We start from the raw sequence: 72,089 nt of genomic DNA on the forward strand, positions 1-72,089 counted from the left end.
CCACTCCATTGAAATCTTTCGTGCCACACATATCTTCTTACGCATGTGATTACCATAGTGGCAACCAGTCTATTGCATTGTGTGACCAATAGGATTGACGATATGGCAAACAGCAGCCAGTAAACTAAGAGCCTGTTCACATGAACCCTGTAACACGGATTCTGCGAGGCGTAAAATTATCTTAAGTCATTGAAAAGAATTAAAGCTTTAAGCGCAAAATTTACAAAATTCTTAAGCGTTATAAGTCATTTTAGTCGTAATTTTCAATATTCCTATACTATGATTTAACTCACTCTAAGCATTCATTTTTTGCAATCCTAAATGCGCTCTGTGAGTGTTTTTTCCTTTACTGGTACCACTAATCTTTTAAATTTGCCTACTGAGACTCAACTACAATGTGTTTTTCATCGTTACTACACATCTGAGATAAGCATTATCTTATTTTCATTACATTCTTTACTCTTGTGTCTGCAGTGTTTTTTTATCATGAGTAATTATAATTCCCGGTAGTTGGAGTTTGAAAATTATTCATAATTTGCAATGGTTTATTAAATAAGAAAGGTTTTTCATAATATAAAATGACTTATACAAAAAAATATTTACAAAGTAAAGACTGTTCACAACGACACAATAAAAAGACATGTCGAAATACCCATCATACACCCACAACTAAGGAAAAAGGAGAAAAAAAACACAATCAACACCAAAACTACAAGATTACACTCTAATAATATTAACACCAATCATATTTACAATACACCAAAACCCATGGCAACGCACTTCACCCCATCCAATCACATTAATCCACCTGTTAATCCATTTAGACGCTCTAAGCGTCTACAAGCTAAATGCACATGTAAACAGTAGTTTCCTCATTCTGATGAAGGCTCGAAGCAACGAGTCAAAAGCTCAGTAAAATAATTTTCAAACAATGCGGAGAAACTTTCATTTTCTTTGTACTAAATGCCTGGATTACCAATTTTCAAACTTAATAATCTATTTGTATGGAATTTTGATGAATGAAATGAGAAAAGCATTTGAAGTTACGAAAATCGTGTCTTAAGCTTTGACATTCAAATCCTGTCTTAGATAGTTGATCCTCAACTCCTGAGTTAAAACTTGTGAAACTTTATAAGATATAGCAGCAGTCCTTTGGAATTTGACTAATCTCAATGTTATTATGTACTCTGCATGAGGTTCTTATTTATGTATTTTTATTTCTATCACAATTGTTTTTATTCAGTGATGTATACTTAGTTATACAACTGACATTTTCTACATAGACACACTATAGAAGAACATACAGTAGAGCCACTCCATTGAATTTTTTCGTGCCACGAATATCTCATTGCACATGTGACTACCATAGTGGCAGCAAGTCAATTGCAATTTCGGTCTAATAAGAATAATAAAAAGGCAAAGGGCAGTCAGTAATCTAATTAAATATACAACAGACAGTTGCACACAAAGTGGACCTATTGTATTTTTCTTCTACTGTGACATAGATGTCATTAATGTTTCATAATACTGTTTGTTGAAGGAGATCCTGACTCACTCTTCATCTTCGTTCGTTATTCAAATGTGTTTTTGTAACAAAACTCTCATTGATAAAAAATTAATGTTACAATAAAGCATTAACGATGATCACCATTTTTAACTGATATGTATGTGGTCGCGTTGTTTATATTAAATTTCTCATCCGTTTGTTGAGTATGTAACATGTAAAGAACTAAAGCAAGCATAATTTTGTTCACACGGTCGTCTTACTTCTAAAGCGGAAGTAATTTTACAAAAATTAAGCGATATTTTAGAATTACACTACAGACATAACAAATTAGCTAAAGCAGCATGTCGATAAAGTATGACTAAACATGCATGAGAAATCCTATCTAAATTTATATACCAGCTTTCTAACTATTGGCAATAAAGTGCATGGTAAAGGAAAGCTAAACCTGTTCAAAGGTATGGTAGAGGTGAAATAGCATACTTGTCTAATGAAAAAATGAGAATCTGTGAAAATTTATATAGGGACGCCCTTCTTGCCGACGCCACTTTTGACTAATTTCTGTGTGTCTAGTAAAATGTTGACAGTTGTATACAACAAACCATTTCTTTTAATAGTAAGGAAATTTGAAAAATAAGCAAATGTTAAACACAGGAAGAATGTATTTACACAAAGAAAGACGCAACCGAATCTAATTTTGTAAATTGTTGATTCATGCAACACAGTGAGCTTTTAAAATTATAATTTGATCCTGTTTATCTAGCAGTCTTAAGGTTTACTTTTATTTCATCCTTTATTGTTGTATCTACAGTGTTTTTATTGATCATAAGTAATTATAATTGCGTGAAGTTGATGTTTGAAATGTGTTCATAATTTACAATGGTTTATTCAATAACAAAGATTTTTTATATTAAGAACTGATTTATTCAAGAATATACATATATGGAATTTTTGATTAATGAAGGCAAAAATCCATTCACAGTTTCTAAAATTGTGTCTTAATCATTGGCATTCAAATCCTCTCTTAGATAAGTGATTCTCTATTCCTGAAATAAAACTTGTAAAACTTTATAAGATTTAGCAGTAGTCCTTTTAAATTAGACTAATCTCAATGTTATTATGTTCTCTGCATGAGGTTCTTATTTATGTATTTTTATTTCAATAACAATTATTTTTAGTTAGTGATGTATACTTAGTTATATAACTAGAATGTTCTACATAGACGTCATTAATGTGCTTTAATACTGTTTTTTGAAGGAGATCCTGACTCACTCTTCATCTTCCTTCGTTATTCAAATGTGTTTATGTAACAAAACTCATAACGATAAAAGATTGATGTTACAATAAGTTATCAACTCTCATCACCATTTTTAATCTGATGATGTATGTGTTCGCGTTGTTTATATTATATCTCTCATCCGTTTGTTGAGTATGTGACATGTAAAGAACTAAAGCAAGCATAATTTTGTTCACACGGTCGTCTTACTTCTAAAGCGGAAGTAATTTTACAAAAATTAAGCGATATTTTAGAATTACACTACAGACATAACAAATTAGCTAAAGCAGCATGTCGATAAAGTATGACTAAACATGCATGAGAAATCATATCTAAATTTATATACCAGCTTTCTAACTATTGGCAATAAAGTGCATGGTAAAGAAAGCAAAACCTGTTCAAAGGTATGGGAGAGGTGAAATAGCATACTTGTCTAATGAAAAATGAGAATCTGTGAAAATTTATGTAGGAGGGCACTTGTCCAATCATGCATTTCCTCCTTCTTGCCGACGCCACTTTTGACTAATTCTGTGTGTCTAGCAAAATGTTGATAGTTGTATACAACAAACCATTTCTTTTAATAGTAAGGAAATTTGAAAAATAAGCAAATGTTAAACACAGGAAGAATGTATTTACACAAAGAAAGACGCAACCGAATCTATTTTTGTAAATTGTTGATTTATGCAACACAGTGAGCTTTTAAAATTATAATTTGATCCTGTTTATCTAGCAGTCTTAAGGTTTACTTTTATTTCATCCTTTATTGTTGTATCTACAGTGTTTTTATTGATCATAAGTAATTATAATTGCGTGAAGTTGATGTTTGAAATGTGTTCATAATTTACAATGGTTTATTCAATAACAAAGATTTTTTATATTAAGAACTGATTTATTCAAGAATATACATATATGGAATTTTTGATTAATGAAGGCAAAAATCCATTCACAGTTTCTAAAATTGTGTCTTAATCATTGGCATTCAAATCCTCTCTTAGATAAGTGATTCTCTATTCCTGAAATAAAACTTGTAAAACTTTATAAGATTTAGCAGTAGTCCTTTTAAATTAGACTAATCTCAATGTTATTATGTTCTCTGCATGAGGTTCTTATTTATGTATTTTTATTTCAATAACAATTATTTTTAGTTAGTGATGTATACTTAGTTATATAACTAGAATGTTCTACATAGACGTCATTAATGTGCTTTAATACTGTTTTTTGAAGGAGATCCTGACTCACTCTTCATCTTCCTTCGTTATTCAAATGTGTTTATGTAACAAAACTCATAACGATAAAAGATTGATGTTACAATAAGTTATCAACTCTCATCACCATTTTTAAACTGATGATGTATGTGTTCGCGTTGTTTATATTATATCTCTCATCCGTTTGTTGAGTATGTGACATGTAAAGAACTAAAGCAAGCATAATTTTGTTCACACGGTCGTCTTACTTCTAAAGCGGAAGTAATTTTACAAAAATTAAGCGATATTTTAGAATTACACTACAGACATAACAAATTAGCTAAAGCAGCATGTCGATAAAGTATGACTAAACATGCATGAGAAATCCTATCTAAATTTATATACCAGCTTTCTAACTATTGGCAATAAAGTGCATGGTAAAGGAAAGCTAAACCTGTTCAAAGGTATGGTAGAGGTGAAATAGCATACTTGTCTAATGAAAAAATGAGAATCTGTGAAAATTTATATAGGGACGCCCTTCTTGCCGACGCCACTTTTGACTAATTTCTGTGTGTCTAGTAAAATGTTGACAGTTGTATACAACAAACCATTTCTTTTAATAGTAAGGAAATTTGAAAAATAAGCAAATGTTAAACACAGGAAGAATGTATTTACACAAAGAAAGACGCAACCGAATCTAATTTTGTAAATTGTTGATTCATGCAACACAGTGAGCTTTTAAAATTATAATTTGATCCTGTTTATCTAGCAGTCTTAAGGTTTACTTTTATTTCATTCTTTACTGTTGTATCTACAGTGTTTTTATTGATTATAAGTAGTTATAATTGCGTGAAGTTGATGTTTGCCATGTGTTCATAATTTACAATGGTTTATTCAATAACAAAGATTTTTTATAATAAGAACTGATTTATTCAAGAATATACATGTATGGAATTTTTGATTAATGAAGGGAAAAATCCATTCACAGTTTCTAAAATTGTGTCTTAATCATTGGCATTCAAATCCTCTCTTAGATAAGTGATTCTCTATTCCTGAAATAAAACTTGTAAAACTTTATAAGATTTAGCAGTAGTCCTTTTAAATTAGACTAATCTCAATGTTATTATGTTCTCTGCATGAGGTTCTTATTTATGTATTTTTATTTCAATAACAATTATTTTTAGTTAGTGATGTATACTTAGTTATAAAACTAGAATGTTCTACATAGACGTCATTAATGTGCTTTAATACTGTTTGTTGAAGGAGATCCTGACTCACTCTTCATCTTCCTTCGTTATTCAAATGTGTTTATGTAACAAAACTCATAAGGATAAAAGATTGATGTTACAATAAGTTATCAACTCTCATCACCATTTTTAAACTGATGATGTATGTGTTCGCGTTGTTTATATTATATCTCTCATCCGTTTGTTGAGTATGTGACATGTAAAGAACTAAAGCAAGCATAATTTTGTTCACACGGTCGTCTTACTTCTAAAGCGGAAGTAATTTTACAAAAATTAAGCGATATTTTAGAATTACACTACAGACATAACAAATTAGCTAAAGCAGCATGTCGATAAAGTATGACTAAACATGCATGAGAAATCCTATCTAAATTTATATAACAGCTTTCTAACTATTGGCAATAAAGTGCATGGTAAAAGAAAGCAAAACCTGTTCAAAGGTATGGGAGAGGTGAAATAGCATACTTGTCTAATGAAAAAATGAGAATCTATGAAAATTTATGTAGGGAGGGGCACGTGTCCAATCATGCATTTCCTCCCTTCTTGCCGACGCCACTTTTGACTAAGTTCTGTGTGTCTAGCAAAATGTTGATAGTTGTATACAACAAACCATTTCTTTTAATAGTAAGGAAATTTGAAAAATAAGCAAATGTTAAACACAGGAAGAATGTATTTACACAAAGAAAGACGCAACCGAATCTATTTTTGTAAATTGTTGATTTATGCAACACAGTGAGCTTTTAAAATTATAATTTGATCCTGTTTATCTAGCAGTCTTAAGGTTTACTTTTATTTCATTCTTTACTGTTGTATCTACAGTGTTTTTATTGATTATAAGTAGTTATAATTGCGTGAAGTTGATGTTTGCCATGTGTTCATAATTTACAATGGTTTATTCAATAACAAAGATTTTTTATAATAAGAACTGATTTATTCAAGAATATACATGTATGGAATTTTTGATTAATGAAGGGAAAAATCCATTCACAGTTTCTAAAATTGTGTCTTAATCATTGGCATTCAAATCCTCTCTTAGATAAGTGATTCTCTATTCCTGAAATAAAACTTGTGAAACTTTATAAGATTTAGCAGTAGTCCTTTTAAATTAGACTAATCTCAATGTTATTATGTTCTCTGCATGAGGTTCTTATTTATGTATTTTTATTTCAATAACAATTATTTTTAGTTAGTGATGTATACTTAGTTATATAACTAGAATGTTCTACATAGACGTCATTAATGTGCTTTAATACTGTTTGTTGAAGGAGATCCTGACTCACTCTTCATCTTCCTTTGTTATTCAAATGTGTTTATGTAACAAAACTCATAAGGATAAAAGATTGATGTTACAATAAGTTATCAACTCTCATCACCATTTTTAAACTGATGATGTATGTGTTCGCGTTGTTTATATTATATCTCTCATCCGTTTGTTGAGTATGTGACATGTAAAGAACTAAAGCAAGCATAATTTTGTTCACACGGTCGTCTTACTTCTAAAGCGGAAGTAATTTTACAAAAATTAAGCGATATTTTAGAATTACACTACAGACATAACAAATTAGCTAAAGCAGCATGTCGATAAAGTATGACTAAACATGCATGAGAAATCCTATCTAAATTTATATAACAGCTTTCTAACTATTGGCAATAAAGTGCATGGTAAAAGAAAGCAAAACCTGTTCAAAGGTATGGGAGAGGTGAAATAGCATACTTGTCTAATGAAAAAATGAGAATCTATGAAAATTTATGTAGGGAGGGGGCACGTGTCCAATCATGCATTTCCTCCCTTCTTGCCGACGCCACTTTTGACTAAGTTCTGTGTGTCTAGCAAAATGTTGATAGTTGTATACAACAAACCATTTCTTTTAATAGTAAGGAAATTTGAAAAATAAGCAAATGTTAAACACAGGAAGAATGTATTTACACAAAGAAAGACGCAACCGAATCTATTTTTGTAAATTGTTGATTTATGCAACACAGTGAGCTTTTAAAATTATAATTTGATCCTGTTTATCTAGCACTCTTAAGGTTTACTTTTATTTCATTCTTTACTGTTGTATCTACAGTGTTTTTATTGATTATAAGTAGTTATAATTGCGTGAAGTTGATGTTTGCCATGTGTTCATAATTTACAATGGTTTATTCAATAACAAAGATTTTTTATAATAAGAACTGATTTATTCAAGAATGTACATGTATGGAATTTTTGATTAATGAAGGGAAAAATCCATTCACAGTTTCTAAAATTGTGTCTTAATCATTGGCATTCAAATCCTCTCTTAGATAAGTGATTCTCTATTCCTGAAATAAAACTTGTGAAACTTTATAAGATTTAGCAGTAGTCCTTTTAAATTAGACTAATCTCAATGTTATTATGTTCTCTGCATGAGGTTCTTATTTATGTATTTTTATTTCAATAACAATTATTTTTAGTTAGTGATGTATACTTAGTTATATAACTAGAATGTTCTACATAGACGTCATTAATGTGCTTTAATACTGTTTGTTGAAGGAGATCCTGACTCACTCTTCATCTTCCTTCGTTATTCAAATGTGTTTATGTAACAAAACTCATAAGGATAAAAGATTGATGTTACAATAAGGTATAAACTCTCATAACCATTTTTAATCTGATGATGTATGTGTTCGCGTTGTTTATATTAAATCTTTCATCCGTTTGTTGAGTATGTGACATGTAAAGAACTAAAGCAAGCATATTTTTGTTCACACGGTCGTCTTACTTCTAAAGCGGAAGTAATTTTACAAAAATTAAGCGATATTTTAGAATTACACTACAGACATAACAAATTAGCTAAAGCAGCATGTCGATAAAGTATGACTAAACATGCATGAGAAATCCTATCTAAATTTATATACCAGCTTTCTAACTATTGGCAATAAAGTGCATGGTAAAGGAAAGCAAAACCTGTTCAAAGGTATGGGAGATGTGAAATAACATACTTGTCTATGGAAAAAAGTGGAATCTGGGAAAATTTATATAGGGAGGGGCACGTATCAAATCATGCATCACCTCCCTTCTTCCTGACGCCACTTTTGACTAATATCTGTTTGTCTAGCAAAATGTTCATAGTTGTATACAACAAACCATTTCTTTTAAAAGTAAAAAAATTTTAAAAATAAGCAAATATTAAACACAGGAAGAATGTATTTACACAGAGAAAGATACAACCGAATCTATTTTTGTAAATTGTTGATTCGTGCAACACAGTGAGCTTTTAAAATTATAATTTGATCTTGTTTATCTAGCAGTCTTAAGGTTTACTTTTATTGCATCCTTTACTGTTGTATCTACAGTGTCTTTATTGATCATAAGTAATTATAATTGCGTGTAGTTGATGTTTGACATGTATTTATAAGTTATAATGGTTTATTCAATAACAAAGGTTTTTTTATAATAAGAACTGATTTATTCAAGAATATACATGTATGGAATTTTTGATTAATGAAGGGAAAAATCCATTCACAGTTTCTAAAATTGTGTCTTAATCATTGGCATTCAAATCCTGTCTTAGATAAGTGATTCTCTATTCCTGAAATAAAACTTGTGAAACTTTATAAGATTTAGCAGTAGTCCTTTTAAATTAGACTAATCTCAATGTTATTATGCTCTCTGCATGAGGTTCTTATTTATGTATTTTTATTTCAATAACAATTATTTTTAGTTAGTGATGTATACTTAGTTATATAACTAGAATGTTCTACATAGACGTCATTAATGTGTTTTAATACTGTTTGTTGAAGGAGATCCTGACTCACTCTTCATCTTTGTTCGTTATTCAAATGTGTCAATGTAACAAAACTCATAAGGATAAAAGATTGATGTTACAATAAGGTATAAACTCTCATCACCATTTTTAATCTGATATGTATGTGTTCGCGTTGTTTATATTAAATCTTTCATCCGTTTGTTGAGTATGTGACATGTAAAGAACTAAAGCAAGCATATTTTTGTTCACACGGTCGTCTTACTTCTAAAGCGGAAGTAATTTTACAAAAATTAAGCGATATTTTAGAATTACACTACAGACATAACAAATTAGCTAAAGCAGCATGTCGATAAAGTATGACTAAACATGCATGAGAAATCCTATCTAAATTTATATACCAGCTTTCTAACTATTGGCAATAAAGTGCATGGTAAAAGAAAGCAAAACCTGTTCAAAGGTATGGGAGATGTGAAATAACATACTTGTCTATAGAAAAAAGTGGAATCTGGGAAAATTTATATAGGGAGGGGCACGTATCAAATCATGCATCACCTCCCTTATTCCTGACGCCACTTTTGACTAATATCTGTTTGTCTAGCAAAATGTTCATAGTTGTATACAACAAACCATTTCTTTTAAAAGTAAAAAAATTTTAAAAATAAGCAAATATTAAACACAGGAAGAATGTATTTACACAAAGAAAGACGCAACCGAATCCATTTTTGTAAATTGTTGATTCATGCAACACAGTGAGCTTTTAAAATTATGATTTGATCCTGTTTATCTAGCAGTCTTTAGGTTTACTTTTATTTCATCCTTTACTGTTGTATCTACAGTGTTTTTATTGATCATAAGTAATTATAATTGCGTGCAGTTGATGTTTGCTATGTGTTCATAATTTACAATGGTTTATTCAATAACAAAGATTTTTTATAATAAGAACTGATTTATTCAAGAATATACATGTATGGATTTTTGATTAATGAAGGGAAAAATCCATTCACAGTTTCTAAAATTGTGTCTTAATCATTGGCATTCAAATCCTGTCTTAGATACGTGATTCTCTATTCCTGAAATAAAACTTGTTAAACTTTATAAGATTTAGCAGTAGTCCTTTTAAATTTGACTAATCTCAATGTTATTATGTTCTCTGCATGAGGTTCTTATTTATGCATTTTTTTTTCAATAACAATTGTTTTTAGTCAGTGATGTATACTTAGTTATATAACAAGAATGTTCTACATAGACGTCATTAATGTTTTATAATACTGTTTGTTGAAGGAGATCCTGACTCACTCTTCATCTTCGTTCGTTATTCAAATGTGTTAATGTAACAAAACTCATAGGGATAAAAGATTGACGTTACAATAAGGTATCAACTTTCATCACCATTTTTAATCTGATATGTATGTGGTCGCGTTGTTTATATTAAATCTTCCATCCGTTTGTTGAGTATGTGACATGTAAAGAACTAAAGCAAGCATAATTTTGTTCACACGGTCGTCTTACTTCTAAAACGGAAGTAATTTTAGAAAAATTAAGCGATATTTTAGAATTACATTATCGAAATAACAAATTAGCTAAAGCGGCATTCCGATAAAGTATGACTAAACAAACATGAGAAATCATATCTAAATTTATATACCAACTTTCTAAATATTGGCAATAAAGTGCATGGTAAAGGAACGCAAAACCTGTTCAAAGGTATGGGAGAGATGAAATAGCATACTTGTCTATGAAAAAATGGAAATCTGTGAAAATTTATATAGGGAGGGCACGTGTCTAATCATGCATAACCTCCCTTCTTGCTGACGCCACTTTTGACTAATCTCTGTGTGTCTAGCAAAATGTTGATAGTTGTATACAACAAACCTTTTCTTTAAAAAGTAAGAAAATTTGAAAAATAAGCAAATGTTAAACACAGGAAGAATGTATTTACACAGAGAAAGACGCAACCGAATCTATTTTTGTAAATTGTTGATTCATGCAAAACAGTGAGCTTTTAAAATTATAATTTGATTTTGTTTATCTAGCAGTCTTAAGGTTTACTTTTATTGCATCCTTTACTGTTTTATCTACAGTGTCTTTATTGATCATAAGAATTATAGTTGCGTGCAGTTGATGTTTGCCATGTATCCATAATTTACAATGGTTTATTCAATAACAAAGATTTTTTATAATATGAACTGATTTATTCAAGAATATACATGTATGGAATTTTTGATTAATGAAGGGAAAAATCCATTCACAGTTTCTAAAATTGTGTCTTAATCATTGGCATTCAAATCCTGTCTTAGATACGTGATTCTCTATTCCTGAAATAAAACTTGTTACACTTTATAAGATTTAGCCGTAGTCCTTTTAAATTTGACTAATCTCAATGTTATTATGTTCTCTGCATGAGGTTCTTATTTATGCATTTTTATTTCAATAACAATTGTTTTTAGTCAGTGATGTATACTTAGTTATATAACAAGAATGTTCTACATAGACGTCATTAATGTGTTTTAATACTGTTTGTTGAAAGAGATCCTGACTCACTCTTCATCTTCGTTCGTTATTCAAATGTGTTAATGTAACAAAACTCATAAGGATAAAAGATTGATGTTAAAATAAGGTATCAACTTTCATCACCATTTTTAATCTGATATGTATGTGGTCGCGTTGTTTATATTAAATCTTTCATCCGTTTGTTGAGTATGTGACATGTAAAGAACTAAAGCAAGCATAATTTTGTTCACACAGTCGTCTTACTTCTAAAACGGAAGTAATTTTAGAAAAATTAAGCGATATGTTAGAATTACATTATCGAAATAACAAATTAACTAAAGTATGCTTAAACATACATGAGAAATCATATCTAAATTTATATACCAACTTTCTAACTATTTGCAATAAAGTGCATGGTAAAGGAAAGCAAAACCTGTTCAAAGGTATGGGAGAGATGAAATAAGATATAGTCTATGAAAAAATGGGAATCTGTGAAAATTTATATAGGGAGGGGCACGTGTCTAATCATGCATCACCTCCCTTCTTGCTGACGCCACTTTTGACTAATTTCTGTGTGTCTAGCAAAATGTTGATAGTTGTATACAACAAACCTTTTCTTTAAGGTGGTCATATACAAAAAATTGAATTTTTTTCATTTTTAAAGATAGTTATAAGAAACTATCAGTATTTGAAAGACTTTAATGAAGAGAATTAACTAATGGAAAAAAAAAATTAAAAAATCACTAATTACACTAATTATCCAACATGGCGGCCCCTAATTAGCCAATAAATGAACTTCAAACATGATATCTTGGGAACCAATGATCCAAATTCAATGAGTAAAGTTTTTTAAAAGCTTAGAACATAATCTAGTGCTTGACACTTTTCAATTTTTATTAATTCTTTATAAACAAAAATATATTCAAAATTTGATTTTCTTCAGTAATTTTGCATTTTGGTACACATTTTATGACATAACGAGTAAATATTTCATCAACAATGCAAAATATCAAAATTTGAAAATGTCAAGCACTAGATAATATTACTAGCCTTCAACATACAAAATTTCAGGCATCTCTGACAAATAACAAAGATAATATGATGTCACAAAGTTTTTCCTAAGTGCTAAAATCACCAAAATGAGAAAACAGCATTTAAAGTTTACATAACCTATATTGTACCTCTGGCAGCCCTAAAAATTGCCAGCTTCATAAGTAACTCCTTCCTTATGTTTAGCATTGTCAATATAATTCTTTCTAATGTTTCTTAATGTTTTTCTTTGCTTTTTCACCTTCTCTGAACTCTTCTTTGCCGACAACTTTATCCGATGATGATCACATTCTTGAGCCCCTTTACTTGTAAACATTCCAGGAGTTATGTCCAGTTCACTCAATACCTTTAACAAATTTATGTCCCCATCATTAAATTTAAGAATAGCCAAGTATGTTGCAAGAGCAACAGTCTCTTGTTCAACATATGTAGCCTTCGGACATCGTTCCCATATCATATTATTTAGACATTCATTAACATTTTGAGTTAAGCCATGAGTACATTTGTTCAACAAAGTAGCATTGCTCAGTTCTTCAAATATGGGCTCAATGACCTTAACAATACATTCAGGAATGCCTATTCTGTGCTTGTAGTTGTCCTTTTCCCCTCTTATAGCCACACCAACTGTCTTCACCATCAGGACAAAGATGATGCTGAGGATTAGTATCAGTTGATGCAACATGATAGAGAGAAGCTTTTATCGATTTTGCCATTTCCTTAACATCATGAAGGTTTCCTCTTACTGACAAACCATAATAATTTTGAAGAATATCAATCTTCCCATCTGTAAGCCTTCCTTTTCCACTCAATCCTTTACCGTCAGCAAGCTTTACCCCTTTCGTTGTATTCTTCAACTTACGAAGACGACTCCCAACCCTCTTTTGAATGTGACCAATACACTCCAACTTTTTTGGAATGCACTCTTCTCCATATGGCTTTCTTTCAACAATAGCATTATATGTTGAAGAATCCCCGTCGCCAAGCATTTCCTTGTATTTCAGTCCTCTAGAAGCAAAAGACCTCTCGAAAATTCGCACAGCTCCAGAAGTCTCCATACTGCTAGCACTTCCTTCATGATTGATCTTGCACTGATGACCAGCTTTCCATTCGTTGTATTTAGGATCACTTGTCCTATTTTTCCATTTGGCACATTGCTGACACCTGTCTGAGAGCACTTCCACGTCTAAACACTTTTTGGTTTGCAAAGATATTGCCGTAACAACACCATTATGGGATGCATGGCCTCTCTTTTGCCATGTACCATCCAAAGATATTCCACATTCTGGTGCTCCATTTTCCTCTTTAACATGCATAGCATTGCTGAGCATGCTGTCATTGGCCAGTTGTTCAACAACTGGTAATAGCTTTCCATTTTGAATCAATGTAAAGCTTCGGCAAGTTGGTGGTGGAGCCATATTCATGACCTTGTTGAATGTGACCATTGCAGCTTGCCCTCGACCAATTTCTCGAAATGCTAGGACTGCTCGGACATTAACTTCGTGTGAACAGCCTTGCTTTTTAGATGTGTGGAAACTATACTTCCACTCACATTCTTTATTCTTACATTGAAGAAGAATATAATGCGCATAGCCTTTCCTTTTCCTCAAGTCCACATGGGATTCCACACTGCTTTCGCAATCAGGGCATTTTAAAAATTCATCAAAAACACCAAACAGCAAAGACAAGTCCATAAACACGGTGCCTTCTTTTGCAGTGTGTAGATTATTAAAATTTGAGCCAATGCTCCTCGTTTGATGACTTATTTTCTTTGCAGAAGGTCCAGGGTTTGCGTCATCGTTTCCGCCATGTTTTGACTTCTTTGCCATTTTTGATGGCGGAGTTCTAACCGCTTTTCTCTTTCTATTTCGACTATTCCCCATTATTTTTCGCTTTGATTATTATCGGAATAACAAAAGGAAAGCTCCGAAATACTAACAAAAAGACTTTTCTCCTCAGAGATACAAAATTATAATGTTTTTTGAAGAGCAACTTTTCGAACTGTGCGAGCACGCGATCAGCTTTGATATGAAATTATAACAGTTACCATGGTGCCAAAATGCAACCAATCACGATGTAACTTAACGAGAAGGCTTTGAATAACATCCACCAAAAGTAGAAACAAAAAATTCGCTTTAGAAGGGGAGTTTTTGGGGTGAAATTTGGGTAAAAATCCGTTGCTAAGGCGTTGCTATGGACCAAAAACTTTAAGGTGGTCACCCCCTCTATAGCAACTTTTTTTTATTTTTAAACATTTTAAAGTGAAAATAACATTTTCTGAATGAGTAAGGTGATAGAAAATGATGTGCACAAAAAAAATTCAGGAAGTTGCTAATTACACTAATTATCCATTATGGCGGCCATTAATTAGCCCATAATTAATTAACAGCATTAACACCATATCTCAAGAACAAGTCATCACAATGAAACAAATAATACATTTTTGAAAAGCCAATAATCTGAGCTAGAGAATGACATTTTTCAATTTTCTTCAAATTTTTTTATAAAAATTTAACAGCCGATTTATTGAATTGTCAGATATTTTGGGTTTTAATCCACCATTTTTTCGGAAAAAAGTGCAGAAATAATTCATCTATGAGGAAAATTTTAAAATTTGAAAATGTCAGTTTCTAGATTATATTGTAGTAAATAAATATACAAAATATCAAGCTTCTACAATAAATATTTACAAAGTTACAGTGTCACAAGTATTGGTGACACACAAAAAATAACGAAATGGAGAAAAGTCAAGTTAAAGTTATAGTAAAGTTTTCATATCATTATACAGGGTTTAAAAGCTACCTGACTCATATGTAACTCCTTCATTGTCCTCAGCCTTGTCTAAATACTTTTTTCTATAATATCTTAGGGATTTTCTTTGTCCCTTCACCTTCTCAGTGCTCTTTTTTGCTGAAAGCTTTATTCAAGCTTGGTCACAAATGTGCGCACCTTGGCAAGTGAAGAAACCTGGTGTTATGTCCAAATCTTCAAATATCTTTAGGAAGGTCTAGCATCACTTTGTTTCTTCCTCCACTTGATACACTGCTGACACTTGTCAGAAAGCACTTCTACGTCAAGGCACTTCTTGGTATCACGGGAAATTACCGTGACAACACCATTGTGTAAAGAGTATCCTCGCTTCTGCCAGGTGCCATCAATGGAAATCCCACATTCTCCAGCATCATTTACAATCAAGTCCTTAACATGCATAGCATTATTCATCATGCTGTCAATTGCACACTGTTTCACAACTGGCAAAAGTTTTTGGTTTTGAATTTTGCTAAAGTTGTCACGCCTTGGTGGAGGAGGCATGTTTAGAACTTTAGTAAATGTCGTCATAGCAGTGTGACCTTTACCAATTTCTCTAAAAGCTAGCACTGCTCGTACATTAATTTCATGTGATTGCCCTTCTTTTTTTGAAGAAATAAAACAATGCTTCCAATCGCATCCCACACATTGCAGTACAATGTAATGAGCAAAGCCATGCTTCTTCCTCATGTCAACATGACACCTCACATCATCAGCACAGTCAGGACATTTCAGAAGGTTTTCGAAGACGCCAAACAAGATCATTAAATCAATGAATATGGTACCTTCTCTTATAGTGTCAATATTCCCCGAGAAAGGAACATTTTATGCACTCTCGGTGCCAATTTTTGCGGATGAAGGCCCAGCTGTTAGATCACGAGGTGCGCCATCTTTTAATCTCTTCGTCGTATTCTTAGGAGAAATTCTAGGCCGTTTTCTCTTTCTGTTTTTAAGATTTCCCATTTATTTTTGAAAATACAATAAAAAAAAACAAATAGAATTTATATAGAAACTAAAACAGCTCTTTGTCAACGTGAAATGTAAGAGAAAACTAAGATTTTCGTAGATGGCTTTGACGAACGTGTATATGCGACAAAGTCATAGCGTTGTCAAGGCCAACCAAGGCTAGCAAAAGCAACCAATCACGGAGCAACATTCATCAAAAGACATGAAATTACATACGCCAAAAGGACAAACCAAAAAATAATGGTTAAAAATGGATTTTGGTCGAAATTTTTCACGATTGTGGTACCTAAATGCGTTGCTAAGGCGTTGCTAAGGGTTAATTTCTTTGATAAGGTATGTTTGAGGGCATTTTTCTCACGGAGTATTATTTTTTAAAGAAAATCAACACTGCAGACTTAAACTACTATACTTAAAGTGCCAAAAATGACCAAAAAAAATTTTCGGAAAAATTTTTAAAAATTCATCTGACAAGAGGGGGTGACCACCTTAAGAAGACAACTTTGAAAGCATTTTTCGTGGGTAAATGATAGTTTTAACGAAAAACGATTAGAACAATCAGAAAAACCATAGCATAAAGTACCGATAATGATCAAAAAAAAATTTTGAGTTTTTAGAAAAAATAGTGCCTTAAATTTGTATATGACCACCTTAAAAAGTAAGAAATTTGAAAAATAAGCAAATGTTAAACACAGGAAGAATGTATTTACACAGAGAAAGACGCAACCGAATCTATTTTTGTAAATTGTTGATTCATGCAACACAGTGTGCTTTTAAAATTATAATTTGATCTTGTTTATCTAGCAGCCTTAAGGTTTACTTTTATTGCATCCTTTACTGTTGTATATACAGTGTCTTTATTGAACGTAACTATTTATAATTGCGTGCAGTTGATGTTTGCCATGTGTTCATAATTTACAATGGTTTATTCAATAACAAAGATTTTTTATAATAAGAACTGATTTATTCAAGAATATACAAGTATGGAATTTTTGATTAAGGAAGGGAAAAATCCATTCACAGTTTCTAAAATTTTGTCTTAATCATTGGCATTCAAATCCTGTCTTAGATACGTGATTCTCTATTCCTGAAATAAAACTTGTTAAACTTTATAAGATTTAGCAGTAGTCCTTTTAAATTTGACTAATCTCAATGTTATTATGTTCTCTGCATGAGGTTCTTATTTATGTATTTTTTATTTCGATAACAATTGTTTTTAGTTAGTGATGTATACTTAATTATATAACTAGAATGTTCTACATAGACGTCATTAATGTGTTTTAATACTGTTTGTTGAAGGAGATCCTGACTCACTCTTCATCTTCGTTCGTTATTCAAATGTGTTTATGCAACAAAACTCATAAGGATAAAATATTGATATTACAATAAGGTATCAACTTTCATCACCATTTTTAATCTGATATGTATGTGGTCGCGTTGTTTATATGAAATCTTTCATCCGTTTGTTGAGTATGTGACATGTGAAGAACTAAAGCAAGCATAATTTTGTTCACACGGTCGTCTTACTTCTAAAACGGAAGTAATTTTAGAAAAATTAAGCGATATTTTAGAACTACATTATCGACATAACAAATTAGCTAAAGTGGCATCTCGATAAAGTAGGACTAAACATGCATGAGAAATCATATCTAAATTGATATACCAACTTTCTAACTATTGACAATAAGCTGCATGGTAAAGGAAAACAAAACCTTTTCAAAGGTATGGGAGAGGAGAAATAGCATACTTGTCTATGGGAAAAGTAGGAATCTGTGAAAATTTATGTAGAGAGTATAGCATGTTCAATCATGCATCACCTCCCTTCTTTGCTGACGCCACTTTTGGCTAATCTCTGTGTGTCTAGCAAAATGTTGATAGTTGTATACAACAAAGCATTTCTTTTAAAAGTAAGAAAATTGGAAAAATAAGCAAATGTTAAACACAGGAAGAATGTATTTACACAGAGGAAAAGCGCGACAGAATCTATTTTTTGTGAAATGTTGATTCATGCAACAAAGTGAGCTTTTAAAAATTATACTTTTGATCCTGTTAGTTTAACAGTTTTAAAGTTTACTTTTATTGCATCCTTTACTGTTGTATCTACAGTGTCTTTATTGAACATAAGTAATTATAATTGCGTAATTATAGTTGATGTTTACCATCTATTCCAGGGGCGGATCTAGGATTTTTCAAACATCAGTCATAAAACGTCGAAGGCGCTCCGCACCTGGGGGGGGGGTCTGAGGCATTCTCCCCTGAGAAATTTTTTAATTTCAGAGCCTTGAAAATGCCATTTTAAGCGTTTTAGAGAAATACAAAATGTATTTTGTGGGAATCGTTTTTCCGTAAAAACAACACATTTTGCTTACGTTTTTTTCAAAAAAAAAAAAATGAAGTGAACAATACTTGAATGTTTTGCCAAATATTTAGGCTCATTATCATGCCAAATATATGGCTCATTAGCATGTCTAGGAACGTAAATTTATTTTACAATAATGCTATTCAAAAACAGATATAGTCTTTAAAAATTTCTATCAAGTTGTCAGGCATAGACCCCCCTAGAGACCCCCATTCAAACCTCTATGTAATGAGTTTAGTTAAGTTAGAAATTTGGTACTACAAGTGACAGTTCATAGATATAGAAAAGCTCAGACTTCAAACCATGCAAGTTTATTGTAACCCTTTACCCATCTCCACATCAGTGCCAGCAAATTCACCTTTGAGAAAAACTCAAAATTTTTTCTGCCAAAGGTTAAGCAAAAATTATCAGAGTGAAAATTTGCAGTTAAGGACAGCTTAATGCCATAAATGTTTATTAGGCATTTCACTAGACTATTATCTCCTGTAAGTATATGCAAGGTGTGCTATATAGCAATCACTAGTAGCATTGTATTTGCAAATACAACCAGAATGTAACCAACATGTCTTTAATTATATAATTACATGAATGTTAAAATGGTTTCATGTGTCATGCTTACTGGTTATGATAAATATCTTTTCATATGATCAAAGCTTGTTTAAATGTAAATCTGAAATAATTTATTTTAGAAATTATAATGATCATCAGAAAAATTACCTAGTGATCATGAAAAATAATTTGTTGTTTTGCCAAATTTCAAGGTTTATCTGCATACATAGGAAGACATTTTTACTTTATAGAAAATGCTTTTTATACATCAATAGCCCTTTGGAATTTATGGCAAACAATCTGGTATGAGCCGTAGATTAACACACCTTTACATCTCTACATGAGGTGTTCAGTTAGAAAAGGGGACAATATGTGACATGGGACAACATTTCATGTATGTGAAATACTAAGGTTTAATACCATTCCAGTCAAATTGTCAAAATAAAAAGCTTCATGGATCAGAAGACTCAAAATCACAGGTTATAGTAAACAGCTTCTCATGTAATCAATGTTAGTTTTCTCAAATCTTAAACAATATGTAGTATAACTGTCCAATGATTGAATGATCAATGATCATAAACTGAAAAGACCCAAACATTTGTTTATGATAAAGTAAATAATAGTATGGCGCCTTATGGCCACAGATTTTTTGTCCATTGAAGTATATTTGCAGGAATGTAGGATTTTGCTGCCGTTTAACGGCCACGATTCTCCAAGCACTAAAGAAATCATAGCTAAAAGTCCTTCGTCAACAACAATTTTAGAAGCATCAATCTGCTTACCATACGCCATATTGACATAAATCGCATCGCACACTCGCATAATTGACTTTGACATATTACATTCATACATACACTTCACTTGTCCTTTACTTACGATTTTAGATGTAAATTTCTGCTGATAAAACTCAAAACAATATTGGCTTTCTTTTGAACATCAATGACTGAAATGTCGCTCGCGAGATCGTCTTTGCCAAGCATTTAAAATTTATCCATAAATTTTTCGCCCTCTTGAAAAAATTCACCGTTTGGACAGCAGCATTCATGTCAATATATGAATTTGTAAAAGATTTCCATAAATTCCATCTGATTGTAGTTTAGTTTCTATCATGCTTATAAAAATTACTATGAAACGATCAAACATTCAATTCAGACAGTGAGCTTGACTATGTTAGTTCAGTTGGCTATCAGTCGAAATCCGTCAAACCAATCACAATAAAGCAAAATTCAAATGAACCAATTGTAAGATAGCAATTGACTCCTTATACGTCCGGACACCCTTATTATCAGTCGAGACCATTCCAGACTGTCCACTGATCTGGCTATTGACCAATAAAATAAGCGTTTTTGACGTTCATAGACTCCTTTATACGTCGAACCAGTCAAGCCACCCCGCTTATCAGTCGGTTATTCCAGGTCAATTAAAATTCAACTGATCTGGTTACCAACGAGATATTTATTGGATTAGTCATTAGTTTTCAATAATAAATAATGCGGGATTTTTATCACGAAGTAAATGCGGTAAGAAAGTAAGAATAATTAATGAATTTTTAACTAATATGAATAGGTAATTTTTGAATTTCAAACATCAGTCGCGCGACGGATTTGACATACTCTAGATCCGCCCCTGATCTATTCATAATTTACAATGGTTTATTTAATAACAAAGGTTTTTTATAATCTACATTTCCGACTTAACAATTTGCTAAAGAAACAACTAGATGAAGTGTAAATAAACATACATGAGAAATCATATCTAAATCTATATTTCAACTTTTTAACTATTGACCATAAGCTGCATGGTAAAGAAACAGTAAAACCTGTTCAAAAGTATGGGGGAAGGCAAAATTACAAGAGAATATTTTTTATATGTAGGATGCTGAATTATTCTTGATAAACTGTAACTGACACTAGTGCCAATCCCAAAAAGTCGAAAGAATATTGTTGTTAATGTAAACTTACGAACGCGTAAAGTATTAGAACTTCTAACTCTTTATCAAAAATATACAGATCATTGCGATCTGGATATAAAAGAGAACAATCGGTAATGACACTTTACTTATATTCTGTTGTTTTGTTTGTTGTTTGTTCATTTCCTATCTAATTCTAAGTACATTTTCTGTATGTATCTAGTTTACATCTACTATCAATAATACCAAACGTTGCATGCAGGTGCCAGAACTTTAATGCTGCTGGAGTTATACAAACTATACTTGTCTATAGAAAAAATGGGAATACGTGAAAATTTATGTAGAGGGGGATGAACATGACCAATTATGCATCACCTTCCTTCTTTGCCGACGCCACTTTTGACTAAACTCTGTGTGTCTCGAAAAAGGTCGATGATGGTATTGAACAAACCATTTATTTTGAAAGTAAGGAAATTAGCAAAATTAGCAAATATTACACACAGAAAGAATGTATTTACACAGAGGAAGAACGCGACCAAATCAATTTTTGTGAAATGTTGATTCATGCAACACAGTGATCTTTTAAAATTATACTTTTGATCATGTTTGTTTAACAGTTTTAAGGTTTACTTTCATTGCAACCTTTACTGTTGTATCTACAGTGTCTTAATTGATCATAACTAAATATAATTGCGTGCAGTTGATGTTCAAAATGTATTCATGATTTGCAAAGTTTTATTTAATAACAAAGATTTTTATAATATGAATTGACTCATGCAAGAGCATACATGTATGCAACTTTTGCTTAATCATGGGAAAATCCATTCACATTTTCGAAAATCGTGTATTAATCATTGACATTTAAATCCTTTGGAATTTGACTGATCTCAATGTTAAATATGTACTCTGCACGAGGTTCTTATTTATGTATTTTTATTTCTATAACAATTTTTTTAGTCAGTGATGTATACTTAGTTATAGAATAATACTGTTTGTTGAAGGAGATCCTGACTCACTCTTCATCTTCGCTCGTTATTTAAATGTGTTTATGTAACAAAACTCATATGGATAAAAAGTTGATGTTTCAATAATGTATGAATTATGATCACCATTTTTTAACTGATATGTATGTAGTCGCGTTTTTATATTAAATTTCTCATCTTTTGTTAGGTACGTAACATGTAAAGAACTAAAGCAAGCATAATTTTGTCCACACGATCGTCGTATATGAAGTCTTATTTCTAAAACAAAGGTAATTTTACGTAAGTTAACCGAGATTTTGTATTTACATTTCTAACTTAGCAAATTTGATACGGAAGCATTGCGTAGTATGAAGTATGACTATAAACAAATCAATGTTTATTTCCATTCCAAATGAAAATCGTTTGAATGATTCTATAAGTGACTTTTAAAGCTATATTTAATACCACGAGTAGAAATTAGGTTTCATTTTTTGTTTCAAATTATCCACTATAAAAATTGCGGCTCTTACACGAAGAAAAGGTTTGATAATAAATAATTCTGAGTCAGTGATGCGCTTGACATTCACAGATGCCATGTCATAATGATTTGTATAGAGACTACCGGTTCTGGCACACTTCCCCCCCTGATAGGCTGCATGCATAAATCTGAGAGCCCCAGCCCTAGTTCGTACTGTGTATACATGGCTCCCGACAAAAAATCGCGCCGGTTCTAACGCACTTCACAGTTTGAGAAGGAGTATACACAAATCTAAGCGCCCCAGTCCTAGTTCGCGTACGTGGTTCACATACACAGTAAGCACATAGGTCGGCACAAAAATCGCACCGGATAACGCAAAGACCAAACTCAGGACAACGGCAGGAGCCAAAGACGGGCGGCCCACACCCAGCGCCCGCGCAACCGGCCGTCAGGGGTCTATTATTTCTTTAGACATAAATTCTCACATATTGTATATCCAAACATTCGAAAGCCATGAGGCAGGGCAAGAACAAGTGTGCGTGGTTAATATCCAGAAAGCTCACCACATGTGGACGTAGCTGCATGGGTGAATACTTCAGCATATGCTTGTTAATAAACAGAAACAAGCAAGAAAAAGGTTTGCTAGCGTACTCGCCGAATTAATTTCGACATTTAGAATTAATTTTTATCTAGAAAAATATCTCCCCTAATGCATAACAACGAGATTTGCGACACTCGAGATGGATACTGTTAATAAACTTCTGCAACTATATGACCAAGGTGTAATCAGCGGACACGCGCTGAACGCCTCTCTTAAGGCTCTTCAACCGCCTGCTGCCTCAACACCCACACCAAGAAATGTCACTCCGCCTATCCCCAAACCACGCAAGCGCAGCCCCGTCAAGTCTACCGATGATGAAATTGATTCATACATCGATGAGCTTCTGGCTGAAATGTCATTGAGGGGCAGACCACAATGCCCCACAAGACCTCCTCCCCCACCACCTACGGAACTTAAGTGGGATGAAACGAAGGCCTTCAGCTATCATCTGAGAGCCTGGAAAATGCAGGTGCCAAAAGGGACACCACTCCGAACGCGATTTGATGGCTTTCCTCAAAAGCGCCCAGCCCTACATCAAACGCAAACTCGTCGAGGCGCTATTAGCTCTATGAGGAGTTAAGTTCCAGTTGGCTGTAGAGGTTGAGCTTCGGAACGATGAAGCAAATGGTACTGAAGTGCTTTAAGCACCATTGTTCCGGACAAAGCAGATCACGCTGCTTCAGGCGTATGAGATTCCGCAAGCCCTACATGAAGTCCTCCAGACTATCCTGGAGAGATTAGAAAAGTTCACTCTGGGTGGTAAGTGGATCGTGTCTAACACTCTAGCTTGACATCGATCGTGTCTAAGACAACGACTGTCTCCGCTGGTCTCTAAGGGCTGCGCTGTTTCCTGCAGCTAAAGACCCGCAATGGCCGGGCAATTATCCCACTAAAGACGGCCTTGACTTTACGGGAGTGAGCGCACCCACACCGCTCTCCCAGCTCGAACGAGTAGAGCGTCAGAACGACTTTGCTATCAACGTGTATGGTTGGGAAGGTGGCGTCGTTCCTTGCCGTCTAAACAAAGTAGAGAGAGCTCGCAAGACCGTGAATCTCTTCCTCGTCTCGGATTCGAAAAACCTCGAGAAGCACCACTACACTTGAGTCAAGGACTTCAACCGGGAATCGAAGGACACCCACTGAAGTTCGATTAAATATTTCTACGATCCCCTGATCTCTATGAGCCCCTACCTTACCCCGTCGAATCGTGACACCATTTTTATCACACGCTTTTTGCACAACCCCAGGGAATTCCGAGCCATGGTCAACTTGTAAAACTTTAGGCCATGGAAGAGGCCCACGGGCATAAAAAGACTCTAACGCCTTCCCAACCTGGGTTGTTGTCTTGTCAGTGATTGCCTGGGCCTCCTTATACCGACTTGCTACGTCGACGACCGTCAATGCGTCTTTGAATGTGCGTCTTCAGACTCGATCGTGAGGCAGAAACAAGCGATCGGCCTGCTGGACCTCATTCGGGGTGCTGATGTCAAACGTAGGTCCTGTGATAGCACTTCGCGCGGCTGCGGGCAAGTATATCTGCCAGATGGCCTGTTTTGTTAGCCATTCATGAGCCACATCCTCGCCGACGCCAACCTCTTTAGCAAGCTTTGGGATAGCAGCAAGGCCAAGCCAGTACCCCGCAGGAGTGTAGTAGACCTCTGCGAGGCGTTCCTCGATGCTTCCGTTCGTAGAAACGCGACCATGCTTTGTCGGGACGACGGCTTTGACACTACGTGTCGTAGGCGCAAGGACAGCATGGCGCCCGCAGACAGCCGTTGCTCGACTCTGCACTGCAAACGTATTCGTAACCATGACCCGCTCGGGAAAGATCTCTAGAAAATATTTGCGCAGCTGGAGCTCTGCATATGCTTCCTCTATTTCAGCGAGCGCACGTCCAAAGCTATCGAAAACAAGCACATGCGTTCCAATACAACAAATAGTTAGCCAGTGATGCCCCCCTTCGACCGGATCATGGAGAGGGCAGATGTTGTCCGTGTTGCTGATGCAAAACTGCCCATCGTGGAGATGTGGTAGGCCGTCGTAGCTACAGACCTCAACGAACCGTCCTCGGGCTCGCTCGGCGTTCAGGAGGCGTTCGATGTCAACGCTCGAGAGCGGGTAATCCATTCCTTATACTGAGCACAGCGGGAGGCTGTTGGGATCCGACGCCAGGATGGCCCCATATGCGAAGAATGGGGGACAACGTCGTTGACAGTATCTTCGGTGCGGGTATTCTTAGCGGCAATATGTCTCACCCCTCCGACGACTACCGCGTGGAATGTGTGCCATCTCGCAAGCAGACGACAGGTGTTGAAAAAAGATCGAGGGCTGGAAAGACTCGCAAGGCGACGGGAACTGTTCGAAGAACACGCGCAGCGCCAAGGTCGACAACAAGACGAATAAATGGGGGCGTCGAAGCGCGCAGCGCCTAGAAGAACAGCAGTGACACGTCGGAAGACCACGGGGCGAGCGAAGAATAGCGGTTTGGATGAACATGCTCTTGAGAGCATGCTCCTGGATGCTGCAAAGAGCACGGGCAAGAGAGTAGCGAATCGAGCAAAATTAAGGCCATTTCTAGGTTGAAGTCGTCAGCCACAAATTTGGCACCCAATGTCCTTGCTTCGGCGCCCGCGTCGGCTTCGCGTTTCCATCAGCCAATCAAGAATAACATCTCCCAGGCCTTGCGTGCAGCGTCCTCAACCCCGACAAGCGCCCACATCGGCCAGTTGTTAAGCATTTAGAGCGGTGCATATCTTTCGGAAATGGATTTTCGGCTGTTATTCCCCGCCCCCGGGTCAGTCGTCCCGACGCCATCAGAGGCGCCCGCGCCTCCTGTTCTTCCAAGTGTTATTGCGCGCGATACTAGCACTAGTGGCGGCTAATACCCCGCTATTCCCGGGCTTGAATTTCACAAAAAATAATGGTTTGACGAGCTTCTGCCTTCACTCAAAAAATAAGGGGCAAAATGTTTTGCTCTCGGGTCAAAGCAATATGGGCAAGAGCTTCTTCATGAAACGGCTCCTTGCTCACGTTCGTCCGAAAAGGCTGTACGTCATTTTGTACACCTCCGCTAATCAATACATCCAACCTAACACGGTCTTGAAGCATTATTTCGTCATGCCTGAATCGATCGAGGATAAGAGTATAGAACCGGAGTCCTACGTCATCATCGACGACATCCGCGTCATAAATTTCAAATGCGGAACGCAGAAGGAATGCCTCTATAAGTTCTTTACGGTGTGTAGCCATCATCTGAAATTGAACGTCTCTTCCTCTCCCAGAGCTTCGACAACATAAAGGACATGAAGGTTAACACAAACTTTCTCTATCTCTTCCGATTCACGGATAAGTCGAACGTGAAACGGTTTCTTAATACGCTCTTCGGCGGCACGGGCAATAAACCGCCTCTCATCTTCAAATTGTACGAGAAACTCTTGACCCGCTGCAAGCGCCCGATCCTCGCTATGAGCTTCACCAATCAGCGATTCGCCTATTATTGCGACGAAAAATCTATTGCGGTGGACTTTCAGTGAAAGCTTTGCTTTCTCTGTCATTACCAGAAAGTTTTTTAAGCTTGCTAGCAGCTTTGCAGCTTTTTTAATTGATAAAAAATCTGACCAAGAATTAGAGGAAAATGTTCAGAAGATATAACCAGATTTTTAAGCGCATGTTTGAAGAAAATGGAACATATTTGAGTCCGAATCGTCGATGGTCTCCCACAACGGCTTGAGCGGGTGGCGGATGGTTATCGGTCGGGCTTCCTCATCCCAAAAGCACGGCGGCTGGAGGTCTTCCAGTTTATCGAGAACCAACCCAAGCACATCATCAAACGCGCTAAGTCCTTTTTGGAGGTCTTGGGTTATCTCCCCGATGGGGCCCGAGCAAAAGGCGCTGGAGCACCAAATCGCCACCGGGATTTTATCTCCTTCCTGCGCAATGCATTGCAGTATATGCCAACCCATCCCCTTGCAAAGTTGAGCTTGCTGGAGCTAAAAAACACCCAAGCGTAAAAGAGCTCTATGCCTTGTTCGAGGGCCACCCTGAGCTTCTCAATGAAGAGTCGGTCCTGAGCGCAGTCAAATCCAGGTTGCTGAACTATTTTGAAGATACAGGCCAAGTTCGCGACAGCGTCGCTGATGTCCGTTTGAAAAACCAACTCCTGGCGGTCACTACAATCGCGCCTTCTCTCCAGACTCGAAAAGAGGGGGGGTTCACTCGCTTGCTGCTGCTCGTCTTTGACCACTTTCTGGCGGGCCAGAACATCCCCGAGGCCTTTCTCAAAAGCAACTATTTCACTCCACGTGCGCAGCTGGTACAATTGGTACAAAGAGGACTACTATTTATAAAATTTCTTGTAATATTGGTTTTTATTAATCCCTTCCATGTTGTGTTAATTTTGCACATTGTAAATTGATGCTTTTTGCAAAAACTTATTCTTAATTTTTAGTTTAAAATGGCTTCACCTCCTAAAAAGTTAAAGATTGAGGCAAACGGATCTCGTTTAAGTAAACTCTTAATAAATAAAGGAACACAAGCTTTGAAAACAACATTGCAGTTTAATATAAATTTTCGTTCGTCAAACCTAAGCAATGAGCTTAATAAACCCTCAAATAAAAGTACACTGGAATCATTAAGAAAAAGAAACGTCATCAACAGAGAGCAATGGAACCTTCTTTACCCATCAATTGGCTCACCTGACATTGAAAACTTTGACATTTCATTATTGACTATCCTGTTACGAAACGTTTGTGGCTTAACGGAACCATCTGGTGGATGGAACAATCTTCCTTCCTCTTCAGATACTTCAATCTCAGCAAATATTGCAAGAATAAAGTTTTATCGAAACAAAGTGTACGGTCACATAACTACAACTAGTGTAGATGACCGTGAGTTTGAGTACTTGTGGCAGAAAATTTCAAAAGCTTTGGTTGGTCTGGGTATTGAACAAACTGAAATAGATGAATTAAAGAAAGCTCCACTCACTGCCGATGAGGCAAATTATATTGAAATGTTAAAAAACTGGTCTACTTTTGCTGAGAAAACAAAAGAAGATGTGGAAAATATAAAAAATGACATGGAGGAAATCAAAGAAATTGTGTCAACAAAAGGTGATGTAGCTGAAATTACACAAGAGAGGGCAACAAAAGCTGATGTAGCTGAAATTACACAAGAGATGGCAACAAAAGCTGATGTAGCTGAAATTACACAACTGATGGCAACAAAAGCTGATGTAGATGAAATTACACAAGAGATGGCAACAAAAGCTGATGTAGCTGAAATTACACAAGAGATGGCAACAAAAGCTGATGTAGCTGAAATTACACAAGAGATGGCAACAAAGCTGATGTAGCTGAAATTACACAAGAGATGGCAACAAAAGCTGATGTAGATGAAATTACACAAGAGATGGCTACAAAAGCTGATGTAGCTGAAATTACACAAGAGATGGCAACAAAAGCTGATGTAGCTGAAATTACTCAAGAGACGGCAACAAAAGCTGATGTAGCTGAAATTAAACAAGATATGGCAACAAAAGCTGATGTAATCAGAGTGAAAGAAATGATACAGGACAAAATATGCTCAGATCTTCAAAAGCTTGGAAAGTGTAATTTTAATGGTCTTATAAAAGATCTCAACAAGAAATACCTTGAAGGCACTAGAGAATGGTTATTTGAAAAACTCGACACTTGGTTTAACGATAAAAGTGAAAATGCTTCTAATGTCATGATTTTAATTGCTGGTCCCGGCGTTGGTAAAAGTGTGTTTGCTGCTGAGGTGTGTCGACGATATTCTGAAAAGAAGAAACTTGCTGCTTCTCATTTCTGCAGGTATAATCGATCAGACGAGAGGAATCCTCGAATGTTGATAGAATCATTGGCCAGTAGCATGTGTGATACAATATCAGATTTTAAAAGTAAGTTGAATGAAGAATTACAGAGAAATCATTCCTACGAATCAGTCACCGATGCATTCCGTGTTTTATTAAATAATCCATTGCATTCATTGGAAGATCATGAACCAATGCTTTTGATTATTGATGCTTTAGATGAAAGTCAAGTTGATGGCAAAAGTGAATTGTTGGAATTGATTGCAGAAGAGTTTCACCGACTGCCTAAATGGATTAAAATTTTCATCACCAGTCGTCCAGAACTTCCTGTTCAAGAGGAGTTAAATGACATGAATCCTTTGAAAATTACAACTCATCCTCGTAATGGAAACAACGAAAAAGACCTGTACAAGTATTTGAGACATCAGTTGAATGATCGCTACCTTCCTCAGGCATTAGTTGAAAAATGTGAGGGATCATTTCTTTATGCGTATTACGCACAACTGAGCTTGAAAGAAGAAAATATTGAGCTTACTTACGAAAACATTCAACAATTGGTCCCTAGTGGGTTAAGCGGTGTTTACAAAAAGCAATTCAAAAGAGTAAAAGAATTGTTAACGAAGGAAAGTCCCAGAAATTCTATTATTTCAGATACTACTTTTATGCAATTTCTTGAATTGTTGGCTGCCTGTCAAGAGTTTTTACCATTAACTTTACTGTTTAGCTATTTAGGTTTTTCTGGTGACATCAAGTTTGAAATTCGCAGTAAAATCATTGAACCGTTATCTCAAATTTTGCCAGTTTACGATGATTGTTTAACCGTGTATCACAAATCCCTAATTGATTGGTTGAAATCAGATGGTTACAAACAGCATGAGTTTACAGTTAATCCAAAAAATGGACATAAGTTCTTATGGCATGCTTGTGAGAAACTGTTTAAACAAATTACATTCAAGTCGCTGAACATTTTTGAAGATCATCAGATGAACACTCCTATGATTCAATATGCTTTGAAAAATGGAATCCACCATATGATAGAATATAGCGAAAATGTTGATTTTAGCTGGGCAGTAGATGTCAAAGTGGTTTATGCGAGGTTTATGTTTGTGGAAGGCATTGACTTGAATACCATTAGGTCAGAATTGCTTAAAATCACTAAGGATATACGAACTTTCTTGAGAAAAGATGTACTTGAGGAACTACTATTTCATTTGTTTATGACAAAGAGAGATGAGATATATAAGATTGATGATAGTTTATTAATTTGTTTACAAAGTTTTGCAAACAGAATTCATGGCAGTAACGAAAGAAGATTATTGGCAAGGGATTTATTGAAACAAGGAAGGTTTTCTTGGTTTGAGGATTTAGACACAACATATTTAACAAACCATCATCATTTGACTGTCTCCTTGTGTGCTAACGTTACATGTCTTTGTGTGTCGTCCAATGAAGAACTTCTTGCTGTAGGATATGAAAATGGTCAAATATCTATTTTTGAACTTCCAGAATTTACAGAAAGATGCATTCTTGACACTGCACTTGATGATACAAGGCTGAAGGAGTGGGACGAGTATGTCAAATTTAAATGTCGGTACGACATCTATGATCATTCATCATTTATAGCATATTCTTTTGAACGTGGAAACATCTGTTGTTGCTCCTTTTCACCTACCGGAAATAGACTGGTAACTAGTGATGGATCAACTAAAGTAAAGTTGTGGGACGTTAACAATGGACGTTTGTTATCATGTTTACAGTCAGATGATGTCGTTAATCACTGCTCTTTCTTAGATTCTGGTTTGTTTATTACAGCAAAACATAGAAGTTATTCTGAAGATGTGTTCACTGCATGGAATTCATTAACTTTGCAAAGAATCGATCGACGCTGCGTTGTTGATTACCAAAAACTACAATGCACCGATAAATGTTCAGAGTTCTTTGTTACAGAACTCGTCAAGACTTCGAATGTTTTTCAATTCCCAAAGGCAATCGAAATAAGTAAGAAGAATTATTCATTACGCTCATATTCATTGACAACCCATCATTATCGTGATTGTATTTATTATCATACAAACCAGGTTGTAAAGCATTCTAAAATCATTCAGTTCTCAAAATACGGCGATCAAGGCGAAATCAAGTTTAATTTACCATTTGTTGAGTGTCAATGTGTTCGTAGGTTTGTTGAAAAAGTTCATCCCATCTCGTTCAAGGAATTTTACGTTGTGCCGTATTTTTCCGGGCTAAATATTTTCAAAACTGATCATCTTTGGAGACCTTCATTAATCTTTGAGAGATTTGAAATTAAATGTTGTTGTTTTTCACCGGATGGATCTTTTTTTGCTGCTTTTGCTGTTGGTGACCACGTCAACATTCATATTTGGAGCATTGAACGTTGCACTATTATTCAAACTGTACCAATGCAACTGAAGGATGCAGAAGGATGTTGGTGGTCAGATGGTTTACTGTGGATATGGGATGGTTCTGATCATCTTATGAAGATATCAACTTCGTCTGAAAATTTTGTAGATTCTACTCAAGCAAAATATGTTAACATTGGATTTAAACCTATGGAAATCTTAACATTTGGTGATGTCTTAGTTTGTAAAGACTATAAAGGTTTTGTTCAAGTTGTTAGAATTACCAAGGGTGAGATACAATACAACAAAAGACTTCCTGTCGACAGTTTTGAATTGGAAACAGCAGCTGTATTCCCTGATAATTCTGCTATTTTAACTGTAAAGGAAAAAGAATACACATTATGGAAATGGGGAAATAACAGCAATGAATTTTACTTGGAATCTTGGCATACTGCAGAAATACCCATAACAGCTCTCATTGAAGAAATTGATGTGGAAAGGATAACTGAAAATGATCTAGAGATCAACTGCGGTATAAGTGATAGTAAACAAGCGGTCATTGTTATCTCTTTTAGAGGCGACCTTCGCTTTCAAAATATAGACGACGATTACAGCATAAATGATTACGACTATTTGCGTGACTTAACTGGCATTTATGTAATTAAGGTGCATGAAAACAATGACGTGAGTGGGATTTTGCATACTATTGATAGAATCTATTCGTCTATCACAATTATACATAAATCATATTACATTGGTGAAGATGATTACAGATTGTTTGCTGCAGAATTATGTGATGGTGAAATATGTGCTGAATTTTACGGATTTCATTCTAAATTTAATATAACTATTCATTCCAACACAGGAACTTTAGCTTTAGTACTAGATAACGGATACGGAATTCAATTTTTAAGACTCAATATCTTAAGGGGTGTTTACATGAATCCGGAATGAGTTTCGATCCGGAACGAACTCATTCCACTTTAAAAGAAATCCTATTGCATGTTTACATGAATCCGGAATGAGTCACAACTCGATCCGGATCGAGTTCATTCCTAGTTTCATTCCGGATCGAAATTTCATTCCGGATCGAAATTTACTTTTTATCTCATGTAAACGCGAATTAAGTTTCATTCTGGAATGATATTGTGATTAATGACGAAGCACGCATGTGCCATGGGTATTGTTGTCTGGCAAATTGAAGCTCGTAAGCAAATAAAGAGGCTAAATGGGTTAAAATGAGTGCGAAGAAAAACAACAATTAGTTTCATGTAAACACGGATTGACATCACGTTTCGATCGGGATTGAAAGTCATTCCGGATTCATGTAAATACCCCCTTAATGAATCAATTAATTCAATCTTTGTAGTTATATTAATCTATTGTATTTACTAACATTACATATCACTTAAAACGAACATAAAAAGTTCTTTATATCACAAAAGGACAGTTATTTATGGTATCAACAACGAACTCAAAAATATTATAGAAAAAATTGTCCATATCCTTTGTTTTAACCGTGGAAAAACTGTCAGTTTTTAATTATGTAAAAATATCACTGACAGAGAGAGAGGGATTAGTTTTTTGTAATGTCAAGTAAAGATCTTTATCATCCTATGATTCCCGTCAACTTTCAAATTTATATTTGGAGAATACAACACTGTAACATCAGTGGCGTAGCTAGAGAAAATTTTCCGAATTTAGACTCCCTAGAACGTCGGAAACGGCTATCTTAGAAAGCAAATGCGTGATATTTATGCAGGAAATAGAACCATTTTGGTTAATTTAAATTGCCGAAGGATCTTATAGTAAAGCAGAGAAATAGTTCAAAAGTAGTTGCAGATATGTGATTTATTTTCTCAACACCACATACATAAATAGATACCTATGTACATCTTGTAAAGAAACTTTGACAAAAGAACCGAAAAAGGCTGAGATTTGTCTTCAACAACTATCAAAAGTTGTGATGCCGTTCATTGCCGTGCTGAAATGACAATCATCATTGCCTGCATTAAAAAGTTCCCGGAAAACTTCTCACATGCCATGGACGTAAGACATCATCAGCTTGCTATCAGCCATATATGAATACCTATTTGTATAAGAAAGCAAGTCTTCGTGGTTTTTCAATGAACTTCTTTACTACCTCATCATGCAATGTGTTGGCGTCTTCTTTCTCTGACAGTATGTCTTTGTGAATGGAAATCCTGCAAAGAGAACTAAAACGTCCTTGGCTCATAATATTTCTAAGATAATTTTTTACCCTCTTCAAACAAGAAAATGACCTCTCAACTGAAGCACTTGTAATTGACAAAAAAAAACCATTTATCTTTAACAGTTTTACAACTTCTGGAATACTAGATTGAAGATGGAACTGAAAAATATATTTCAATAGTTCATCGCATGAATCACGGTGAAAGTCTTTATCTCTGTAAATAAAACAAAGTTGGCTAACTAGCATTGGTATGTCAAACACATCACCATAAACCTCCTTTAGAAGATTTATCTTTTCTGAGGGCACTTCACCTTTCCACATTTTAAACACCCTAGGGTTAACAAGGTCTAAAAATCTAAAACGCTCCATATCCTGAAATCGCTCAGTCAGCATAGTCACAATTGTGTCAAGAATTTCAAAATACATTTGTTTGTAATTATGCCGTTGGTCATACCTGGTTACTGGTGGTCCCACTTTCTCAACAGCCAGGTCGTACACCTGACAATATTCTGTATCATTTCTCAGAGAAGCAACAAAGGCCTTGAATCTCTCAACCCTACTCACTCCATAATGAAAGTCAGTGTCCTTGTCTTGCAAGATAGAATAAAGTATGGATGACTGCTCAAGAATTCTATGGAAAACAAGTACCAAGAAACAAAACAAGAAGCCATTAAGGTAGCCAAGTAAACCAGTAACCTTACTTAACGTTTCATCATCCCAACCTATTGGATTATCAGTAAGATTTTCAAATATGTCTATCAGTTTCTCATAGTTAGAATGCAAGACATTGATGACATGAGCCCTATAATACCATCTTGTGTCACCAGGACTAGGAAACTCAAGCCTATGGGATGATAGTAAAGCTTTTCTTTTGGGGGAATTGCTAGTAAAGGTGCAGAAAGCACTAATATTAACAAAGAAAATCTTAACAGGTGAAATGGAGGATGCAGCTGGACATAATACTAGATTTAGTCTATGGGCAACACAGTGAACAAATTGAGCATAAGGATAATCCTGCTGAACTTGAGCTTGAACACCATTGAGATGACCAGACATAACAGATGCACCATCATAAGTCTGTCCAATAAATTTCTTTCACATTATTATATTGACTTAACTTACCCTTAACCACTGATGATATAGCAGTTGCAGTCCTATCACAACTAACATCAACAAACCCAAGCTGTCTTTCAATGACACTTTCCCCTTTGTCCATTCGAACAATTACACTCAATTGTTCTTTGGTAGAAACATCAGTTGCCTCATCAACCTGTATACTTAAGAAAGTGCAGCAATCTATTTCCTTTAAAATCTCATCCTCTATTATCTTATCAAGACAATCAATCAAATCATTCTGAATATCAGGAGAGACTCCAGTAAACCGCCCTCCCCCAGCAAGGTGGGTTTCAGCAAGCCTGCCATGTAATCGCCTTTCAAAAACAGAATCCATCTTGGCAAAACTTTCAAGTAGCTCTCTATAATTTCCTCTATTCAAGCTTCCACTAGATTCATCATGCCCCCTAAATGCAAGCTCTTGCCTAGACAGACAAGTATAAAACAGCTTCTGTTATGGTTTTCAACATTTCCCTGTTTTGCCTTACCTCCTCGTTATGACGCTGAATCTCTTCACGTCTGGCTTGTGACATGAGACAGTCGATACGAGGCTGAAAACCGTAGGTCCTCCAGGTCTTGTAAGCACCCATGTGTGATTTTGCCTTCTCATGCTTCTTACAATCGGATAGGAAATTCTTCATGTTTTTGAATCCCGTCTGCGTCCATGAAGATGACGATCCAGGGCAAAACAAAAGACAAGGCCAACAGAACAATGCATTCTTTTCTGAGCTACCACAAAGCCAATCTTTCTTCGAGTACCAACTTTCCTGAAAGCTTCTATTGCCTGTAGTCGCTTGTAAATTTGGAATTGGCCGCTGCTTTACGAGTATATTTCGCTTGCCTGATTGTCGAACAGAAAATGGTTTCTTTTGTAGTTCACTTATTATATCGATTTCATTATCCGAAGCCATTGTAATGTAAGTTATCACGATTTCCGAACGTATATTCGAAAGCTCAAAATTCAAGTCACGCTTTTGAAAATGAGCCCGACTAGATGTTGTTAAACGTTTGAGTGTGTTTACAGCTACTCTCAACCAATCAGATTACAGATATTCCCACTATAGATTTTACTACTTGGTCGGGCTGAATTTTCAGAGCCCGACCATTGAGTTCTATAATAACTGGAGCGGCTATCTTTACTGGGGCGAGGACGCCAAAAAAATGGCGGCCAAAGGACGTATTTCCGCTGAAATGATCGCTTTGCAGAAAAATAATATTCTCGACCTCCCCCTGGTGTCTATAGTAAATTATAAAGAATTTTTCAAAAACAAACACGATATCACAGAATATGGATATCGTTAGTTCCATATTCTGTGACGATTCTTTTTTGGCATTTCTTTTATAATGCCAACACTTTAATCGCTCATTTGTTGATGTCTTAGTTTCCACAAAAAAGAACATATCGCTTCTCACAGGTGAGGTAGTTGTTTGTTTTGTTAGTCCGTCAACGATTGAAAAGCAATTATACATGCACTTGAAAAGCCATAAAATACATATTAAAGATCGTATTTTTTAAGACTGACTTGAACGCCAAATATACTGATGTTTTCCTGTTTTTGTTTATAAAATTCTGCATACTTTTCTGTCATTTGTTAATGCATGAAATTGTAAATTTACCCATTTATTTGCAAAATAGTTTCCCTAAAGCAAAAAAGACCCTGCACACATTTTACTCTGTAAGTATCAAAAGGAAATAATCAGCCCCAACGGTACCCATGATTTGGAGCAGAGCTTGTTATGTTCTATTTGCTGACAACATGCAGGGAAGATCAAGGAGTAAAGATGACTGGAAGATGTTATTGACCAGGCAGAGTCTTAAAAAATGATAATGCTGTAAAGATAATTGATTTATTGTCTGCCCTATCCAGAGTTATTTAATTTGATCGTGGTCAAATTCTATGGATGGAGACAATGGATTCACTAAGGATGCCTTGAATGCTTTAAGGTTAAAGTTCATGATCCAAAGAAAGATGGCAAGAAGGTTTTGTGTGTTTTGATGCTTAATGAAATGTCAATTCACAAACATGTAAAATGGAAGGCCATAAAGTTTGTGTCTATGTAAACATTTGTACTGAGATTGATGATGACTCGATGCAGGTGTGAAGCTTCAAACTGTATAAGCCATTGGGTTTTATGTAACTTAATGTTTAAATCATGTCATATCTTTATCAAAATATTTTAGTTGAGTGTTGTTTGAATGTTACTAATATCTAATGCACTATACTGAAGCATTAAAGATTCAGTGATGAAAACTTTATAGTTACTGTACTGTATATTTCTTATATATTTCTTATATTTCTTTAAGAAAAATTTGAGCTTATTTACCTATTAGAATACAGAATGGAGATATATCATATGCAAAATTGCTGCTTTTTTAAAGAAAAGTTTTTCACTTTTCAAAGCTTTTCTACAAATTTTTTGCTTCTTATTTCTTATCATGAGATTGATGATATAGAGGTAATATAATCCAATAACTTTCTTATTTCTAAAAAGCTTTTAAGCTTCTAGCATAAAAGTACACTATAGGTATTTAATACATTTGGTTATATTGTCTTGCTATGGCATATCTACAAAATGCACTACCAACTGCTTATGAAATTTATTATTGAGGTGAAAACTGTGTTAATCATTCAAATTATAGTGCACTTTTATTTGCAAATATAGGAAAAACAAAACAAAGTGAAAAAGAAAGGTAGAAGTATTAAAACTACAAATGAATTATAAACACCATTGGAAGCATAAGTGTTTTGATGATTATTTGCATTTTGCCCAATTCATATATCAATACAACAAAATCAAAATGTGCTACAACTTTACAAGTATTTGATGCAGTTGCACTTCAGACATCACAAAAAGGTTACTTAAAGTAATTTCTATACAATATTGTTTGTTTTCATTTACCAAACCTATGCAGACTTGAGTCTTTTTGAAATTTCATATGAAACTCAATTATAGAAAATCCGTAAATATCCAGATTTAATATGTACTTTTTTAAAGAAACAAGTAAAAATCCTACAATTGTCGCGAAAAAAGCCATTGTCCATTGCATGAAAAAAAGCAAAATAGCAATGATAACAAATAAGCTAACTTCTCTCTAGTGAACCGTGGAGATGAACTATGATATACTTTTTTTGTATAGACTAAAGAGTTTAATCGATCAAACAAGTTTGACGCTGGTAAGAAAACGACGCACATCTGCATTCATACATGTGTAGCCAACATATAGGCCTTTCGTCGATAGTTATAAATGCATCCTCGTAGGAGCAGATAACTGACAACCACAGTTCACTCGCTGTTATGAATTTAAGGTTTTTACCTTCATTTTCATCAAAAAATTGCTTGCCGAATCCCAAATACACACATACATTTTCTTCGCTCTTTCCTCAGGAGGGAGTGGGAAATTGTGAAATTTTCGGAAAAGCGGTCAATTTCGGTAAATCTCAGCGGCAAAGGACGAAATCCGCCATTTTTTTGGCGTCATCAGATATCTAAAGCCGCGCTTGAGATAGCCGCTCTAGTTATTATAGAACTCAATGAGCCCGACTAGATGTTGCGAAACAGCGCATTTGAGTCAGTGAACTCGATATTTGAATAACTGGAATGATAACCGAAGCCAAAAATTGAAGCCAAAAAAATATTTGTCGTCATCATTCGTCATCACACGTCAGGCTCTAGTCTCTCGCGTGTTCATTTAAATTTTTTAAAATCATTTGTCCCTTGGTAATGGTAGAGTTCGGATCTTTATCAGAGCGTAAACATAACGAAATTTTTGAAATGATAAGGTTCACGGAAAGTGAATCAAAGTGATAAATCGAAAAGCAAGGTCAGGTGAACTTAGCCGATCTGCTATTACGCTGCAGTTTTCCTTTAAAATATATCGAAGTCTTTAAGGATATTCAATTAATGATATCGAGATGACAACAATTTAGTACTTGAAACATTATCAAAATCGATGAAAATGACAATCGCTTTGTAAAAAGTAAAAATGCGAGTTATAGACTCAATATTTTTTATGAAACTGGATATTCAAGTTTCTTTTTTCTTCGGAAAAACAGATCTTTAAATCCACTTAAATGACACAAAAGACAAACACTGTCTGACACCGTTTGAAAATTTACCTTCGGACGAAAGAAAAGTTTTTGCTTGAATATTTTCTCGTCATATTGTCTTATTGTATTGTCTTTTTAGCATACAGTGTAATTTTCAGTTGGCTTTTCCTCGTAACAAATTGTAAGTTACAACGAACTCACTGTAGTAAAGTTTCAGCTGTAAAAAATAACCTTTTTCGAGGAGTTGGCCTCGTGTGTTGTTTGTCGTGATGTTGTTTATATGTTTATGCTTTTGCAATTTGTATTCAAATTTATATTGGCCGTGTATGTTTGGCACTCAGGGGAATGAAACTGACGTACAAACCGCGTGAATATTCGACTTTGAAGGACTGGAACTGACGTACAAACCGCGCAAGAGACTAGGACTTTGGCTTCAATTTTATATCTATAAAATGTATTGTCGTTATCATTCCAGATATATATATATATGGAGTTCACTGATTTGAGTTTGCTCGGTTGCTGTCAACCAATCAGATTGCAGATAAACCCACTATAGATTTTACAACTTGGTCAGGCTGAATTTTCAGAGCCCGACTAAACTGCGTATTGCCTGGCACTAGAAATGCACTAGTCATTGTTGCTAAGTAACGTTTAAAAATATGATAATTTTGCTAATAACGACGCAATTTGACAAATATTACACTAATAGACTGTGGATTATTCCAAAAAGAGTCGCAGAATTTAAAATTTTCGCAAATCCAATTTTAAAGAAAACAAATTTTTCATTTTTGGGAAAATATTTGGTCGGGCTGGGCCCGACCAGCCGCAAGCTACGCCACTGCATATGCAACCACGCGATTTTCCAGTTCTGCTTTCGATCAATGGAAGAAAACTTACAATAGTTATCCCGCTTTATTTACGACATACAGTGCAAATCGAGAAGATAAAAAGGATGATTGTTAGGAGACAAAAAAACAACTCAGAGGTCAAGATTTTGCCATAGATCTATGTGGAATAATTGATGTGTTTCAACCAGTTGTTTCGTTAATGATCAAATGTCAGAGCTTAAACGTGCCTCCCTGGAAAGTTGTTGCTTGGTTTCCGATAGTCATTGATATCTTGGAGGATATCAGGATAGAATTAAAGCGACTTAAGGACGGAGATGTTGTAAAACCAGCTGAAAAGTTGTTGCCAAGACTTGCAAAACATTGGCAAGAATTAACAAAAGAAGTTGAAGAATGTTTGTTTCAAGGAATACAAGTCTACGAAGGATGGCTCGTAGTCAATGACAGTGAGCAACTCGTGGAAGGACCGTCTACAGACAAGACTGGGAAACAACATAAGAAAAGACTATTTCTTGGGAGGCACGATCACCAAATGATTGCCTAGATGGTCTTTATCAACTCACAGAAGATAATCCAATGTGTCTGGCATCCCGCTACAAAAACATTAAGATCGACAACATCACTAAGTTAGAAGCTGTGTTTGACATTGAGGGACTAATAAAGCTTCTTTATCATTTTTCTCACGCGAATGGGCGGATCAAAGTCAGCAGGGCTGGAAGACATCTTTGGGATCTTCACGGGAAAAGGGAGTTTGCCGATTTTTTCAAGTATATTTTGGGAATATTAATCTTGGCATTACTATGTGTAATATCTTTATCACATGACACTCTTACCTAATCTTTCTACATCTTCATGTTTTAGGAATGTTTGCCAATTGCCTCATGTCATGCAGCTACTAGACGACCAACCATTACTGAAACTGTTGCCGCATAACAGTGATAGTTTCTTGGAGCAATTTCAAGAAACTGTGATGAGAATGGTCTGGGAAGGTCTTGGTAATTGTCGTTCGTATATGTTCATCGATGAAAAGGACCAACCAGTGACAGAATTTGAAAAGGAGCAGCTAATTTCCTTAAATGCATTGAGGATCCTGCACTAGATTTGTGGTTTACTCTGAAATTTTCTTCGGGAGGCAGTGAAAGCAAGGATCAACGAAGAATTTGTGTACACCAGCATGTACACAAATGAAGATATAATAAAGTCAATTGGCCGAGAAATGTGAATTGCCCTTGACGTAGCTCTTTCCACAAGTGGTTGTGAGGCTATAGTAGAAGGATTTTATAGTCTTATGGGTACTCACAAGAAAACTGGAGGCCAATCTAATGAGGTTTTGGTTCATACATCTATAGTAGATTGGTGCGTTCCCCATCCCGTTTCATGTCCTCGTACCATGAGAGCCATTGCAGAAATTTATACAAACGATGATGAAGACTATAAGCTACCAAAGCATCGGCTACCATATTTTAACGAAGACAGAGCTTCAAATTTTGAAGTGAGCAAAGTTGTGGATAGAGTGAGGCATGAGCCTCCTCGATGTCCACATGTTTTGCATGAAAATGATTTTGGTGAACTATGACGGAGTTGAACTCACTCAAGGATTTATAGTTTTAAATGCGATATTTTATCTTTTAGTTTTTACTTTATCTGTACACTGTAAATGTACACTGTAATTGTAAATGCTTGTTGCCATTGTAAACTATTCAACAAACACGCAAGAGCTTAAACAATGTTAACTACTGCGTTATTTCAGGAATACTCAGCACCGCATGCATCATCGAACTACCCAGCCACGCCCACAAATATGGCGGAATTTTGCCACGCCCAAATATGCCTGGTGTGCAATAATATTATTAAAAAAAATCTCCGGTGTGCAGAAGACTACTTTCAAACCTGGGTCGATAGTATCTTTAAAATTGCTCAGTGTATGATTTGTACTTTTTTATACGTGGCAAACAGTTATTTTTTAGTTTCAATCGCTTGTTCATGTTCTTCTGCTTGAGTTATATGTATATATGTTTATGGAGAAATCTATGTCAACATGTGCAATGAACATAATGTACTGCTGTGTTCAGGAATGTTGCTTTACAAAATGATCGCTTTATGATTTTGATCTATTCTAGAGGAAATAAACGCTGTTCAAGGAAATGAAAAATCTACAGGGTAAGTTTAACTATGTAAAGTTGTCCAATTTTCTTTCCAATTTTCCAATTTTAACATGACCAAAATGAGTTATTAACCTTGAATCAAATTCACAGTTATATCCAGACTACGCATGCGCACAAATTTACTAAGTTTTATTGTTCAAAAGTTAGATTTATAAACTAGAATGTTGGTTTGATTTATTTATAATAAAATCTTCAGGAATGTTTCTTCTGCAACTCTACCTCCACTACCTGGTCAGCAAACTTTCATTACAGCAGATCAATATTTTCTTCCTATTGAGTTAGTTTGTCAAACAAAATGTGCCAGGATTGTCACCATTGCACTTGACTGTATACAAGTAAGTTGTTTTTGTTTGATGTGTTAGGACACTTGGAGTCTTTAGTTGTAAGAAATAGATTTAATATTATAAACTCTTTCATTGCATTGTTATTAAGTTATTACAATTTGATAGCATAAAATAAGTTCCTGCAGTATTTTCTTTTGTTTGTTACTTCATAAATTTCTTTTAAAAAGTGTTAATATTGTTATTCTTATGTATCAACAGTACTCATCCCCAAAGCCTCACAACTTCACATGTGTCTTTTCACCACCATTTTGTATTCCTTCACAAATATAGGTCATGTATTTTGCTTCTATAAATTGGAGTATTTCAAACATTCTTTGTTCTTAGAAACTCATTGCTTATGGTCAAATTGTTGGCGATACACCAGACTCCATTGAACCAGAGAGGCGTTTAAATGACAGAGTTATCGAGACTATTTGTTCTTGCTTTACAGGTATAAATACTGATGTAAACGTTCAAATACAAATTATAAAGGTATTTATAAAAAGTAATGTAAAACTGTTAAAGTATTTAATGAGAGAAATGATTTATCCTTAAGGAATTTAAAGAGGGTAATGACATATGTATCCCTATGTTTTTTTACATTTTTTGTGCCATGAGTTTTTTAAATATCACATTGAATAATTGGATTCCAACAAGATTAAAAAAGGTTATGTGTTAACTGTGGACAGTTGAAAATGATCTGATTTTTATAATGTGTATGTTTTTATTATCTATATTTACAGGCTCTTCTAACAGCTCTTACATCAAGTACTTGAGAAATGCATGAAGGAGCTTAACTTCAAGCAGTTAGAACAGTTTACAACATTTACCTTGCCAGTAAAAGTCTTATTAGTCAAACAACAGCAAAGGCAACACTGACGCAAATGATAAGTCTTGTGTTTCAGAGAATGGAAAGTCAAGCTGTAAGTTTTGTTCCGATGAACAAAATATTTTTGTATCATATTGTACATCAATAGACATGTCAATGTTGATCATATTGTACATCAATATACATGTCAATGTTGATAATATTGTATCATATTGCACATCAATAGTCATGTCAATGTTGATAATATTGTATCATATTGTACATCAATTGACATGTCAATATTGATAATATTGTATCATATTGTACATCAATAGTCATGTCAATGTTGATAATGTTGTATCATATTGTACATCAATTGACATGTCAATGTTGATAATATTTTATCATATTGTACATCAATAGAACTGCTTGTTTCCTTTATTCTTGAATAGTGGTTTAACCTTTGCTAGTTTCCATTGTGAGGGAAATGTACAAGTTTCAATACAGTGATTTATAATTTTAGCTATGGGGCATGATATTTTAGGAGCTGCAATCCTTAGAACTCTGGCACCAAGCCCATCAATTCCCGTGGCTTTGTGTGTAGGTATAATCGTTAACCTCACTAGTAGTTATTTGCGGAATAAGGTTCTCAATTTGACTGTTAGATTTGTCTGGTGGACCAGGAAGAGCATCATAATGAAGTATAGGTGCCGCTTTTATAAGACGTTTATATACATCAGCGAAGAAGCGGTTAAAGCGTTCAGCGATTGAATGGTCATCCTTTATCAGGTTGTTGTTTTCGTCAGCAATAAGGACGGAGTCGTCATTATTCCTTGTATCTTTAGATAGGTCTTTAATTAAAGACCAAAGTTTCTTTGGACATTTTTGACTTTTACTGAATTGAGTTTTAAAGTGCTGTTCCTTCGCATTTCTTAGTTTCCTCGTCACTTTGTTTTTAATCAGTTTAAAAGCAGACCAATCTAGTTCATTTTGTGTTCTCCTGGTCCTCTTTAGAAGATTATCGCGTTTATTTATTTCGTTGTATAGATCATTAGTGAACCATTTTGGCTGATTGATTTTCTTCACACTCTTGAACTTTAAAGGTGCGTGATTATCAAGAATGTCATTAAAGGTTTTGTACCAAGATTCAACAATGTTATCGGCATCTCGAAAAACAAAGGAGATATCCCAAGGGGCTTCTCTTAAGTCTCACAGAAAGGACTATTTGTTGATTTTGTCGATATTTCTGTATTTGATTTTGGAATGTTGTTTACGTTGTGCATCTATGGTTTTGTAGCACCTCAAGATGGTGACCGGAAGGTGATCGGAAAGTCCAGATTTACCTATGGCTACTTCTCTAATTTTTACAGGATGACTAGAATAAATATGGTCTAAGCACGCATCAGAGGCAGGTCTTGTTACTCTATTTACCATCTGCGTTAATCCAAGACTGTTCAGTGCCTTTGTTAGACAATGTTTCTTATAACAGTTGAAATCAATATAATCTAAATTGAAGTCTCCCAGAATAATCAATTCATTGTTTTGGAGATGGGCGTTTTCAATATTTTTTACCCAAACTCTCATTATAATCTTTTTTGGCTGAAGGTGGACGGTAAACACCAGATATCAAAATCGGTCTCTTTCATTTATGAGGACAAATTTGAAGCCAGAAAGTTTCAAGATCATCCAGTTCCAAATCTCTTCGACGTGAAGCCATATCTTTCTCATTTACATACGCAATTATGCCGCCACGTTTCTTCCCGATTTGATCTTTTCTGTGTAATGTGTAGCCGGGTATCGTGTAATAGCTGTCTGGAATTTTACTAGATCCGAATGTCTCAGTGAGAATTAAGACGTCGAGTTTAGCAGCACTGTTGTTGTTCGAGGTGAGCATAAGAGATAGTTCTTCCAATTTGGTGTCAGTCAGTCTTTGGATGTTCCAATGGCAGACTGATAAGCCTCTGAAGCCTACAGGAGGTTGAAGGTTATTAGGTCCTGGATTGACGGCAATATCGCCAGATAGAAGAATACACGGACAAAATTGGCCAAGTTTGACGAACCGCAACAACGCCTGCAGCTTCAAATTCAAATCGCAAGGTGTGCATTTCGAAGGCTTTGACTTACAGTCGAACGTAGGTGGAGCAGATATTTCCTTCCCAATGAAGAATTTGACTGTAGAGCGATCGAATTCAGGCGTAATTGAAGTAAATTGGCCAAGCAAAACGCTGATAATAGTCAATTGAAGCACAACTGCAAAAACACGTCTGCACGACATGACTAATTTTCAAGCTTGATTGCTTTTGGCCTATTAATTTTATTTCCGTTTGCCCAAGTGAGCAAATTTGTTATTCGATAACAGCTCAGGTTGTTCGCAAGTACATACTAATCAATGAAACTGAAATCTTATGACTGAAACTAAATAGTAAGGTAAAGATGCGGGTAGGAGTCAACAGATTAGTTAAGTTAGTGGAGAAGTGGGATAAAGTTGTGAAAGTTTGTAAAATGTTTGGCGAATGTAGGTTTACCATAGACAGTTGTAGTTGTTGCTAATCAAAAGGCAGATGTCAAGGTCTAAAAATGGAAATCTGCTATCGTTTTCCTTCTCTGTGGTGAGATATTGGGATGTTGATGGTTTACGTAATCAAAGCAGAAAGAGCTGAAATTAGATAATTTGTTTATCTTTATTTAATTAGATAATTTGATTATCTAATTTTTAGCTCTTTCTGCTTTGATTACGTAAACCATCAACATCCCAATAATATGTTTGTAAATGTAGATCATCCAGGTTGGTATAGTCCTGAGAAGGACTGTTTTTGTTGTTGTTGACTGACGTTTCGACAACCTTAGCGGTAGTCATCTTCAGAGTCAAAAGACTCTGACCCTGAAGATGACTACCGTTAAGGTTGTTAAAAAATGACTCTGAAGATGACTACCGCTAAAGTTGTCGAAACGTCATTCAACAACAACAAAAACAGTCCTTCTCAGAACCATACCAACCTGGACGATCTACATTTACAAACATGTAGTGATACTCCCGGGCTCAAACCATTTACTTTATCCCAATAATATCTCACCGAAGAGAAGGAAAACGATAGCAAACTTCCATACTTCAATTTTTAGAATTTAACACCAGAGAGCAATGTTCAATTAAGATAAGTGTAATACCAGAGAGACAATTGTGTATGAAGTACGTACTTTCTAGTAACACAATTCCGGTAATTAGATTCCGGTAACAGAACGAGACATGTTAATGGTGTACAATTCAAATGGTTGCATCAATAGGATAGTTCATTATGTTCAATCGCTGTACATCACTGTGTGTGACGACGGTGTTTTGATGACTTCAGAAGTACAAACCTTGAAAGACCTAAAAACGTAAGATCCCAATTTTCTCTCGAATATCACTATCCAGAGGCAATGTTCCATATTTTCTTAGGTAATGTAAGACAATATTTCCAAGGTTGTGTTCATGAGAACGTTGAAAACGAAACAGAGATAAACTGAGTAAGGCATAAAGTAAATCCTATAATCTTTACGATTCTGGATCGGCCGTATCCTGCATGCTTCATTGCAGACGTAATTTTTTGAGCTTAGGTGAATTTATTCCGAAGATATTTCGATTTCAAAAACTTTGTTGTGAAGTTGATTTGATTGTTTGATTAAACATGACGATAGTTCTTATTGAATACAAACTACCGGCGTAAGTATTTTTACATATTTATTGGACACAGCAAATGACTTAACAAGCTCAACTTGCCAATCAATCATCATCTTCTTCAAAAGTCTTAAAATAAATTGTCCATCATAGGTTTCTTAGGCATCCATATAAATTTGTGTGGTATTGGAGACTGGTTTTGGAATAAAGAAAAACACCGAGATCGTCAGCCTTTCTCTCTTTCCACCTTGTCGTACAGTTTGTCAACTGATACCTCCTAAATTTTTTGTTTCCGTCAATGACCCATACGAATTTCTCGATGCGAAACAAAGCACTGTCGCCTCACAAGGCCATAATTTGTCTATATCTCAGAATTGCTTTCAAAACCAAAAATTTTCGCGAAAGCCGCTCAAGACATGACATTGCCTTAATCAGTGTCTGTTTTTTAATGAAAGATAGAGTGGGAAGTATGGTGTCAATTATTTTTCTGCTTCACTAGCCATTGCTTATGATAATTCGAGTTTAACCTATCAAAAGCTTGCATGTAATAGCTATATTATAAAGGCGATCCGACCACTAGTGTTTCTCCCCAGAATAACGAACGCTAAAATATAGATACCTCAATGCAGCACTTGCCAATAATTTAGGCAAAAAATGAAGGCATATTCAATGACAACACCTTATTATGTACTACATTAAATGAAAGTCAATAGCACAAAACAAATGTCGATAAAATTTATTGAACGCTTATTATAACTCTTAAACAAGTATTTACAATATGGATGACGCAGAAATTCTGCCTTTGCATGTGAAATTTTTATAAGTGATAAATTTCAAGTCCTTTTTTTACAGTGAATGGTTTGAGCGTGGGAGTATACTTAGATGTTTTTTAGATGTAGATCGTCCATGTTAGAAGAGTCTTGAGGAGGACTGTTAGTGTCGTTTCGACAGCGTTAGCGCCGTAGTCATCTTTAGAATCAAGTGAGGAGTAAAAGTCAAGTTTGCCGTATTTGTTGTCTGGTTCATACGCCATCGTATTGTGCATGCAGAGGTAATTTGTACATAACAATTGTGTATTTCGGATTAGTGTAGATATGAGTCACCCACTTCTTGATTGCACTTCTTCGAATTGAATGCACCTGGAACTGTCAGCTATTAAATAACGTTTGGATAGCATGCTAATTATAGATGTTGAATGTGTGGAGTCTAATAAGCAGCTTCAGACTGTTTAACAAAACACAGATCTTCCCCCAAGAAACTACATAGTGTCTTCGAAAATGGATACATTCTATTAGGTAAAACATTATCTCGAAAAAGAATTAAAAGCTAGATGAGTAAGGTCAAGGTTACCTGAAATTATGTTAATGATGGGAAGGTGTAGAAAATAGAATGGATTTTTGTTTGTTGGGCACATTGTCCTTAGAGTGCGCGATGTAAAAGGAAGATAAAGATAAAGTGCTTACGAAAACCTAAGTGTTCATAAATATGGGTGTAAGAATATCGTTAGTGTTTTTTGGTTTTTTTAAGGGGTGGACACATTAGTAGATAAAGTGTTTTTTTTTACTTGACCGCCAACATGGCGCCATGACATGACATTCAAATCACCTATTTTGCTAGGAGCAGTTAAAGTGACACTGTGACGAGAAATTGAGTCAACATTTTATTACAATTTATAAAATGAAGAGTTGATTAAGCATACTCTCTAAATTTTAGCGGAAAATTCCATCATAATCCAGGTTTTTTTGTATTCAAGCCTGCTATTACTCGGCTGCCATTACTGAGCTCTCATTTAATAAATTTTGGCACTCTATTTTTCAAATTATTTCATTTCACTATAGTTGAGAAACAAATATAGAATTCAAATTGTCTTCTGAGCGTTTTCTTAGCAAAAACGCTTACACAGACGAAGTTTATTATGCTTATACTGAACCTGCATGCTGCAGCTACTTGTTCTGAGCATATGAAATATTTGCAAGATTTAAGCATGCGATAGCATAAGCAAGAATTAAGAATTATCTTTACGATTATCTGAAGAGAACCCAACCAATATTTGGTAATTTTGTCTCTATATAGAGTCAATTGTACGGTGTTATGTTGAGTATGCTGTATATTATTGTATAAATACTCGAGTGTTAACAAGCTTTATACGTGTATAAAATGTGGGGCAACTGGAACTTAGAATTTGTCGTGAAACATAGAGTCAATTGTACGGTGTTATGTTGAGTATTCTGTATATTATTGTATAAATACTCGAGTGTTAACAAGCTTTATACGTGTATAAAATGTGGCAACTGGAACTTAGAATTTGTCGTGAAACATAGAGTAAATTGTACGGTGTTATGTTGAGTATTCTGTATATTATTGTATAAATACTCGAGTGTTAACAAGCTTTATACGTGTATAAAATGTGGCAACTGGAACTTAGAATTTGTCGTGAAACATAGAGTCAATTGTACGGTGTTATGTTGAGTATTCTGTATATTATTGTATAAATACTCGAGTGTTAACAAGCTTTATACGTGTATAAAATGTGGCAACTGGAACTTAGAATTTGTCGTGAAACATAGAGTCAATTGTACGGTGTTATGTTGAGTATTCTGTATATTATTGTATAAATACTCGAGTGTTAACAAGCTTTATACGTGTATAAAATGTGGCAACTGGAACTTAGAATTTGTCGTGAAACATAGAGTCAATTGTACGGTGTTATGTTGAGTATTCTGTATATTATTGTATAAATACTCGAGTGTTAACAAGCTTTATACGTGTATAAAATGTGGCAACTGGAACTTAGAATTTGTCGTGAAACATAGAGTCAATTGTACGGTGTTATGTTGAGTATTCTGTATATTATTGTATAAATACTCGAGTGTTAACAAGCTTTATATGTATAAAATGTGGCAACTGGAACTTAGAATTTGTCGTGAAACATAGAGTCAATTGTACGGTGTTATGTTGAGTATTCTGTATATTATTGTATAAATACTCGAGTGTTAACAAGCTTTATACGTGTATAAAATGTGGCAACTGGAACTTAGAATTTGTCGTGAAACATAGAGTCAATTGTACGGTGTTATGTTGAGTATTCTGTATATTATTGTATAAATACTCGAGTGTTAACAAGCTTTATACGTGTATAAAATGTGGCAACTGGAACTTAGAATTTGTCGTGAAACATAGAGTCAATTGTACGGTGTTATGTTGAGTATTCTGTATATTATTGTATAAATACTCGAGTGTTAACAAGCTTTATACGTGTATAAAATGTGGCAACTGGAACTTAGAATTTGTCGTGAAACATAGAGTCAATTGTACGGTGTTATGTTGAGTATTCTGTATATTGTTGTATAAATACTCGAGTGTTAACAAGCTTTATACGTGTATAAAATGTGGGGCAACTGGAACTTAGAATTTGTCGTGAAACATAGAGTCAATTGTACGGTGTTATGTTGAGTATTCTGTATATTATTGTATAAATACTCGAGTGTTAACAAGCTTTATACGTGTATAAACTGTGGCAACTGGAACTTAGATTTTGTCGTGAAACATAGCGAGAGTATTTGTTATTTTGAAAGTTGTGACCTACAGAAAAAAATGATAGCACATAAAATGATGGAGGTGCTTCATTTAGCACCCTGGTTTGAACCAGTATGTTAAAATACTTTGTTGCTGAAAACTGCTGGTTGAAATTTTGAAACAATTTTACTCTTATTGTCGCACGCTTAACTCTTGCTAATATTCCATATGCTCAGTACTAGTAGCTGCAGCCTGCAGGTTTGATGAAAATATATATTTTTAACTGCAAATACAAAATCTTAAATACAAGTAGCTACGTTTATTAACTTTAAATGTTAAGCATAGACCAAGCGGGGCTACTTTAAAATTTTAAAATTTTCCATTTACTTCTTTAGCAATAATCAACATTTCATTTTGTTGCGCCAAAGAGAGGCCTGTTTTTTAAAGTGCATCGCTCGAAACTCAAACTCACCGGGGTTGTAGCTAGCTATCAAAAAATAGGTACGCATTGCATACCAGTGGGTAGCCTATCAACTAAATAGGACTAAATGAAGTAGGTAAATGAACATAATTCAAATAAAATTGTATATTTGATATCATTTACACCAAACTCGTTTAATATTTAAAAATTAACTTTAGTTATAGGACTAAAATTAAGTGAGTATTTCACCATTTCTGCATTTTTCGAACGCTTAGATTGCACGTCTAAAATGCATGTGCTCTCAAGAATCGCATCAAGGAAATAACGTCATTTAGATTTCTTGCGACTTTTAAAGGATTTTTTTACTTAAAGCCATTTTCTTACAGTTAAGTTTTAAAAACGTTTTCTGACGTGCCTTGGATGTAAGCCGTATTTGTTCGAACAAGTGCAGCGGTATTAATTTTTCTCACCACACGTACGGCGCTTATTGGAGGGCAGCGCTAGCTCGGGGGAGGCCTTATGACATGATTATTCAATATAATTATACAGGGAAGTAATTGTATTTTTAGCCATCGGGTCGTGTTTTTAATTTTTTCCAATCACGTCTTGAAAAGTCTATACATTTCCAAAGATTTTGTGTTTATTGCAAACAATGTTTTATAGTAAACGCTTTGCTCAATAATTGCAAGTAATCGAAAGTATTTTGTATTTCCTGTTCATGGATTACATAGTTTTACTTCTGGTGTCCTAACTCCCTCTATTTGTAGGAGTTAGGACACCAGAAGTAAAACTGCCTAGCGTCCGCCATTTTTGCTCCAAAAGCCAGCATATACAATATAGCGTTATAGGTAGAGACGACAATTTTTTGGCTTTTTTTGCATGTTTACAGAGCGACAGGGATCAGTATCTTTTGAATTTAGTTGATAAAGGTAGTATGGATATCGTGCTATTAGAACAGCTTTAATTTAACCCAGTGGACTACCGAAAAGAGCTACAGTAGGATATACCACAAAGTCAATTGTGTCGTGCTCGTGTGCGGCCATTCCTGATTTATGACTGCAAATGTAAACAGAAAATAAATCCGACATAAAACATCCCAGATTTGCGATGAATCCGAAAACTTTAACCCTAGTATAAACGGGGTCTTAATGACAATTCGCTTGCGAATTGTAAAGAAGCTTTTTAGCAATTTTGTTGTGGCAATCTGGAATGCTCGTTTCAGCAAGGATTTGCTTACAGTTTTCAATAAGGAAAGTTACAACGTTCTGCTTTAGAAGTATTTGATCTTGCGTTTTTGTAAACAACTGCTCTGCACACGTAGAAGATCTTTAACAGCACGTGAGATGTAAGTTAAAGATGTTATGGTATAATCCCTTAACTGCGTAAATGATTGGGCTTTTACTTGGTAATCATGTTCTCCAGTGGAAGCGGGCGGTTTTTTCTCGAAGCCTTAATGCAAGTTTTCACAATGTTTGTTGAGTTTGATGAACTGCTGAACTAAGTAACCACCAAGATGTTCTAGGCTTTATAGTTCACTCTTGGTCAAGTCAATCATCATCACAATGTTGTTCTTCTATACATAATGGATTGTCATTAAGACAACTCTTTGGAAGCTTTATGTCAAGAAAAGATATTTTGTCAGCTGTTTTGTCTGTTTCATAAGATGATGTTTCCTTTCCAGGCATGCATTGTGTCATACCACACACCAATTTGGTTGCAAAACTTCTGTTGCAAAGCTGTTGCTGAAGCTTCTTTACTTATAATTTCTTCTTCAATCAGGTATTGAATTGCTGCTCCTATTTTTCTTGACAAGAGATTCTTCGCAAAGCTTACTTCATTTTGTTGAAATGACATAGATTTAATGCTTTATCGTCCAAGTGTGGTGCTACTTTCATGTTGTGCATTTAATCATGGTCAACCAACTCTTTGACAAAGCGTATTGTAACTGCATTTCTTTGTAGGTTGTTGTCACGAACCACATAATCTGGTAGATAAATAACTTGTTTTCGGTTCAAGTGATTTCGGATATATTTTAACAAGTGTAGAACATCTGGCATGAAGGTTAGTTGCATGTTTTTAACCACAGGATGAGAGCATGAATTAGATAATAAAAATTGTTCGTATTTTTTTGAAAATTTACAGGATATACCGAATTTTCTTAAAATTACCTGATTACCACCTAGTATATCCATTGTGATATTCATGACTTTAAGGTTGCTTTCATGCGCTTTTTCTATTATAACAATTATTATTTGCTTGATCTGAACAGCATTAAAAGAGTCTCCTGTAAAGTAGTAAGCTACCACCTGCTTCCATCTGGTTGTCAAGCCACATAACATCAGGACAAATGCTTGATTTGCCATAACATCTACCATTGATTTGTATTTGCTCCCAGAAATGGTACATTGTCCTTTTACTGAGCCTGTTTTTGATCAAAGTCATATGAAGATTTGAAGGACGTTTGATCTAGTAGAAGATAACTGTCACGCTTTTCATCTGTCATGGATTTTGTCTTGGTATGAAATATTAGAAGAGTAACTGTATGTAAGAACATAATTAAAGGTGTACCGATAACTGCTTAAAATAACTTTTTAGTTATGCAAGTATACCTTCTCGGCAAGTGCTAAACAAGCCTCAGAAATTATACCAGCTGAGAAACCAATGTGTTGCATTCTCCGATTTAATGTGCGAACGAGGGTAGTGGCTAGTTAAAGTCCAACAACATGTTATATCTCCTATTTAATGTGAACGAGGGTAGTGGCTAGTTAAAGTCCAACAACATGTTATATCTCCTATTTAATGTGCGAACGAGGGTAGTGGCTAGTTAAAGTCCAACAACATGTTATATCTCCTATTTAATGTGCGAACGAGGGTAGTGGCTAGTTAAAGTCCAACAACATGTTATATCTCCGATTTAATGTGCGAACGAGGGTAGTGGCTAGTTAAAGTCCAACAACATGTTATATCTCCTATTTAATGTGCGAACGAGGGTAGTGGCTAGTTAAAGTCCAACAACATGTTATATCTCCTATTTAATGTGCGAACGAGGGTAGTGGCTAGTTAAAGTCCAACAACATGTTATATCTCCGATTTAATGTGCGAACGAGGGCAGTGGCTAGTTAAAGTCCAACAACATGTTATTGCCAGTTGTTCCACAGGAATATCTTAGTTGTGTGGCTTGCTCAATGGTGGAATTGCACCAAAAGACTGAAATTATACCATTTATAGAACTTAGTAAATTAAAAATTGCTCTCCTCATTACCTGAATACAATATTTTTAAATGTTAAAACAAGTCACGTTTACCCCGTGTACGTTTTTCATTTCTATTTTTTTCTAGTGAGAAAAGTTGATCATCGTTGAAGATAGCTGATAAATTGTTACGAAGATTCTTGTTCTTATTTTGTAGTTTTACAATTTCTTCACGCCATCTTCTAATTTCAAGTTCTTCAAAAGATTTGACTTTAGAACAGTTTTCATCGTAGTTTTCAGATTGCATTAATTCACTGACCTCGCTCTCTTCAACAAAATTGCTTGCCCAACCGTGTTAGCGTTTAACGGAGTTGATTTTTGCACAAGGTTTAGAGAGATTCTGAAGCATTAGAGAGATTTTTAAGTCAACACATACCGAAGAAACATTTACGAAACACAGCAAGTACTTGCCCGTTGTTCTAAAAATTCGTTTTCTTGGACTTTTCTACGAAGTACTGGTTTTCGATGCGAAAACAGAATGGGAATTGCATTTGGCTTCAATTTACGGAGAATAATTGGCTCAAACTGACTCGCTTCAAAGTGCATTTTCATAAAATTATCACTTTTATTTACGAAGCCGTTTAGCAAAATCATAGAGTTTTGAAAGAAGGTTTATCAACGAATATACAGGGTATCCACCAAAAAAGTTACACTACAGAAATCATTTAATTCTTCCTAAAGCGTACACAAGAAAAATTAAACGAGAATTTATAATTTCAATAGTGTCACTTTTATAACAATACTGTACTTAAATAAGGTTGGTACACGAGATATGATACAAGTAATCAATCCTTCTAAAAAACGTTTTATTCTAATTGATATTCTAATAACACAAGTAAAATCATTTCATGGCATGCTGACAAAGACGAGAGGTAGATGTTGGATTGAAGTGTTCCAGACTTATTGCGCAGAGCCCTTTCTTTCTCTTTTAAATGTTCTTTTCCCACTCGAGACCGCGTACATTCTATATCCATCGTTTCTTCGAATGCTGCAATCAACCGCGCAACATGAAACCATTTTAAAAGAACTTTGTAATTAATCTCCTATGTAAACAATAGTTAAACTTCCGCTTTTTCAACAAAATGGCGGCTAAAATACCCATGTGACCACATTTACCCAATCGTTACGCAGAATGCAAAGAGCAATAAGTGTCCCAACTCTTTCAATACAGAGCTATCTAGCATGCGCAGCGGCTACCCACAAAACTGAACAGTTTAGAAAACGTCACTATAGTCATCAACGCGTAAAATTTGCAAAACCCTTTCGTGTAAATGGGTAGTTAAACTTCTAATGGTTAGTCTAACTATAAAATTTTCGAAAATAATAACCTTTTCTGGGTAAAAATTCTGTTCCCGAAAAGCACTTTTGAAAAAGCTTGCGCACGGAAATGACGCAGCTAAAATACGATTAGAACACAAAGGATGAAAATATGGCACATGTTCTTCAAGATAAGAAAGTTTTAGGAAATTTTGCTGATGCGTTTCAAATTGCCGATTATTTTGAACTTTTGTTTTAAAATTCCGTTATAATCGTTATCAGTTATGCGTAGGTTTGTGTTTGAATATGAATAATTAATGAAAAATGGCAATTAAAAAGGATGAAGCACAAAAACCCGCATTTTTGGATGCCGATCTTTCATGCACGTTTTTAATAATTCTTTAAATTCTTTGTTAGCTTGAAAAGCACGTGTTTTATTTCATTCCTTTGTGTTCTATCTCCTTTTTAGCTTTGTAATTTTTGTGAGCAAGCAACTTTAAAAGCACGTTCAAGATTGTTTGAATATGGATCATTGATTTATCGTACTTGTTGATCAGATCCTTTTGGAAATTTCCTTTATAGCTCAGTGTCACTAAATTTCTCAATTGATAAAAATGTCTCAATGCTGAATGCTTTAGAGCTATTAGAAAATGGCAACATTTATTGCAATACCATTTATTTTCAACTATTGACAAATACTATGCGGAATATTTTAATCACAGTGTAAAAAATCCTGTATCAACAGGAGTGCTTGGATTCAAGTTTCACTGGCAAAGATTTTGTTAAAAAAGACTCATTGTTGAACTGCCATGGCAAGTAGAGAAGTTATTATTTTTTCCAATTTTAGGCTTGTCTTCTGTCATTGAAAGGTCAATCCACTCTTATTATCCTGATCAAGAAAAGCTCAAAACACAATGCAGTCATTGAGCTCCTTTATTCAACATAAAAAATTCTAATGATGTACACATCTTAGCTTTGAAGGAACACCTAAAACTGGTCAAGTATTTCAACCTGACCATTTTAGAACTCTACTTTTTTTTAATTAGTGTAATCCTTTGTTGCATAAATTTTTTCGCCGATCAAGGCCCATTGTGCTCGTTGGTTGTTGTTCTGGAGCAATACCATGCAGCAAAGGGTCAATTAAGGAAAACTTGCTCATAGCCACATCTGTAATTGATTGCAGCTGTTACTAGCTAACTGCCGTATGTAATTTATCGCGCATGTTGTGCTTTGCGTTGCATGAACTTCGAGAAGATTTTCGGGCACGTACGTCGCACGTACGCCATAGTTTTGTACGTGTGTAACCCTTTGCTGCATGAATTTTTTTGCGAATCAAGGCCATCGCGTTTGATGATTGTTGCCCTGAAGCAACATCAGCAGCAAAGGGTTCGGAGGAAAAATTCAAATTGTAGCAATTCCACCTCACATATTTCTCATGCGGAGACCAAAAAATTTCAGCAAATGAGAAAGGTACTATTTTCAAAGTTTTTCGAAAGAAGAAACAATGATTAGGACTTTTGTTGAAGTAGCAGCCATTGCTGTAAAGGTATCGCATGAAAATAATGCTCAATCCAGTGCGGCTTCTATTAGTTGTACTATGCCAGAATATTTCTCTGAATCTGTGCATTTACAAGAAAGCTTAAAACAATTGATTGCAAACCAAGGCATGCACCTAATAATTAATTTGATGCAGCCCTTTATAGAGAAATGGTTAAAAGTATATCTACCAATGAGATCTCTAATCTGGTTGGGAATGTTTTAGGTTTCAAAAGAATTATGTTTTCCTCCCTTCCGTTATAAGAACGAGAGAGTTTTAGATATGAGTGATTTGAAGATTTTTACTGGTTTTGTTATTTCCTATCAGAGGATATGTTATTATTAAAATGTTTTAAAAGTTCTAGATTGAAAATTACTCTTTGCAGTTTGTGATGGTATGTAGATGTCCATGTCAGAGTCAGGCTGTCAAATAAAAACGACAGTCAGATTTCTAGACATGCTGATGAGTCCCTGACAAAAGGCGAAACAGCGAAACATTTTAATAACTAATTGTTAACCAAAAAATTTCATCAAATGAGAAAGGTACTAACCCGAGAGTATCGTTACATGTTTGTAAATGTAGATCGTTCAGGTTGGTATAGTCCTGAGAAGGACAGTTTCTGTTGTTCACTGACGTTTCGACAACCTTAGCGGTAGTCATCTTCAGAGTCAAATGAGGAGTAAACGTCAGGTTAGCCGTATTTGTTATCTGGTTCTTACGTCATTGTATTGTCTTATCACACCTAAATCGCACAACACAACTAAAAACATTTCACTTCACACTAATTCACAATGACAATACACATTTCCTGTACATACAATACAATGACGTAAGAACCAGATAACAAATACGGCTAACCTGACGTTTACTCCTCATTTGACTCTGAAGATGACCACCGCTAAGGTTGTCGAAACGTCAGTCAACGACAACAAAAACAGTCCTTCTCAGGACTATACCAACCTGGACAATCTACATTTACAAACATGTAATTCAATGTTAGAAAATAAATATTTTTGCACACAAATGATAGTCATAAAATAAGATTATTGTCCGTTCTAAAATGCTGGAAATTGCATTTCCGACACCCTAGTAATCAAAGTTTTCCGGCAGAGCATGCCCCTTCGACCCCCTTAGAGGGTGCTTCTTGACTCACGTTTGAAAATTATAATTATAAATTACCTGGAAGGGAAAAGAGGTCTGGAACCGGGTATCAAAAACATGGCGGCAAATAGGAAATTTTGCATGAAAAACTTCCCCTTGAAAAATTAATTTTATTATTCTCTCTCTCCTAATTTCTAATAAACTTATTCTGCTCAATACAAATTCAACCATTATTAAAAACTCAAGAACCGTTACGCTTTCGATGCAGAGATATGCTTTATGATTTTACAGAACACATACGCAATTATATAAAGAAAATCTACGGTAAATAAACTTAAAGTATAGTCAAACAACATTTTAGATTAAAAATAAGTTAAATAACAGTAGACGGATTTCCTTAGTGGGACCGTGAACATAAAATACCTTAAAGTTTATATACAAACTTTGCTCTCTATAATATGTATTCGTAAAGAGCTTGATAAAAATATCTTTATCGATTAGATTTATAAGTGTTAGAAAGTATGCACACAAATCCACGAGAAAACCCCCGACGTCTAGTTAAATCTTGGTTGTTGACAGGTATGGTCAGTTTTAAGTATGGTCAATGGGTATCGATAAATTTTGTTTTAATTTATCATACTGGATTATTACATGTTTGTAACCATTTACATGTTTGTAACCATTTTCAAACCATTTACTTTAATACTGGATTATGTCGATTCAGATATTTCTGGCAGTTCTACTGAGTACATGTAAAGCAAATGTCTTAAACTTGGTGAGCTAGAAAAAGAGCAGAATTCAACTTAAATTGTGAAATAATGCTGTTTTCAGTTGGAACCTTTTTAACCAAGATATTAAAATAGGATAGTAAACTATTCAGTAGAATCCTTGAACCACTGCAGGGTAGAACTAAATGAATCGAAATTATTCTTTATTGATATTACAACTTTTGAAATCAAAGAGTTTTAGCTTCTCTGTCATAAGACTGTGTATTGCTGCAATAGAATAAAACATTAAAACAGTGTCAACATGCGTTGTAAGATTTATAAATAGTCTAGTGTATTAAAAGTAAAAGTAATTGGTATTACAAAATTTTTGAAGAATCAAGTTTGAGAAAAAATAGAATTTGTACAAAGAAACTAGTTGTTTTCCACAGGTCTATCTGGACTCTTTGCAATTTAAAACTGATTATAATTGCAAATTGATTTCAGTTATCGATTTTATTTAAATTCTAGTTCTCCAATCCACTCCCGGCTCTTCTCTTTTTGTTTGTCTTTGACTTCATTGCAACTAAAGCATTCCATGTGAATCCTGGATGACCTAAGAATATACCAAGTGTGGATTGATATCTGATGAGGCAATGCTAAATCAAACTTTTCATGCACAAAATCATAAGCTTGTCTATAGTAAAAATTTGTAATAAAAATTAATGCCCAACATAAAGTTCTGATTAGAGCCATAGAAATAGACCAAAGAAAAAAAAACAAATTGTAAAATTTAAATTTATTGTGACGTTTCGTCTTTACTCAAGACATCTTCAGACAAATAATAATAGGACGTTAAGACAAGATATATTTACAAAAAGGTGTTAAATTACTACTAACGGAAGCGGTGTCGAATGGATACATGATAAGGAAGTTTGGAGGTGAGATGAAGAGAAATTAACAGGTTAAGTGAAATGGAGTTTCTTGCACATTAAGTGAAGGCTTGTGTTTATTGATTAGAAGGCTTTCATGGATGGAGAGTTCATAAGTATCGTTGGAAAGGAAATTATTTTAAAGTCGTCTAATGGGGTGTGTCCAGATTAATGTGAGCAAGAATGTATGAGCTGGGTGGAAACTTGGTTGCCTGTAAGGGATAGAATAAAATTCTATTGGGAAAACGTGTTTAAAATAAAGCGTAGTAAAAACATGAACAAAATACATGCCAAATGCCATCACATTTCAAGTATTGACAAACAACAATTTAACCCGATTTTTGAATGACAAACAATAATATCTTGTTTACCCGTGTCATGAAATATTTTCTTTTCTTGTACTATTTCGGCATTCTTTAGTACACAAGTTTGCAGCACATTTCATCGATGAAATTTTAAAAAGTTTTTGTTAGGAAAACAAGCTTTGAAATTTTCTATCATCGTATATATGTATCTTATAAAGATGAATTTTGGCTGAAAATCAAATTAAATGACTGTCACACACCATGATTAAAGTGATATTTTCTTGCGTTTATGGCATAACGTTAATGCGCAACAGTAAAAAAGCTCAATCATAAAGAATCAGTTTACCTCGATGATATATTTATTTCTCTTTGTGGACAAAAAAATTTTCATGTAAAATATTTCATGAAATTTTGGATGTTGTTATCAGCATGTAAATTTTTTACTAAATGTATTTTATATTTAGATCACTTTTTTGACTGCTTCAGCTATTTTTAAACAAAAACAATATAGCATCTGTGAAGCATGCTCTCTTTTGAAAAACTGACATTTGAAATGCAAAGTTTGAAGTTTCCTTCTTAGCTCGTCAATAACATCTGGGGAAACTTAACAAATTTGACATGCACTGTTAATTTTAGGGTGTCAAACTAACACCTTTATTGGTGGCAAGCGTCATTTAAGAAAATATGCAACATAAACCGGCAAATTCAAAATTATTATAACAATAAATGGAATGACATTAAAAATGTATGACACCATCACAAAGTTGTGCAAGTCAAATATGTAAATCGGTAATCAACTTTTACACAAATTAATACGGTTTTCAGTTCATATCATAACACAAATAAACTCTTAAAAAAACGACATGCAATTATTTGACACGCTTAAGTCAAATAAATTTTCTGTATTGTTAATTCATTCCATTATTTAGCATTCTCTGGCATCATTGCCTACGCTGCTATTTAAACTGAACTAACGGAAATTATGAATTATGTTTTGAATAGTTAGACGCAGTTGCTTTTAACATCTGCTATAAATGAATCCTCTTATCGTGTGGCATAAAAGAGCGCAGATGGCAAGAATCAGCTATGCTCTGGCGCCGATGAATAATAAAACAATATGATTTCAGAAAGACTCTTCCATTACAAACTATTGCTTTGCTTACGTTTAACAAGTTATAATAATGACGCGCTGGTTGTTATTCATTTGTCATAAACAATGTATTTGTTACCGCTTTTGCTGAACAAATATCTATAGTTTAAATGTTTTGGTTCCTTAGTAGATAATTTTATTATTTATTGTAAAACATTAATTTTGACCAGGAATTTCCTGCGTTATGCTCTCAAAATGAATAATGCTAGACCCTGTAAGTCTCGAAGAATAACAGCTTGTATTGCCACAACTTCTGAACCCTAAGTGAACACACACCTGCAGCTAATAGTGTCTAAGAGTTAATACTTAACTGAACATGTTTTTACTTAGAATAGTCTGAATAAACTCACATTTTCATTGAATAATCTATTTTATATCAAACTGTATGCCTGTTTTTCTCATGAACTCATACGTATGTATTTATTTATTGTTTATTAACTAATGAATATAATATTTTATTAACTAATTTTATTAATAAAATTAATAACTAATTTATTAATTAATTTATTATAATTATTGATTTATTTATTTTATTAATAACTTATTTATTAATAATAATTTATTTTATTAATTGTTTATTAACTAATGAATATAATGAAGTCTGATAGAACTGGGTCTCCGGCAAGACCCGCTACCCGAGCAGGACACAGCGGAGAAAGGTGACCAAAAGGTGACCAAAGGTTTTCCTTATATTTCGTGAAAAAGCACAGAAGCTTTTCTTGCTACACAAATACAAGACTCAAAATAACCTCCAAAAGCGTTGATATAACACCAGAAACAATCGCCAAACACCGGTCAATACTGTTAATGTAGTACTTGTATAAAGTGTTAAATATACACCTAATGCTATTTTGCCATTTCTATTTAACATCTTTTTTGTTGTTGATTTGGCGCTTGAACTTAATAGTGTGTTTGAATAAATTTTTGTACAATTGCAGTCGTTTCATGGGCTTATAGAACTCGTAAAAACAGTGACGACCTTCTATGAAAAAGACTGCTGCATCGTCTGGTGATGCATCTAAAGCAAGTTTAACTATTTAATCATGATTTTAATGCAACAATTTTACTTTGCATTTGACATAAAATGCAATATAATTTGTTAAACTACATGACAATATCTCCCTTAAAACGCTACTTAGTTTGCTAAATTTAACATCTGTTTAAACTTTGAATAACCTGCATTTGTCCACATAGAATACAATATAATTTTTAAACTACATGACAATATCTCCCCTTTAAAACGCTACTTAGTTTGCTACTACTTTAACATCTGTTTAAACTTTGAATAACCTGCATTTTTCACATAGAATACAATTTTTTGTGTTTATTGTCGTCAGTGAACACAAAGTAGAGTGTAAGAATTCAAGACTGAATTTTATCTTATATTGATAAAAGGAAACATTTTGAGATGTTAAAAAAAAAAGCATTTCACACCTTCATAGCTATTAATAGTGATAACTATGCATTTGCCTGAATTTTGTACAATTATCACACTAACTTAGAAAAGTTCGATATTTGAAAAATTAAAGTTTAAAACGGCGAATACGATTTGATATATAGCTTGACAATATTATTTACGTTGTCAGGTTCGATATTGACGGATGTGTTGGGCTCATATGATGCCTACGTACACACAGTTATATTACTTCTTTAAACAAAACTTGGTTTTTGGAGTTTCTTTTGTAATTTTATTTAAAATACAAGTACATTGGCTAAAAATGTATTAGTGATTTTAAAGGATTAGAATACATCAAAATGGAATTATTTGACAAGATATTTAAAATTTTAAGCAACGATCAACATTTTACTTTGCAGGAGAGGGCTGTTTTTTCCAATTCCCTCCTTCCCCAGACACACTCAAAGTTCACGATGTCAGTCGCATGACTTGTTTGACATACTCTCCATCATTTTCAAATGCTGAACTCAAACAAATTGGGTTTGAACTTTCCTTGTAACAAAAAGACATTTTCAACTGCTTGTTTATCACGGGAGATTGATTTATTAGCATACGTAATTAAACGCAAGATCTTGAAAAACATAGCGGTTCAAGGTATTTTTGTACAGACAAAGGCTAAAAGATACATGCTGAGTTTTAAGCCAATTAAAGCATGTTTTAGAAATCAAAATAATTTCAAGAAGTATAGGGTATACTATGCGCTACATTTCATGATTTGAACAAACATTGACTTGTGTAGTTATCTATGTGCACGTATATAATACATAGTACAAAATAATATACGTCAAAACAATATGTCTACTATGGATTACAAATCATTAAAGTTATAAATATTGTTATATATATATTGTATGGAGGAGGAAAATTCACAAAATACAATTTCATCTCGACAAGCCTGTTTCATAAGTTCTCTTTGTTCAAGGATATTGTTAAATAATTACAAAGCATGTGTTTAAGTATGAATACAATACAAAGTTAAGGTAGAAATTAAGGTATAATGTTCCATGAGATATCGTGATCGATGCTGTTGTCTTTGAGGGTCTATATGTGTTTGCTGAGTTCGTTAAGCTCCTTAGTTTTTGTGACGGAAAGAGGCAGTGTGGTTCCTGTGTCGAGTCTTAAATTCGCTTTTTGTAAGTCCGATGTAGGTCTCTGTTGTGTTAGTTTCCATGATTGATCGTTGTACAGATGATTGTGGCAGTTTCTGTTAAGTGCATGGGCAGTTTTGTTTCTGTCGGTAGTGCATGTTTTAGTCTGTGTTTTTGTCCTTGGTGGTGTTGTTAGTTCTATAAAGTGTTCAAAATAGTTTCAATAATGTCATGTTTATCGTGATAAAAACAATCTTTTGAATAAGCGCAGTGAACTGTACACGAAGTGTATCCATTCGCGCAACTTCCACGGGGACGTTTTAAATTACCGCGTGCGTTAGCAATCAAATAGCAAAGCAAGAAACAACCGTTTTTGTATCATTTGTTGCCTGAAGATTGCTTCGGAATGAAACCCCGACTAACAACATTTTAAGAACTGTAATTTCATTTATTATAAATATATGGTCTACTCTGGTATTGAGAACATTTATTTACTTCAAACAGTTTTTCACCCATAATCATACATAGACGTGCGTTTTTCTTGAGTAACTGGCATCATATTACGTCTAACTGTAAAAGAAATAAATCATCTATCGTTCAATGCTCTAACATCTGCACCTATATTTTGTTGAAGAAACATAATCATACATAGACGTGCGTTTTTCTTGAGTAACTGGCATCATATTACGTCTAACTGTAAAAGAAATAAATCATCTATCGTTAAATGCTCTTACATCTGCACCTATATTTTGTTGAAGAAACATAATAAAGCCTTTCCTGTAAAATATAGAATACGATTTTTTTGATTTTTGTTGTCATCATATAAAATAATTTACAGAATTGCACTGTATATTTACAATGCCTTTTGGACTGGGTTTATAAGTCAGTTGTTTTTTAAATAAACCCAACATAGCATATGCTGAGCAGGCTTTCTTTTTCGAAAAAAAATGACACATTTAAAATGCAAATTTGGGCGTATGCACATTTAGTAAGCAAGAAATGAAGAGGACAAATCTTGTGAGGCTCGTGCAAAAAGTTTATGCGCTTAAAGGACAATTACTTCATACATCGTCTTGTGATGTATCTGTTCACGGAGTAAAGCAATTTCACTGCTTAGATATATTTTTGATGAAAGACTCTTGAGTTGGCATTTGCTTCACTAACTTGATATAACTTGTTGAAATACAGTACAATATCCCCCTCCCTACTTAGATTTTACAAACAACAGACAGTTGCTGCTTTAAATACAATTTTCACAGTTGTCGCTGTCAGTAAACGCAAATAAGTGGTTTTTAGAGGTCATGACAGAATCTATGAAGCAATAAGGAAGACAAAGTTTAGTATGGTAATGAAAAAGAACATTTCACATCGAATTTTATTTGTCAGATATCAATATTGAAATAATAGCTTAGGGCTTTCTTGTTTGCAAATTTTGATTAAAATTTCGTATTTTGTTCACAATGCGTCGTGTCATTTTCAAATAAATTCTAATTCGATTGATTTAATGATTTATTATGTTCATTATGTTCAAAATGCATACTGTTATTGGTGTTAGGTATATATTAAAATAATACTGGTATCTACTAAATCTAAACGTTTTGGAAATGCCAGTATTTTGCACGAATATTCTAAAAAATAAATTTGATAAAATCTTATCTCCTAGGAAAAAAATATGATGTCAACACTAGCAAACTTGCTTCTCAGATTTATCATTATCTCTTTGCCTGTGCTAATCGTTCTTGGCAATAACGATATTCCTTGCTGTAAGGAAAAATTGGAGACGCTAAAGTATGGCATTCAAAAATGGAAGGATATTTGCGTTGATGAAAATGGCAATGACCTTAAAACAGCTGCATGCAAGGAATTAAAATTGTACAACAAAGAAATGATGAAATTACTAACACAAATGTGTTTTTACAAGGGTAAGAATATCCACCTTTGTAAATTATGACAACTTTACAAAAATACTACAAACATCTCACCCATATATTACATAATTCCACAATAATTAATCGTATACTTCTCAAGTTTACCCTTAGGCAGTATTTTGTGGCACAAAAGGCGCTTAGAAAACGATTTTCGTTCCGCCCCAATTAGGCACTACATTTTAACACGATAGATAAGTAGGATATATCATAGAACGTGTAAATTCACTTGTTTCCATTTTCAAAAACCCCCAGTTTTTGAGTATGTCACCATTGATAATTCAATAATTTGATGTCTTTCGTAATCGGTCGACGCCATTTTTTATGTGTAATAGGTGTCTACTTGATATAGGATACGACATAAAGTGCAGATCTAGCAGTTTTACACTCGTTTCTAAATGAAGTTTCCTCAAAATCCGCTGTTTAGCCAAGCTTCAACCAGGAAGCTTTGGATGGCGTTTTACAGTGTTTTGAGCAAAAAATAGAAAACATACATTTAAACTGGTTTGAGATACTGTAGACTATTTCTGTTTTAGGAAGAAAATTTTTTTGGGAAAATCTTGGAAAAATTTAAGAAGCACTAAAATGTAATTTCGTTGACTTTGGCAGATGAAATTATCTGCGTCGTTTCGAATAGCTTTTATTAACCCATTATCAAAATTTGACGCCCCATTCCTCTTTTAATTTCTCTTTATTTTACTACCTATGGAAGTCCTGAGAAGGACTGTTTTTGTTGTTGTTGACTGACGTTTCGACAAACTTAGCGGTAGTCATCTTCAGAGTTAAATGAGGAGTAAACGTCAGGATAGCCGTATTTGTTGTCTGGTTCTTACGTCATTGTATTGTGTGTACAGGAAATGTGTATTGTCATTGTGAATTAGTGTAAAGTGAAATATGTTTATTTTAGTTGTGATGTGTGTTTAGGTGTGATGTTTTAGTTGTAATGTGTGGGTGTCATTGTGTATTGTCATTGTGAATTAGTGTGAAGTGTAATGTTTTAGTTGATCGTTTGTTTGTATTGTGAATAAGTCGTTTGTAAGTGCCGGTAATTGCTGTGATCTGGCGGTCGAGTCTGTCCTAGCGTATCAAAGTATCGAGGCTGTCTTAGCGTATCAAAGAGACTTGTCAAGACAACCAAAGACGAGATCAGAAGCAGGATAGCCTCCACTTTACAATCGTCCTCTATACGTGACAACAACTTGACAAAGGACGAACAGCAAGCACTCAAACGACTAAAACACGACAACAACATCGTCATTTTACCAGCAGACAAAGGACGCGTGACTGTGGTCATGGACAGGAATGATTACTTCAACAAAATGGACACCCTCTGAACAACGTATGAACAACTCAAACGAGACCCAACACCATCACTTGTACGCAAACCTAACAGCAAGATCTTCTATGAGAAAATCTAACATTATATCTGAACGTATTTACTATCAACTCAGATGTTCAGTACCACGACCACCCAGACTATACGCACTACCAAAACTTCACAAACCACAAATACCCATGCGACCAATTGTATCATTCTGTGGTTCGCCTACTTACGAACTCTCAAAGTACTTGACTGAAATACTGCAACCACTTACAAACAAATCAAAACACAAGCTACAATCCACTGAAACTACCATTAAAAAACTGAGCACTATACAAATACCGGACAACTATATACTAGTGTCTTTTGATGTGAAATCACTGTTCACCAGTATTCCACTTAATCTGGCACTTACTTGTACAAAAATTGTAATGCAATCTATAGAGGAACGGGCGCTCACGACTTACAAACATGCACTACCTTTTTGGTTTCGCTACGTAGATGACACAATCACAGCACTACATGCAGACGAAATTGATGACTTTCACACTCACATCAACAAACAGAACAGCCACATACAATTTACCAAATATGTCGAAGAAAACGGAACTCTTCCTTTTCTCGACTGTTTGGTAAAACATGACAATCAAAACTCTGAACAACAGTTTATCGCAACGCAACACATACTGACCGACCACTAGACCAATCATCTTACAACCCTACATCACACAAAGCCACCACAATCAGAACATTAACAAGATGTGCACAAATCATATGTGATTCACCGGACGCTCTACACAACGAAAACAATTATCTCAAACGTGTTTTGACAAAACAACAATAACTCTAACTTTATCAAACGCAACACTTACAAACCCAACGAACCCAACGAAACGAGCAACTCAGTGCCAACAGCAACGATACCTTACATCAAAGGTACGTCTGAGACTATCTCGCGTATCTTACGACCATACAACATACGTGTCTCATATAAACCAATCACATTTACGACAAGTACTAACGAACATAAAGGACAAACAACAACCCAACGAACGACAAGGTGCAGTTTACAAAATAAATTGCTCCGACTGCCACGCCTCCTATATCGGGGAAACTGGCAGGAACTTAATTATAAGACTTACTGAACACAAACGAGCTACTAAGAATCAAGACAAAACTAATCACATTGCCGAACATCACCGAATCACAAAGCACAACATTGACTGGGACTCGGCAAAATGCATTACTTACTGTACTGACTATAGACAACGGCTTACATTAGAAAGTTGGTATACCAAATTGGAACAAACCCCCCTGAACCGACCACAGCAATTACCGGCACCTTACAAACGACTTATTCACAATACAAACAAACGATCAACCAAAAACATTACACTTCACACTAATTCACAATGACAATACACAATTGACACCATCACGTTACAACTAAAAACATCACACCTAAATCACACATCACAACTAAAAATAGAAATATTTCACTTCACACTAATTCACAATGACAATACACATTTCCTGTACACACAATACAATGTCGTAAGAACCAGATAACAAATACGGCTAACCTGACGTTTACTCCTCATTTGACTCTGAAGATGACTACCGCTAAGGTTGTCGAAACGTCAGTCAACAACAAAAAACAGTCCTTCTCAGGACTTCCATAGGTATTATTGTGCAATACTTTGTCTTCTGTAATTGTGTAATGTATGTCAAGAGCAAGATATAATTTTTCAAAAATGCTAACCCCTTCAAGCGCTGCTACTCTTCTGTTTTGCTTGAACAACTTACAGCTACCAATACTAATTATTTATATGTACAAACTAACAATTGGGAATTAAATGATAAACAACTTTATAAGTCCTTGTATTATACATCAAGCCTTTGAATTTGTTCCTTTATGTCTTGGTAAAAATATTAATAAAGGACTTACAAATCAATTTTCTCAAAAATAGTGTTTGGTGCAAAGAAACTAAACATAATTGGAAAGGTCACATGTTGAAGACAGACAGAATTTTATCGGGTGGCTTGAGTTTTAGGTGTATTACTGTTGTCTTGTTATAATTTTCATTTTACTTGTTTAGGTGTTTATCCTGAGCCATACCTAATCATTTTAAAATTTAATAAAATGTACGCAGTTGGTATTCTTACCGAAGATTTTCATGTTGATATTATTCATGGATTCAGAGATAGTTTTTATCATATATGTTGCAACCATTATGACATGGAGATCGATGTATCTGAGGACATGATTTACTATATTGAACTTGGAGATATCAAAAGATCAAACCTGGATATGACTGATGTTGAAATTTTTGAAGAAAATGCTTGCGCTCATGATATGACAGTTGACTGGATCGGACGTCGTATATTCTACGTCAAGTCGAATAACATCATCCAGCAAATTTCTTTAAACAGCAAAAATTCAAGCGTTATGAGATTTACACCGGGCTTAAAATTTAATATGATCACATTTGATCCAATCAAGGGTATGTATTGAAAATTTTTCCATCAAATTTCTAAAAGTAAACTTCAGAATCTATTTTGATGTAAAAAATATAATTTATTTTGAACGACTTGTCATATTCTTGACAATGTTACTGTGTTTATTTTCCTTTATGCTGTTTAAGATGTTGCAAATTGTAAATTGTTAGAGTTCTTCTATACAGCTTTTGTATGTTAGATGTTCGAAGAGTTCACGTATATATAAAATGTGCATGAATGACTAGCTAAAGTCAACTGCACTGAACATATATTTAGTCATTTTCTTAAGACAGACCAATAACAAGCATACCAAGTGTTTGTTCTAAAAGCAAAATGAGCAGGTTGCCATCGATTTTATGGGTCAGATGAAACTTTGAAAGGCTAACAAGATACAAAGTCTTATATACTTCCTAAGTTTGCAACAAGGAGCAATAGGCTCAATAATATTATGGGTAATAAATTAAAAATCCTCCCTTTGGAAAAATATCCTTAAAAGGTTCGTAGTTTATGAAGTATGTAGAAATATGTTATCTTTAGTCAAAATTACTATAAATTTGATGAAGAAATCAAAAGAAAAATAAATTTCAGCTTATTTCAAGCATAAAGATGTTTTTATACATCTAGAAAACATGCCCAAAAATAGATGGGCTTTTCAGTTTTGAGTTAGCTTCGTTGATTTTTGATCTATCTCCAAGCATTTCAATGAGCTGACATCTATTGCTGGTTTTCAATTTTTTTTCCAATACAATTTGTTCTTCCTATGAGCTTTTCATGATATGTCAAATTATAAGTAGGAAGTACTAGCGAATATGAAATATGCCATTGTATGCGATGTGCGACACTGAAATGAGTGTAGCAATAAGCTTGTGGCTTTGAGCGCTGTTTTGGTACCCCTATCAAAGTTCAGTTAACATTTATAAGTCCCCCCTTCGGGCCCTTCCACGTCTCAAAAACAGATGTCGGAAGCAAGAGAACACTCCTTTAGGTTAACAAGCGTCTTATTTTTAATATATTCAATCTATTGCTTGTCTCACAATCGTCCGAGTGCTCGAAACTTACATAAATTACAAATAATTTCTGCTTGGTTTCACAAAATATTAAAATAACAATGAACATATACTTGTATACAATGAAATCCAAAATATTTGCAATGCTCCATTGCAATTTGTGAAGCCCTTGCGCGTCTCAAAATTATTTATATCTGGTACAGAACTTTTTGAAAATGCTATCTGAAAAATAGCAACAAAATTTCGTTGCTCCAATATTATCAATACATATATAATGTGCCCTCCCCTATCACCATATTTAAGGTGACTCCTGCGCTTGGAACACAGAACGTATGGTTACACATTGTATGGATTGTATTGTAGAGTTCCCACAGTGCTTAAACCTATAAACGTGAGCTTTGCATAGCTCATGGATCATTCAATGTACTCCGGTTTACTTAGAAAGAAAACGTACGTTTGAGACACACTGTATAGCAAGTATTTGAGAATTGGAAAACAACTGATTGCACCTTTTAAACAATCTATAGAAATAATAATATATAGTACCAAACTTACACCATACTTTCTAATTAATGTTACTATTTCAGCGAGAACTTTTTGTTTAAGGTATCTTTTCTCAGCAGAAGAAAAATATCATAAAATTTGGATATGGAGTAGGATTTCAAATAATGATCACGTTTCATCAGTTTCTCTTGAGTCAAACGCATATGATCTTACTCTTGACATGGGTGAAGAGAAGTTATATTGGCGAGTTTCCGATGACACTGTGTATTCATGTGATTACCTCGCCAAAATGTGGATGTTTTGCAATATCAGGAGCACGAATAAAAGTATTTGGAAATTTTGTATATGTCATAAATAGTGCAAAGAAAGGCATAGTAACGGCCTATAACACAACAGATAACTTGACTTATAACTTTTCCATCCCTGTGGCTGTGAGTGATGGTCATCATGGTATGGCTGTAGTACAAAGCACTAGTGTAGTGTCAAATGGTAAGTGAAATATCAAATCATTAAACATATGATTCATCAAAACACAAAATAACAAATACTGCTCATAACTCAAACAAACTAACACATGCACTTACGTAAAGTTTAGGCTAGGTAATGATTTATATGAAAAGTCACATTAAAAGTCATTGAAAAGCTAAATTTTTATGATTCACATCCATATCATTATGCTCATATATATTTGAAAAGCAATTAAAAATCGTTTCGAAGAAACAAGTTTGTAATTCCTGCATTTATCTTTTACATATGTACTTTAATTCTTGTAAACATTTACTGCCATTAGTTAAACTCTACCTATTAAATACCAATATTTAGTGACAAAACCCTTCAATTTTCCCATATGTGGATCCAACACATACTACAACAAAGTTGATGAAACATTAGAATGCAAATGTATGGAAGGATATGAAGGAGAATGTAATTCATGTACAGGTAGATATATGGATTTTTTATAACAGTACTAAAAGCAGAGCATCTAGCTTGTTCTCTACAATCCAAATTATTTTGCATATGTTTTCATTGTTAAATGGACAAGTGTTTATTTTAGCTATTTTCATTTCTTGTCTTTGGTTTTATATAACTGTCTATCTTAAAAGTATTATCTTTTAAAATAAGTGGCTTATTATTCACCAACTAAAAACTTTACATGCTCTAAACATAAATATCATCCTCAATTAGACGTATAAAATGCTACAATTTTGTTCTCAACTTCTTAACTTTGTTGCCGTGCTACTTTACCAGAAACTGTTGTTAGAAAACTGTCTGTAAACCAATACCAACAACTAGTAAGAAGCAGCTTTGAGCTTACTGTGTTTTACATTATTTCTAAATTTATCGACTCGAATTAAACAAACTACAAATCAGTGATAACTTTGAAAACCGTATCTTTGTTCATTCAGTAACTGCTTTATGAATCTGTTATTGTTATTTAAATGACACATTTGAAATTACATTACTCGCACGTTTTATGTTAATTTTCTACCCTTAATTTAGAGATATGTAAGAAAGACATGGTTCTTCTCCTTGATACATCATACTCTATTGGCAAAGGCAAGTTTGATAGGAGAATAAAACCGTTTCTAAAAACGTTGGTTTTCAGTCCTAAGCTCAAAGTCGGCCCTGACGGAACCCAAATTGCTATCGTTAT

The 72,089-nt window shown here is 34.4% G+C and overlaps 2 protein-coding genes and 2 long non-coding RNA genes across 5 annotated transcripts; all 4 read left to right on the forward strand.

The window, feature by feature from the left end:
• Positions 1 to 7,798: 7,798 nt before the first annotated feature.
• LOC124451658 lies at positions 7,799 to 32,912 on the forward strand. Its single transcript, XM_047002265.1, has 8 exons — positions 7,799 to 7,817; positions 10,224 to 10,314; positions 17,550 to 17,640; positions 22,238 to 22,329; positions 27,556 to 28,216; positions 28,567 to 29,022; positions 29,155 to 32,208; positions 32,621 to 32,912. The coding sequence occupies exons 5-8, from the start codon at positions 27,562 to 27,564 to the stop codon at positions 32,659 to 32,661; spliced, it is 4,206 nt and encodes a 1,401-aa protein (XP_046858221.1). The 5' UTR covers positions 7,799 to 7,817; positions 10,224 to 10,314; positions 17,550 to 17,640; positions 22,238 to 22,329; positions 27,556 to 27,561; the 3' UTR covers positions 32,662 to 32,912.
• Positions 32,913 to 39,713: 6,801 nt separating this feature from the next.
• On the forward strand, positions 39,714 to 40,610 carry LOC124451252. Its single transcript, XM_047001878.1, has 3 exons — positions 39,714 to 39,944; positions 40,031 to 40,278; positions 40,373 to 40,610. Exons 1-3 carry the CDS (start codon positions 39,714 to 39,716, stop codon positions 40,608 to 40,610), a joined length of 717 nt encoding a protein of 238 aa, XP_046857834.1.
• Positions 40,611 to 41,441: 831 nt separating this feature from the next.
• On the forward strand, positions 41,442 to 42,922 carry LOC124451664. 2 transcript variants are annotated; one of them, XR_006950607.1, is made up of 4 exons: positions 41,442 to 41,671; positions 41,873 to 42,011; positions 42,345 to 42,491; positions 42,743 to 42,922. It is a non-coding gene; the product is annotated as an uncharacterized LOC124451664 (long non-coding RNA). The 2 variants fall into 2 exon arrangements; XR_006950606.1 differs by having other exon boundaries at positions 41,443 to 41,671; positions 42,345 to 42,450.
• Positions 42,923 to 43,845: 923 nt separating this feature from the next.
• LOC124451378 lies at positions 43,846 to 44,354 on the forward strand. The gene is made up of 2 exons (XR_006950435.1): positions 43,846 to 43,910; positions 44,105 to 44,354. It is a non-coding gene; the product is annotated as an uncharacterized LOC124451378 (long non-coding RNA).
• The last annotated feature ends 27,735 nt before the right edge of the window (positions 44,355 to 72,089 follow it).

Source organism: Xenia sp. Carnegie-2017, unplaced genomic scaffold, assembly GCF_021976095.1.
Source record: "Xenia sp. Carnegie-2017 unplaced genomic scaffold, XeniaSp_v1 HiC_scaffold_24, whole genome shotgun sequence".
Taxonomy (NCBI): Eukaryota; Metazoa; Cnidaria; class Anthozoa; order Malacalcyonacea; family Xeniidae; genus Xenia; species Xenia sp. Carnegie-2017.

Coding starts and splice junctions, on each gene's coding strand:
- LOC124451252 (XM_047001878.1), top strand. CDS start 39,714: ATGATCAAATGTCAGAGCTTAAACGTGCCTCCCTGGAAAGTTGTTGCT. Junction 39,945..40,030: donor AAGTCTACGAAGGATGGCTC/GTAGTCAATGAC, acceptor ATTTCTTGGGAG/GCACGATCACCAAATGATTG. Junction 40,279..40,372: donor GAGTTTGCCGATTTTTTCAA/GTATATTTTGGG, acceptor TTCATGTTTTAG/GAATGTTTGCCAATTGCCTC.
- LOC124451658 (XM_047002265.1), top strand. CDS start 27,562: ATGGCTTCACCTCCTAAAAAGTTAAAGATTGAGGCAAACGGATCTCGT. Junction 28,217..28,566: donor AGAAATTGTGTCAACAAAAG/GTGATGTAGCTG, acceptor TGGCAACAAAAG/CTGATGTAGCTGAAATTACT. Junction 29,023..29,154: donor TACAATATCAGATTTTAAAA/GTAAGTTGAATG, acceptor TTGATGCTTTAG/ATGAAAGTCAAGTTGATGGC.